The sequence below is a fragment of the Alosa alosa genome, chromosome 7, assembly GCF_017589495.1.
Source record: "Alosa alosa isolate M-15738 ecotype Scorff River chromosome 7, AALO_Geno_1.1, whole genome shotgun sequence".
Taxonomy (NCBI): domain Eukaryota; kingdom Metazoa; phylum Chordata; class Actinopteri; order Clupeiformes; family Clupeidae; genus Alosa; species Alosa alosa.
In genome coordinates this window covers 5,823,732-5,883,706 of record NC_063195.1, presented here as the reverse complement: position 1 = coordinate 5,883,706, position 59,975 = coordinate 5,823,732, and the positions used below count along the sequence as shown (strand labels likewise).

At 39.9% G+C, this 59,975-nt stretch overlaps 4 protein-coding genes across 8 annotated transcripts; all 4 read right to left on the bottom strand.

Moving 5' to 3' along the window:
- Window positions 1-3,898: 3,898 nt before the first annotated feature.
- Window positions 3,899-14,778, bottom strand: LOC125297266 (zinc finger protein 709-like). The gene is made up of 3 exons (XM_048247523.1): window positions 14,646-14,778; window positions 14,062-14,399; window positions 3,899-7,006 (listed from the first exon to the last, which is right to left on the bottom strand). Exons 2-3 carry the CDS (start codon window positions 14,354-14,356, stop codon window positions 4,845-4,847), a joined length of 2,457 nt encoding a protein of 818 aa, XP_048103480.1. The 5' UTR covers window positions 14,357-14,399; window positions 14,646-14,778; the 3' UTR covers window positions 3,899-4,844.
- Window positions 14,779-16,138: 1,360 nt separating this feature from the next.
- On the bottom strand, window positions 16,139-20,151 carry LOC125297299 (zinc finger protein 227-like). 2 transcript variants are annotated; one of them, XM_048247580.1, is made up of 3 exons: window positions 20,091-20,151; window positions 19,067-19,397; window positions 16,139-17,877 (listed from the first exon to the last, which is right to left on the bottom strand). In XM_048247580.1, the coding sequence occupies exons 2-3, from the start codon at window positions 19,341-19,343 to the stop codon at window positions 16,358-16,360; spliced, it is 1,797 nt and encodes a 598-aa protein (XP_048103537.1). In that variant the 5' UTR covers window positions 19,344-19,397; window positions 20,091-20,151; the 3' UTR covers window positions 16,139-16,357. The 2 variants fall into 2 exon arrangements, with proteins under 2 accessions (XP_048103537.1, XP_048103538.1); XM_048247581.1 differs by lacking the exon at window positions 20,091-20,151 and adding an exon at window positions 19,559-19,591.
- Window positions 20,152-20,400: 249 nt separating this feature from the next.
- On the bottom strand, window positions 20,401-21,536 carry LOC125297382 (zinc finger protein 724-like). The gene is given in 2 exon segments (XM_048247738.1): window positions 20,401-20,696; window positions 20,698-21,536. Coding segments are annotated over 2 exon segments (930 nt in total). The 3' UTR covers window positions 20,401-20,605.
- LOC125297286 (gastrula zinc finger protein XlCGF57.1-like) lies at window positions 21,446-54,129 on the bottom strand. 4 transcript variants are annotated; one of them, XM_048247567.1, is made up of 6 exons: window positions 52,365-52,469; window positions 43,545-43,676; window positions 34,277-34,595; window positions 33,764-33,895; window positions 23,448-23,576; window positions 21,446-21,719 (listed from the first exon to the last, which is right to left on the bottom strand). In XM_048247567.1, exons 2-6 carry the CDS (start codon window positions 43,563-43,565, stop codon window positions 21,565-21,567), a joined length of 756 nt encoding a protein of 251 aa, XP_048103524.1. In that variant the 5' UTR covers window positions 43,566-43,676; window positions 52,365-52,469; the 3' UTR covers window positions 21,446-21,564. The 4 variants fall into 4 exon arrangements, with proteins under 4 accessions (XP_048103524.1, XP_048103520.1, XP_048103523.1 ...); XM_048247563.1 differs by lacking the exons at window positions 21,446-21,719; window positions 23,448-23,576 and adding an exon at window positions 26,778-28,541; XM_048247566.1 differs by lacking the exons at window positions 21,446-21,719; window positions 23,448-23,576; window positions 33,764-33,895; window positions 34,277-34,595 and adding exons at window positions 39,219-39,718; window positions 40,139-40,953; window positions 53,798-54,126 and having other exon boundaries at window positions 52,365-52,695.
- Between the last annotated feature and the right edge of the window lie 5,846 nt (window positions 54,130-59,975).

Below are 59,975 nucleotides of genomic sequence, written 5' to 3'. Positions count from 1 at the left end.
CTGTGCGTGCAAATATCCCACTATGGACGTGCATACCATACAACAACTGATGACAATTGATTTATTTGATGTTATAGGTTAGACACAAAAAATGACCGCAGTGTAGATTATGTCCATTAACTTCTGTGAACAGACCACCGTGTTGTCCATTATCCCTTACATATTGCCAAAAAACAATAATGCATGTGGGATGACGTTAAACTGGCTACGGTCACAAATATGTGATTAGAATGTTTGCGAACCGAGTGTTCCGCATTATGATGCTACACTCACCCTCAGAGTTTTTCCCCATAAACTGTATAAAGAACACTGAAATTATAGATTGTTCGCATAGAATTCTAGAAGGAACCAGAATAATTCACTCCACAACAGTGGTGTCCCAACAGAGGACCTCGGAGCACCCTCATCAGACTACAGGAGGAAGGAAGCAGAGATCCCACCATTAATCATCAGTGGGGACCATAGACAGTAAAATAAGTGGACGAACAGACTCCGTTGTTTTCAATGGGAGGGCACTGACACAAATTAAACGTTTTTCCAGTTGGCTTCCCATCGTAGCCTACTGCGCAGACTCGCACTTCACTTTGTGACGTTAGCCATCGAACTGAATCTTGTAACCTGTCTGATTAGATGGTTCACACAGAATTTTTCTCTTAAAACATTTATTTATGTATTATTAATATCATCCTTACAAGTGATATCAAGTCATGTTCATGTTGAAATGACCAGACATGATCATCTTCAAACAGTCAATGCTAAAACAAAACAAAAAACGTATAGCCTGATGATCTTTCCACTTTTCCAACCTATGGCTACTGTCGATCCATCAAAAACCTCTGAAATGATTAACGATGGCGCCATTATTTCATTAGGTTTACTTGCCTCTATATAATGCTTTACCTGAAAAAGGCCCAGCAGAGACTGTACTTCCTCAAGAGGAATAACACCACACAAAGACTGCTGGTGTCCTTTTACAGTGCCTCCATTGAGAGTATATGCATACACACAGAAAAAGAAGGGTGCAAACCAGAACCAAAGATGGTTCTTTAGAGTGATTAAATAGGCGAACAATTTTTCGATTCAACAAAGAACTTTTAAAAGGTTCTTTAAAGAACCCACAAAGGTGCTTTAAAGAACCACAAAGAAAGGGTTCAAGGCACCATTAGAAAATAAGGTTCTTTAGAAACCCATATGGTTCATTACAGAACCATGAAAAAATGGTTCTTCAGATAAGAATGGTTCTTGCTTATATGAAAATGTTGACAATGGAGATAGAAGTAATTGATTAGTCAAGTACACTTTATTTATATAGCTCATTTCATACACAGAGGTCATTCAATGTGCTGTACATAATAATAAACAAAAGCAAACAGGAATATCTACTAAACAAATAGAAGGGCAATAGACAACGAATAGTTAAAGTTAGGTAATAGTATATGAAATTATAAAAGGCCAATAGCTTAAAAGTGTTTAAAAAGTAACAATTTTAAAACAAACAAACAAAAAAAACAACAACATAGAATACAAGTCAAGCACCCATTGAACAGCAGCGCACTATGTAGATTCTTGATGTAATCCCAAACTGTGATGTAGTCCCAAAACAGCACACCACACTTGCTGTGCTGTCTTCCCTCTGGTGTGTTAACATATGATATTGAAGATTAGAAATAAATGAAAAAACTTCAATATTACAATACTAACCCACAACATAAAACAGGTGTATGTTCATTGCCACACAGAGATAATCATGAGAACCATTTAGACTCAACCTCCCTGCTAGTCTCAGCTCCTTAGCTACTATGCTACCACCGCCCACTGCTTATTGAGATTAGCTAGTGTTCATTTTGAGATTATATCTTAGTTTTTCTTAGTCTCATTTTGTTTTTATTTCTGCAACTATTATGCATGTTAGTATCATCTAAGTCAGTGTTTTCAGGACAATGGTGCAGTCTCCTCATCGTCTCGTCTTATTTATGTAAAAAAGTTTGTTGACGAACATATTTCTTCTCGTCTCGTCTGCCAAAATGAACACTTATCTTGGCCTTATCCTATGGGAGCAAAATCAAAAGGGCATTATGAAAACTGTTTAGACTCCGGCATAGGACAGGTGTATGCTCATTTCCACGTAAAGAAATTCGAACGTGACCACTGCTTGAATCTCACGTCAAGTCTCAACTCGTGTATGTACATTTTTGAGGCGGCATAACACAGTGCAGCAGTAAATCGGTCGAGGATTGTAAAGTTGAAGAGTTGGAATATCATGGAATATCTTGGACATAAAGACTTTTCCTGCACATTTGTAGCCTACTTGCGGTAGTGTAGCCTGTTATTCGCCATATTCACCCGGCTGCCATAACGAGGATGAGGGGTACACTTGCCATTACACCTCAGTCCAGCAGATGGTGGTGGTAATGAACTCCGTTTGCAAACTGCCAAAAAAAGCTCACTGATTAAAGAAGAAGGGTTCAGTGGTCTGCTCTTCTTCTTCAGTGAATTGTTTTTTAGCAGTTTGCAAATGGAGTGCATTACCACCACCATCTACTGGACTGAGGTGTAATAACAAGTACCCTCAGGCTTCGTAATAACGCCAGGTGAATAAGGCGAATGTTGACACATTTGATGGCTTAAGATATCAATAGGCTACGTGGAGAGAATTACTTTCTCTTTGGAAAGCGCAACAGTTCTAAATAAATAGATCTAAATCTAAATAAGGGGCAAATGGCAGTGTTGTATTTTTTTTTTTTTTTTTTTTTTAAAGGGACACCAGACAAGCCTGATGCTGTTTTCTCTACGGAGCTCCCTCTAGCATCTGTATGTGTTGATACGTGTGCAAGCCCTCGCTCTTTTCTCACCTCTGAAGCTCTTTTCCTTTGTCGTATGTTTTTTTAATGAATGTATTAGTAGTATGATGTGTTGTCTCTGTGAAATAGTCATAACACACACATGTACACACACACACACACAGAGTTCATGTTGTCAGTTCATGTTGTCATATTGCCACATGTGCAGTAGGGCTGTCACTTTACGTTCGAAAATCGATTGCACAATCGATTGGACCAAACACCACAAGTTTCGAAAACTAAAATAAGGAATCGATTTTAACCAAATATGTACACTATTAATTTTAAACGAATTTAACAAATAAAAAGGATAGATGTAACAAAATTCACAAACAAGAATATAAGAATATAAAAGAATTCCGAAGTGCAGTAAGCATTGCGAAAGCTAAAAAGAAAATTGCCACCAATTTTACGCTTTTTACCGAAACAGCTGTTTCAATCAGCTGCTTTGCTGCTTTCGTGTTTTGCCAAAAATGGAGGACAACGCGATCAACCTGTGCGACATGAGAGAGACGAGTGATAGGAGCAGTTCGATGTGGAAGTACTTTGGATTTTTGGTATATCAAACTATGGAGAAGAACAAAAGCGGTAGGCTACGCAAACTGCAATCGAGTTCTACGTAAATTAGTTTGACATTTCTAAGCGTAAACACAGACACAGCTACGTTGCAGCCTGCAGCAGTACTGCAGACACGAAACTTCACGCCAATAAATAATCAGAAATATTGCTGCCCTGTGCGTCTACAAGCTCCCTCTGTACGTTCGTCCTAATGCCTGTTAGTTGTTTGTGAATTGGCCTATATTTGCCGTTGAAAATGGAAACGTAAACATAAAAAAATCGATTTTACAATCGATTCAATGAACACTTATGTCTCAAAAATCGAACAGGATTTTTTCACAAAAGTGACAGCCCTAATGTGCAGGAAAACCACCAATGTTTGCACACACATGCATGTACAAACACGGAAACACTCACACCCACACACACACATACACATACACATTTACACCCACTCTCTCTCTCTCACACACACACACAGTTCATGTTGTCATGTTGCCACTGTGCATGTGAACCACCAGTGTTCGCACACATTCATACACATACAGAAACACACACACAAACACACATAATGTAGATGTTAATGTTCTAATAAGGGTCTATTTACAATAATGTTCTATTAAATAATACTTTTTGTCATGGTATTGGTATTTAAGAGCAGTTAAAACTGTCCAGTCAAATTTGACCGCAAACAGTAAATTAAGGGGGGTAGCAATGAACAGTGTTTAAAGGTTAAATGGCTATACTTTCCTTGCTATTCTTTTCTGCCTGTCAAAAATAACAAGGTTCAGCTGGACTTGCAACGTCACTGTGGCTATCTGAAAGTCAAAAGTTTCTCTTTTGGACGTATAATGCACTAAATCCTAGGGGCTAAGCCTTTAAAAATTGAGCATATAGGGACTTGATATTTAAATATGCTTGTTTTCAGCTGCCATATTTATCAACACATATTTATTCTTACACTGGAATTGGAGTAATACAAACGTTTCACACGTTAGCCCCGTCGTAAGATGATTTGTGTGCTCAGATCTACGCTGGTTTCTACACTCAGTTGATAAATAAGGGCCATTGTGTAGTACCACAATGTGGATCTGAGATATGTTAGAAGATTTAAATGTTTTTACACGCTGGACACATTTCTAAGGCTACTCTCTGGTATGTTGGAAAATGAGCGTTCTAAAGAACATCTAGGTTCATTGAATTCAACCTAGAATTTTAGAACCGTCAATTGTTGTGGAATGGAATCTTACGTTAGAATGTAAAAACCCACACCTTTAAGGGTTAAATGTTTTTACACACCGGACACATTTATTAGGCTACTCTCTGGTATGCATAAGCATGTGGCGTCTAAGACTTAGGGATTTTGGAAAAGTCTTTTCACAAGGAGTACATTTATGAGGATTTTTACCAGTAAACATTTTTTTTTTTTTTTTTTTAAACTGTCGATTACTGAAAATCTTTTTCTACATTACACACATTATGAGACTTCTCGTCAGTGTGAGTTTGCATATGGGTTTTAAGACGTATGGATTGTGTAAATGCTTTTCCACAGTGGATACATCTATAAGGCTTCTCTCCAGTGTGAGTTCGCATATGATTTTTAAGAGTTGAACTTTGATTGAAAGTTCTTCCACACTGAATGCATTCATGAGGCTTCTCTCCTGTGTGAATTTTCATATGGTTCCGAAGACCTGTTGTTGAGACGTAAGCTTTTCCACACTGGATACATTTATGAAGTTTCTCTCTAGTGTGAGTTTGGATATGGGTTTTAAGAGTTGAATGTTGATTAAAAGCTCTTCCACAATGGATACATGTATGAGGCTTCTCTCCAGTGTGAGTTCGCATATGAGCTTTAAGACTTGAAATTTGTTTAAAAGCTCTTCCACACTGGATACATCTATGAGGCTTCTCTCCAGTGTGTGTTACCATATGGGTTTTAAGACCGGAACTTTGATTGAAAGATTTTCCACATTGAACACATTTATGAGGCTTCTCTCCAGTGTGACTTAGCTTATGGATTCTAAGACCTGAACTTGACATAAAAGCTTTTCCACAGTGGATACATTTATAAGGCTTCTCTCCAGTGTGAGTTCGCATATGGGTTTTAAGAGTTGAATTTCGTATGAAAGCTCTTCCACACTGAATACATTTATGAGGCTTCTCTCCACTGTGTGTTAGCATATGGGATCTAAGACCTGACCTTGAGATATAAGCTTTTCCACACTGGATACATTTATGACTTCTCTCTCTCGTGCGATTTAGCATTTGGGTTTCAAGAGTTGAACTTGAGATATAAGCTCTTTCAGACAGGGTACATATAGAAGACTTCTCTCTAGTGTGAATTCGCGTATGGATTTTAAGAGTTGATTTGCGAAAAAAAGCTTTTCCACACTGGGTACATGTATGAGGCTTCTCGCCAGTGTGAGTTAACATGTGGGTTCTAAGGCCTGCACTTGCGATATAAGCTTTTCCACACTGGATACATTTATGAGGCTTCTCTTCCGTATGTGTTAGCATATGGCCTTTCAGAGTTGAAAGCTGTCCAAATGCTTTTCCACATTTAGAGCACACATAATCCTTCTCTCCAGTGTGTACGACCAGATGTTTTTTAAGACTTGAAAATAGTGCGAAACCTTTTCCACAATGAGCACATTTATGCCGCTTCACTCCAGAGTGTACTAGCATGTGGGTTCTAAGATTTGAAATACTTGAAAAACCTTTTCCACACTGGGCACATCTATGAGGCTTCTCTCCGCTATGTGTTTGGATGTGGGATTTAAGTTGTGATGCAAGTGTAAAACCTTTTCCACATTGGTCACATTTATGAGGCTTCTCTCCGGTATGTACCAACATGTGGGTTTTCAGGCCTGAAAGTAAAAAGAAATCTTTTCCACACTGAACACATTGATGACGCTTCTCTCCAGTATGCGTTACCATATGCGCTTTCAGAGTTGAAAGATATCCAAATGCTTTTCCACATTGGGAACACGTATAATCCTTCTCTCCAGTGTGTATTACCATATGTTGTCTAAGATTTGAAGCTTGTGCAAAACCTTTTCCGCACTGGACACATTTATAAGCCTTCTCCCCAGTATGGGTAGGCATATGGGATTTAAGACCTGACTTTGACGGAAAACCTCTTCCACACTGGACACAAGTATGAGGGCTCTCTCCAGTGTGTATTAACATATGGGATTTAAGATTTCGAATTTGTATAAAACCTTTTCCACACTGGTCGCATTTATGAGGCTTCTCGCCAGAATGTGTAAACAAATGGACTCTGAGAAGTTGAATTTGTGAAAAACCTTTCCCGCACTGGTCACATTTATGAGGCTTTTCTCCAGTGTGTATGTACATGTGCAGTCGAAGAGATGAAGATGCTGTATAAGTTTTTTCACACAGGGGACATTGATGAGACTTTCTGTGAGTCTTTTGCTTTTTCTTTGATTTTTGCATTTTCTGCCTAACAGAGTGTGTTTGCTGGTGTTTCTCAAGTTCTCTTAGGGTCGTAAAACTCCTCTTGCAGACAGTGCAGTGGTGCGTCCTTCCTTTGAGTTGCATGTTGAGCTCATCATCCTGTCCATGGATGGTCTTCTGTTGTGTTGTATCTGGTTTAAATACAGTTTCAAAAACAAATGCTTAAATACAAAAGTGTTCCTGGTCCTTGTACTATTGCGATCATTCATTATTCTATTTTGAAAGTAAAACGGAAAATGCAAGTGGTATATGACTTTTTGAAGTTCTATAGTCACATGCAAATGATGTCATATTTTGACCTATTCCAGGGATTACAAAGAGGACTTAATGAATAATGTGAAGTGCAAAATGCAATAAAGAAAAATGTATGTCATTCTAACCGTGTTATCTGGACAGTAGGCTAGGCTACCTAGCTCTGAAATAGATAGTTTGTTTGTTTAATTTAAGGCCATTTCCGCAACTAAGGCTATTTAATGGCCAGAGCACTGTGTGTTACAGAAACTTAAATATGTTTTTTTAAAATCTATGCTAATAAGATATTCTAAAACCTTCAAAAGGTGGGACCTTACTAAAAACATCAGCTATAGAATTTTGATGATAAAATTGTTGTCTTTTGGTTCTCAAGGCAGGGCAACAGATCAAAATATGTCTCACTGACAGAGGCATTTTGCAAAATTGGCATAATGGAGAATCTTCACCACTCAATAGAAAGCTATGAGTGAGTCTTGAATGTCCTATACGGCATCTCTGAAATAGATAGACCTGGAAGTAGAAACGATAGGTGGGTGGTCATATCATGGCCATCTGAATGATATGGGTCTTGTGATGCATAAAGGCTATAACCTACAGGGGCCCATTGCACAAAACTAGGATAAGGGATTAAGCCAGGCTATTTTGGCTATCCTGGCTCAATTTATCCGTGATCCAGTTGCACAAAAGTGGGATAGGGGGCAGCAGGATATGTTATGGTATAAGTCACCATGGCGATTTAGTCTGTGGAGCTAGCCTGCTCCAGACCAGGCTAAGTTCCAGGATCTATTTAATCTCATTCCTTATCTCAGTCAGCAGTCACCACAAACGGACACCAATAGTTATTCCACTGCCCACTACACATTGTTATCACATATAACTAGACCCACTGTCATTATTTAAACGTTTGTGATCATTAATTAACTTTTACATATCGGCATTCCCGACCTGTCATGTGACAATGTGACGTCACGGGAGCGGCGTAACCATTTTGTGCGTGGTGGTCGCCGCACTAGTTGCAATATTCTCCTAAACAGAGGTGTTGCTGTTTGTTGCTGTTGTGAAAAGGCTATCACTACCTACTTAACACCGTAGAAGAAGGAATGAAGCCGCTCTAGTTGCCATGGTGAATCTGTGATCGGTGGCGGGGTCTATTTGAGGGAGCCGTGAGCGCGCACTTATCCAGGATAGGTTTCACCTGGCTTGATGAATCTGTGTCTGCTCATCCTGGCTTGGGCTTTGTGCAACCAATTAAGCCTGTACGCTCTTGTTTTGAATTCATTGAGCGCAGCTCAGTAACTTATCCCGGATGTCTTAATTCTGCTTTTGAGCAACGGGCCCCTACAGACATAATCTGTGACCTGTTGCCAAAACATGCGATGCATTGCAGCCATTTCATAGCGCCTCACAGACATTGTCGCAGGACGTGGATGCTTATTGTATATTTGCATGTTCACATCACAATCACAAACTCAAGCGAGGAGTAGTCTATAGGCTCTCATGATGCGCAGTCAGAACTTGACGTTTCATCAGCAAACAGAACGGCCGCATTCAATCTTCTGTAGACTGCTCCAACCCGATGAAAATATATGGCCGGCTGGCGACCAAATGAACCACTGTCTCAGGAAATGTAGTTCAGACCTGGTAGGTATATAATATAATATAATAGGCTATGCATCGCAAACGGAACGCTCGAATGACATTTATTTTCTTAGTGCATTTTGCATTTCACATTATCCATTAAGTCAACATCGTCTTTATAGCCTAAGGGCCCTTTCCATTACACTCCTAAATCTGCTGCCCGAGTTGGAAAGTTACCCAGCTTTCTTGCGGCATTTCACGCAGGCACGCCCCCTTTACATCGGAGTACTTGAGGGTACCCCGAGATGGCCGTACGACCTTACAACAAACATGGCTGCGCCTATAGCCGAGATGAGATGACATGTATTTTCTTTGCATTTGTACTATGTTGGTCATTTTAAGGTCGATGCAATGCTCTTACACACTTGCACAAGCAACTCATTCGTACATGTTGTACGGGTGGGCGTACGATTATTTATGAGTCTAATAAAAAAAAAGGGCCATAATCCCTAAAATAGGTAAAAAAAAAAAAAAACACTTGATAATTTTCAATTAGCAAGTGACTAGAACTTCAAAAAGTCATATACCACTTGTTTTTCCATTTATCTTCCAAAATAGACTAATGAATAAATGCAAAAGTACACGGACCGTTCCCCCTCCTTTCAGTTATTTCTTATCTGCGATTGTGATAATTAAACACTATAATTATGCAGCAGCCAATCAACAAAACAAAAAAAATCCAGGACCTCTTCATAACCATAACAATTAAGCATAAAATATATATAGCCTACCCGGACGATATTCTCTATGAAGATACCGGTATATATTGTCAGCCGAGGGAATTCGTTATCTTTGTCAGATGATCTAGGAAGATGTCTCATAGCAATGCCCGTACATGGACATTCATGTATTCCATCGGTGATGCAAGAATACTGTATGTCCGAAAATAAATTGGACGTAGGCCTACAGTATGCTGAACATCTGAGCAAGAATAGCCTAAAATAAATCGGGCATAGCCTACAGTAGGCCTAATAATCACAATCACAATTTTAACAAACTTGTTGAATTGAATGTCATATTACTGTACCCTGCACATAAAGGCTACACATTTCCACAGCACCAGAATCCGACCGAATGCCTCCCTCAACCCCCTCCATAATCGGCCTTCCACTATTATTTGCGATGGCCAACTCTTCTGCTATTGTAAAACACTCTGGTGCCTTTCCTCCTACAGTAGTGTTCAAAGACACCTTTTTCTTGTTAGCTGTCAAACATAGGCCAAGGGAAGGCTATAAGCTAGGCCTACATGTTTTCATAATAAAGAAATAATAATGCAAGCTATAACTATGTAAACCATACTATTCTGAATAATGTTTTTGTGTTTCATTTTCACCTGCTGCCATGTGCGTTTGGCAATGGTGTTGCATCTGAAATATTAACAGGATTAGGCATTAAATAAAAAAAAAATAGACATTAAATAAAAAAAAAAAAAAAAAAAGACACTAAATCAGTCAATGGGGGCTACTTAAACATTCATTTATCCTTATTACTGTAATCTATATGCCCACTTCTGAATTGGGTTGCATCTGTAGGCCTTTCTATGAACTCAAAATAGGCCATTTAATTATTTCAACTCATTTCAGACATTCCGCAAGCTACTAATCCTCCGTAACACATATTTGAAGAACATGTGGGAATAAAACTTTACTTTTAGGCATTTAGGCTACCCGATCTGCAATACGTTGCCAACAGCCTTGCTTTGTTCACTGCCGACGTATTTGATTTTTGCCGTAGAGTGGGTTTTAATTCCTCATAACTTGTCATAATAATTGTGCGTTCCTCATCCGTAAAATAAGGTGATCGCGTCATCATTGAAAGTGGTGACTTGCGCTGCAACCCGCCCCTTTTATGTGAACACGCACAAACTCAATTAGGTTAACCCTGGCTCAACAAATCAACTTCATAATCAGCGTCGTAGTACCGATTAACACCACTTAAGATAACCAGGTTTTGTCAACCCTGGTTTAACAAAGTAACCCTGGGTTACATCTGGGTAGGTTAAGCTCCCTTCGTAGTACAGGCCTTTCTTGAGGAGACACAGCACTCAAAAAATCCTCCATAGAAATGCATGGGGTTTGTAATGCCAATATTGCCGTTGTCTACACATACCCCACCCCTTCCTCGGCAAAACGTTGACACGTGAATACATTGAGCCAATCATGTGGTGTGATGTGAATACATTGAGCCAATCATGTGGTGTGATGTGAATACATTGAGCCAATCATGTGGTGTGATGTGAATACATTAAGCCAATCATGTGGTGTGATGTGAATACATTGAGCCAATCATGTGGTGTGAATCAATGTGTTGAATAAGATGCCCTATGAGTGCCCAAAAAGCGTTGCAATATGGCTGCCGAGTGGAGAGACTTGCCTAAAAGGACTTTGACTTAATCAAACATTTCTTCACATTCCAGCTAGCTAGCTGGAAAATAAACCAAGTTAAGAAGCAGTTGGAATGATTCTTCATGACCTGACTGAAGTTGTTTACTTTAAATTTAATTTAAGCACATTGATTTTACTCGTGCTGCTAAGCAGCCTGGATTCCATGGACCCGATTTTCACCTCAACGAAGGAACCAATCACAGAACGGAGGGGGGACAGCAAGATGATGACGTCTATGTGACACACCAAAGTGGCAATGAGCTACGTACAGACGCATTTGATAGACATTCGTAGCGCCAAATAAAGGGCTCTGGGCATTCGTAAACCACGTCTCAAATAGGAGAAAATTAATATGTAGCCAGGCTAGAAACAAACGTTATTTACAAAAGTGCATAGCTACAATAGAGTATTAAATGGTCCAAAACCAAAGAAAAACAGAAAACAAACCACAAAATTACTTAAAAAATAATGTTTTTGAAGGGGATATCAACGTGAGTTAGTGTTGCAGTGTGCACCGATACTACAAAAGTATTGCAATACCCTGAAATTAAAAATGTCACGATACCTAATTTTATTAGTATCGATACTTTTAAGAATGACTGTGTTTTTTTGAAGTAATATTATGCGTGTGCGCAAGGCATGCTTTTAGTGCCTCCTCCCCTACAGCCTGTGCGTCATTTATCCACACACACGTATGTGCACTGTGCAGCTGTCATGCCATAAACAGCCAGACATTGCTGCTAGTTTAAGTGCTGTTGTACCACATAATACTACTTGCATCTCTCAAGTTTGTGTTTCTAACCTACCTAGGCTATGGGATTTAGATAATTTAGGCCTACTATTGGGTTTAACATCATTTAGAAATAGGCTACGCAACCATAGCAAACCTTTACATCTGGAGAGAGCTCCTTGCTAACTATCCCGCTAGCTCAGGTCGTGTCTGTCATTTGTGGAGTGGTCACTAAAATTAAAATGAACATTGCAAGACACTTAGCTCTTCTATGATCCCAGAAAGATTTTCTTCGACTTGTTAGTTTTTTGAACATTTGTTTTATCTAATGACAAGGGTCATTCCATGAGAAAACAGCCAATATCAGGGTATCATGTATATGGTACATCTCAGATTTTGCTGAAAAGCTGTGAAAATATAACCTGGCAATAGCCAGATGAATTTCGCTCCGCCTAGCTCCACTCATCCATCTGGAACCGATCCATTGAAGTGTTGCTTCAGAAGGCTGGGCCTAATCAAAAAATGCTTGCATATTGAATAAGCCACTTGTCCGTCATCTATTGACGTGCTACTTCAACCACTCACATCGAAGCCAACCCGTGACGCTAATAACAGACTCACAGTCGCTTCTACGCTATGTCACATCTATGAAACTCGCGCCCTGCGTCCTGATTGGCTAAACCATAAAGTTGGTTGGAGAAATCACTCTCAATGGAAGAGGTCCCAGATGGATGTGAGTGAAGCTAGGTGGAGCTAAGCGGAACGACATTCATCTGGCTAGGGTCAGGTTAGTGAAAATATGCCTTATGTTACCAAACGAGAATTGTGTAGCACAGGCTACAATGAACTACCACACCAGTTTCCAGCCCTCTACCACTATTAGAACAGACGTTATGGGCTTCCAAAAATGCCATAAGATGAAATGTGACATTCCAATGTGTCAATTAGGGCCGTGGCACCCGAAATTCAAATGGACGCCACAGGCAAACCATTTGAGATAATGACCTGAAACTTCAGATTCCTTTGTTTGGTAACATAAGGCATATTTTCACCACTTTTCAGGAAAATCTGAGGTGTCATGTACATGGGTGGCTGAATTGGCATGGAATGACCCCATAGAAAACATAATGAATTGCATCCACATATCCTTACGCACTTTGCGCAACTATTATAATTAACTAGCCTAAAACCGTGAGGCTGAAGGCTACTCTCACATATTTGACAGGCACTCATTTACACCTATACCAATGTGCACTCAATTAGCCCTACACAACACATTAAAGATATGCCTAAGTGTAATACTTCAATCAATATGAAGTATTCAAAGTACAATTTTTTTAGCCACTAATGATAAATAATTAGTATAAAATACTAATAACTAAAACAACTTTATATGAATTCCAAAATATATCAAATAGAAACATATGACATAAGCCATCATTTTTCGTATGCTTTTGTGTGTGTGTGGAGAGTCAAGGAGAATCTAGGATGGCCACTGGTGTGGTAATCACACTATACTACTATATTATATATAATGTTAGTCTGGAATGGGGGTGAGGGTTAGAGGAGGGCCAGGCTGAAGCATCCAGCCAAACAGTGCAGGCCAAAAAGAAGAAATACAGGCATTTTTTATTGATATGGGTTTTTTTTGGTAAAAATGAGTTGTGTTGTAGATTGCTTCTTAGTAAATCTTTGGTTGTGGTCCATTTCATACTCTGTGGAAGCTATTCACTATTGGCAACAATGTCAATCGCGCTTGTTTTGCAATGAAACAGCCATTTCCCTCTGGGAAAAAAAATAGCATTGGCCTCTTAATTTTGAATATGACCATACACCCATTTGAATGTCACTCAGCGACTATAGGAGGAAATCGGAAAAACGTGCAGTGATCTCTTATTTTCATTTCTTCATAGCTGTATATTTAAGCGTATAGATGGTGTAATGTAGACGATGTAATGTTGGCATGTAAATACTAGCCTGCAGACTTGGGTGAAGTTAACCAGATTTAGCTATTTTCTAAGAAAAGTTTCTAGAGGCTGAAATGTGGTGAGCGAGAAGTAGCCTAGGCCTTTTTTTGTTCTTCAATGACCATATCAGTACAAAAACTAACATGAAAGTCTGTAATATGACCAGTTTAAGAATTATGTGTGTTTTCTAAGGAGTATCTGAAAGGACTTCTTACCTCCTAGGAGATAATAGAGCTCTTCTTCCTCCTCGTCTTTCTTCACTTTAACCTCCGCTCTTGCCTGTTGTGTTTCAGTGAAAGTAACGTTGGACTCAGCGACGTCTGTCTCAATAATGTCCGTTTCAGTTTTACAGTGAGGCTCTGCAAATGGCTTTTCTTCATCATGTGGAAATGCAATCATATGATCATATTCCTCCTCTTTTATATCTTCTTCTTTCACAATCAATCTCAGGTCAATCTGCCGCGTGTCAGTAACGTTACAGCCAGAATTTAACGCAAGTCCGTGATCCATGTTCGCAACGCACCAAAGATGATCCCATCCAAAGTTTTCTATCCTGTAATCAAAGTAACACAAAAACAAAATAATTCCTTTCAAGACCATTTCTCCTTTTTGAAGAAAATACAAAAAAACAACATGAATTATTAGGCTACATGACTCATTTGTAAATGCCTTGTCCATCACTTAGCCTACTTAACTAATATATGTCTATGCTCGAGTGTGCACAGTTAGGATCAAGAAATCGGCCACTAATTGTGACTAAACACGTAAAATACTACTTATGACTAAACAAGTAACCTACCTCAAGTAAGTAACTCAATTAAGACCTGTACACGGAGATCAATTAATCTGCTGTTTAGGTCGTACAAAACATGAAAACGTGTTAATCCACCCTAAACTTTTGAATTATTGAACCAGAGATTGTGTTTGACTGCTAAAACTACTAGCCTACTTCTTTTTCGTATGGTGGTTGGCGACCAGCTTTGTGGTGCATTACCGCCACCATCTGGACTGGAGGGTGGATGAAGACACACATTTACATTTCAATTATTTGTTTTAATAACCCAGTTATCTTCAAAAAAGAAAACAAAAAATGAAAACGATTTTCTCCAGATTCTCTTTGAAGTATATCATGTACATTTATTGTTATCTGGCTTTCACTAAGTTGTGAAATCAACCTTTGCCTGGCTGGGTGGTACATTGAAGATTATACAGAATTGTATGCTGGAGGTCACTCATGCTAGGTATCACTTAGATGAGTGTAAGTGTCAGTGATGTTAAGTTTTTGTTACATACATGACATGGAAAAGCGTAGTAAATAGTATACAAATATTTTTTAAATCCATACAAACCTACCAAAAATGATTGAACAAATAACATAAAAACCAAATGTTGAACATGAGCGTGAATCATTTTTTTGACAGTAATGTATGTGTGTGTGTGTGTATGTCTGAAAGTTTTCCCAGAGCAACAGAGCATGTGAGAACCTTGACAAGGATGAAGTTGCATATAAGAACACTACACCTTGATAACATATTACACCTTGATAATATAGTGTTGTCTTGCCTCACTTAAAGCTGCAGTAGACCTGTCCGGAATAAGTCCAGCCTCCGAAACATTCGTGTCCACCCAACTTCCGGTCGTCAAACGTCTATGGGAAATAACATGGCCTTTCGAAATATTGTACCTGTCAAACTCTGTAGGTGGCAAAGTAGAAAAAGCTGGTGGGCCGATTGGCCTACATGCTTCTGCCATCTAGTTTCCACTAGATTTTTTGATTGTCGGTGCCGTTAAAGTAGTAAATTATTAATGCTAACCGGGAGCTAGATCCGATGTACGCGGGCGGAGGATGGTGTTAGATCTCACTCACAACCAGTCACAATCTAACATGATGGTCATTTTCACGTGTGATTCACGAGTGATTTCAGTGGTCTATGAAAGTAAATCGTTTGTAAGGTTCAGCCTCTTTTCAACACGACTTAACTTTGGTTTGACTGTGCTGAGAGTTTGTTGGCTGTTAATTGTTCACAGATTTTGTTCATAAAAGAAGTCACCAATTTGTTTGTTTGGAATTTTTTTTCAAAAATTCATAATAATATTCATAATATTCATTTTCTCGTTTCAAATACGAGAAAATGAATATCTAGTTCCCAGACCCCATCTCAAACAAACATTTGCTGGATTCAAACGGAAAAAAAATGTGCTAGTGTAGATGTAGCCTGGGTTGAGGCCTCTCTAGTGTGAACAAAGTACCTTGTGTGATGGACATTTAATACACAGTGGACATTGCACAGTGTCACAGTGGACAGAACAGTACACAGTGCTTCTAATGATCAAGAGGGATTTATTTAACATACACAGTTACAATAAGTTATATACACAACAACAGTAACATAGTGTCTTTTGAAGTAAGTTAATCCATATTCATATTGACTGACCAGCGGTGGAGAGGATGTTTTATTACTTGTGGAAACGGAGCACATGGCTATCGTCATGTGATACAAGCACAACCAATCAGGGGAGGGAACCTGGACTTGATGTTTGAAAATGCGCTAGTGTAGATTTAGGCTCAGTTGCAGGTTGAATTGAGGCCTTTCTAGTGTGAATTAGCTTGTGAGTCTGAAGACTTGAGATTTGTGAAAATCCTTTCCCACACTGAGTGCATACGTGAGGCTTCTTTCCCGTATGTATGAAGATGTGCGCTTTAAGAGTTGAAAGGTGAGCAAAGGCTTTTCCACATGCGGAGCACACATAATGCTCCTCTCTAGTGTGTTTAAGCATGTGGTGTTTGACATCTGCGTGGTTTAGAAAAACTTTTTCACACTGGGTGCATTGATGGGCCTTCTCTCCAGTGTGAGTTTGCGTATGGGTTTTAAAAGTTGAACTTTCTTTAAAACCTCTTCCACAGTGGATACGTTTACGACGCTTCTCTCTAGTGTGAGTCAGAATATGGGCTTGAAGAGTTGACTTTTGTGTAAAAGCTCTTTCACAGTGGATACATATATAAGGCTTCTCGCCAGTGTGAGTTCGCATATGGGTTTTAAGATTATTGGATTGTGAAAATGCTTTTTCACAGTGGATACATTTATGAGGCTTCTCTCCAGTGTGAGTTTGCATATGGATTTTGAGATTTGAGCTTTTGTCAAAAGCTTTTTGACAGTGGATACATTTATGAGGTTTCTCTCCAATGTGAGTTTGCATATGGGTTTTAAAAATTTTGTATTGTTCAAATACTTTTTCACAACAAGAACATTTATATTGGATTTTGCCTTTGTGTAAACGCATGTGGCGTGAAAGACTTGACGTGTGTAAAAAACTTTTTCCACACAGGGAGCATTTATGAGGCTTCTCTACCGTGTGTCTTTCAAGAGGCTTCTCTACCGTGTGTCTTTCAAGAGGCTTCTCTCCTTTGTGTAAACGCATGTGGCGTGAAAGACTTGACGTGTGTGAAAAACCTTTTCCACACTGGGAACATTGATGAAGCTTCTCTCCCGTATGTGTTAGCATGTGGCGTTTAAATGTTAGGAGGTGTGAAAAACCTTTTCCACACAGGGAACATTGATGAAGCTTCTCTCCAGTATGTGTTAACATGTGGCGTTTAAATGTTTGGAGGAGTGCAAAACCTTTTCCACACAGGGAACATTTATGACGCCTCTCTCTCACGAGTCTTTTATGCGGCTTCTCCCCTTTGTGTACAAGCTTATGGCGTGAAAGACTTGATGTGTGTGAAAAACCTTTTCCACACTGGGAACATTCATATAGATTCTGTAACGCATGTTTTAGCAGGTGGTATTTAAGCATTAAGGGGTGTGAAAAACCTTTTCCACACTGGGGACAATTATGGAGCTTCTCTCCAGTGTGTATTTGCTTGTTGACTTCATCATGTGTTTTCTGATGTTTCTTAAGGTTTCTCAAGACTATGAAACTCTTCCTGCAGACGGTGCAGTGGTGCAGCTTTCTTTTGAGTTGCAGGTTGAGTTCATCATTCTGTCCATGGATCTTCTGTTGTGTTCCGTGTGGATATTCTGATGCACCTGTAAGAGTCACCATAGAGACAGAGAGTTAGAATGAGGGAGTTGCAGGTTGATTTCATCATTCTGTCCGTGGATCTTCTGTTGTGTTGTATCTGGATTAAATACAATAAGAAATAAATGCTTTTAAAAAAAAAAGTGCAAAAGTGTTCACCTTCCCTGGTGTCTTTTCTTTCTTTTTTGTAATGCATTATGTATGTATTTTGTACATGTCCTTAAAGGTTTTGTCTTCATTTTGTCTTATTAAGGCATTAAGACCAATTTCCAAAAGAGAAGATAGTCACTTTAGCAGGGATTCACATACTTTTTCAAGACACTGCATCGTGGCATAGGGCAGGGGTTCTTAATTTTTGTGGTTCCAAAATGTTCCGTGGATCCCATCCATCATCATTAGCCTATGTCATGACACTATATTATATAGTGTGATATTAAGAAATTATGATAATAAAAGGGCATTTGGGGTCCAAATCACAAACATCTTTATGGAACAGATGGTAAAGAGTCAGCAAAAGTTAAAGGCATTTTGTTTCTTGTATCAATGTCTGTCGAAATTAATATTAATTTGAAGAAAGATTGAGGACAGAGGTCTTGGGGCCTACTTTGAATGTTGATGAAGGAAAATTATAGTTAGTCTACTTTACCAGTGTTTTTCAACCACTGTGCCAGGGCACACTAGTGTGCCGTGAGAGATCATCAGGTGTGCCTCAGAAAATAACCCAAATGTCACTCACTGGTCTAGAAAAGCAACTGTTGCATCAAAGAATTTATAACCTCATACTCTCATTGATTGTATGATTGCACTATTTGTCGTATGCAGGTATTGTACAACGGGGGCCTCATATCCAGTATTCTCAGAATCATCACATATCCAGTTCATAACAACAATTAAATTAGATATAGTCACCTACAAATGAAACAGAGGGCGCTTGTTTTATTGAGTAGGTCTTGCATAGAAGCCATAATAAGGCCATATCTGTGTATTATTTGCAATTTTAGGCTATGGTATGTTTATTTTTTCTTCACACAGAATGTTAGTGTGCCGTGGAACATTTTCGGTGTCAAAAGTGTGCCGTGGCACAAAAAAGGTCGAAAAACACTGTACTTTACACACAATAACTTTCATGTCACTATATGACAATTAACTAAGATGCACATGTGTGTGTTTTGGCTAGTGGTATTAGAAAGGACTTACTCTCCACCAGAAAATCGGGCTCTTGATCATCGTCCTCTTCAATCTTCACTTCAATCTCCGCTGTAGTCTGTAAAGCGTTGGACTCTGCAAAGTCGGTTTCAGTTCTACGTTGAAACTCTGCAAAGGGATTTTCTTCATCGCGTTGAAATGCAATCGTATGACCACATTCCTCCTCTTTGATATCTTCTTCTTTCACCATCACGTTCAGCAGGTCAACCTGCTGCGTTTCTCTAGCGTTAACGTTACAGCCAGAACTTAACTTAAGTCGGAGATCCATGTTTCCAACGCATCAAGGGAGATCCCATTCAAAGTTTTCTAGGCTAGGCCAGGCCTATGTAGTCAGACAAACATAAAAACAATAGAATGCCTTTCAAGATAATTTCTTCTTATATAAGTAAACAAAACAAAACAACATTAACTGGCAACTGTCGTGCATGCTGTTTGATGGCACAAAACGTAAAGAAATATTAATCCTCGCGGAGTTTTATTTACTTTTCTACAGTCAACGCTGCTGGTACTCCTTCTTTATTGCCATGGCGAATGGCAGCCAGCTATGGTGCATTATCGCCACCCTCTGGACTGGAGTGTAGCTTCGTATAGGCTATATCGGAGCCCGTTTACAGAGCCCTTATTAGACATTCTCTGGCTATGTTATCCAATATCCAGCTCGTCTTCATAAACGTAACATAAGCGTCACATAGTAAGGGGGTCCCTTTATTTGTTGTGAGTAATTAAGGTCAACTTGAGTAGTATTTGGCTTCATTTTGGTATGTCTGTTCTAACGCTTTTTTGGTTTTGTTCTTAGACATATCATCAGTAAGTATGTCTTTGGTATGTGTATGCATAATAATATTTAAGTGCAGTAAATAGCTTTGTGCAAACACCACTATCTGGATTCAGTCATCTGCGTTTCCCTTGCGGTCCCGTGGACAGCTCAGTATGTGTTTGGCTGTGATGAGATAATACGTCTTTTCACTTACCTAGTTGTTGTTGTTAATGTTTGGGGGTGGGACTTAGGTCTTACCTCTCTACCTGGTAAATGTCCTCATCTGTGCTGTGTGTGTCTGGCAGGCCCTGATGAAAACTGTATAGACCCTTTCAAGAGAGTTCCATCATCAGCATCATAGGTGGCCCCACAAGGCTTCCGTTTTAACATTCCATTATGTTATCTTAATGCAGAGGAAGTAGATTGGGAACCAAATAGAACGTTCAAGCATTGTTTTTGTTTTTATTGTTGAAAGGGTCTATAGTTGAAATGCGTTGGCATGTGGCCAATTTTGATCTTTGGCTTTTTTTTAATAGTTATCAGGAATGTTTTCTGTTTTCTCAAAGTTAGCCCTTTTTGAAGAGCAATTGTACCTACACAAGATAACCCATCGCTGTGTTTTATTCAGCAAAAGATAACCCATCACTGTGTTTTATTCAGCAAAAACAATGCACTGATTATAATAAACCAGACAACATAAAATAATAAACACTCTGGACAAACAGCACCTAATGTTTATCCCTCTTGTACATTTGTAAATGTATATTACAGCCCTAGTGTATAAGCATGTGGCTTTCAAGAGTTGACATTTTTGAAAAAGCTTTTCCACACTGGACACATTCATGAGGCTTCTCTCTGGCGTGTTAACATATGGGATTTAAGATGTGGAATTTGTGCAAAAGATTTCCCACACTGGACACATTTATGAGGCTTCCCACCAGTGTGTACAAGCATGTGCCTTTTCAGAGTTGAAATGTGTGAAAAAGCTCTTCCACACTGGACACGTTTGCGAGGCCTCTCTCCGTTGTGTATGAACATGTGGGATTTAAGATGTGCCATCGAATGAAAACCTTTCCCACACTGGGCACATTTATGAGGCGTCTCACCAGTGTGTATTAGCATATGGGATTTAAGTTTTGAAATGTTTAAAAAAGCTTTTCCACACTGTACACATTTGTGAGGCTTCTCTCCTTTGTGTTTTAACATATGAGCTTTAAATTCTGGAATTCGTGAAAAAGCTTTCCCACACTCAGCACATTTATGAGGCTTCTCTCCAGTGTGTGTTAGCATATGGAATTTCAGATTTGAAATTTGTGAAAAAGCTTTTCCACACTGGGCACATGTATGTGGCTTCTCTCCAGTGTGTCTTAGCAGATGTCTATCCAGCGTTGACATATGTGTAAAAGCTTTTCCACAATGGGTACATGTATGCGGCTTCTCTCCAGTGTGTGTTAGCATATGGATTTTCAGAGTTGAAATTTGTGAAAAAGCTTTTCCACACTGGACACATGTATGCGGCTTCTCTCCAGTGTGTGTTAGCATATGGATTTTCAGAGTATAAATTCGTAAAAAAGCTCTCCCACACTCGGCACATTTATGAGGCTTCGCTCCCGTGTGTGTTAGCAGATGTAATTTCAGAGTTGAACTTTGTGGAAAAGCTTTTCCACACTGGGTACATGTGTGCAGCTTTTTGCCAGTTCTCATTCTTATTCTTATCTCATTTTCATTCGCATCAACAGAGTGTGTTTGCAGATGTTTCTAAAGTTCTCTCAGGGCCGTGAAACTCCTCCTGCAGACAGTGGTGCAGCCTTCCTTCGAGTTGCAGGTCGAGTTCATCATGCTGTCCATGGATCTTCTGTTGTGTTGTATCTGGATCATCTGATACCCCTGAAAGAGTTACCATATGCAATGACCGACGTACCACATCAAAAATTCATTATGAAGACACAGTATATTCCACTTAATCATTATTATCATTTGGGGGCAGCGGTGGCCTACTGGTTAGCGTTTCGGACTTGTGACCGAAGGGTTTGCCGGTTCGAACCCTGACCAGTAGGAAGCGGCTGAAGTGCCCTTGAGCAAGGTACGTAACCCCTCATTGCTGATGAAGTAGGCAGCTCACTGCACCGGGATTAGTGTGTGCTTCACCTCACTGTGTGTTCACTGTGTGCTGAGTGTGTTTCACTAATTCACAGATTGGGATAAATGCAGAGACCAAATTTCCCTCACGGGATCAAAAGAGTATATACTGTATACTTATACTTATATTTCTGAATACATTGTGTTGCCTCAGGTCCGCTGCACATCATTTGAAATTTAAGTAGAAATAGGGATCAAAAGAGTATACTTATATTTATCATTATTACCACTGACCAGATTAAGACACAGTATATTCCACTTCAAATAGTTTGAAAACAATCCTTAAAGGAATCTCCGGCCATTTTTCACATAGATTTCCGCATTGTTTCTCGAGGTCCCCAAGAATTGTCGGTATGAAAAAAAAAAGAGACCTAGCTTGAGTTGCTAGTGTCAACAGCTAAAGCAGCCAGGCAGCTACAGCGCTGCAGTCTAGGGGCATGAACGTGGCTTTCTTTTGGAGACGAAGGACTAACAACAGGCAAAATCTCCAAAGAGCTGCATTTACTGACAAAGTAAATGATTTATGGCTCTTCCGAGATTCCCCTATTACACTAGCCTGGGTTTTCCCATGCTGCCTTACGCGCACAATTTTATTCACGCTGCTAGGCAGCCTGGATTCCATGGAGCAAATTTTCGCCTCAGTTAGGGGACCAATCACAGAACGGAGGGAGGTCAGTAAGACGATGACGACACACCGTAGCCGTTATGAGCCACGTACAGACGCATTTGATAGACATTTGTCGCGCCCAATAAACGGCTCTGGGCATTCGTAAACCACGTTTCAAATACGAGAAAATGAATGCCTAGTTCCCAGACCCCATCTCATTTGAGATGAGGGTATGACATTAGCCAGGCGACTCAGTTAGGGGACCAATCACAGAACGGAGGGAGGGCAGCAAGACGATGACAACACACCGAAGCCGTTATGAGCTACGTACAGACGCATTTGATAGACATTCGTAGCGCCCAATAAACGGCTCTGGGCATTCGTAAACCACGTTTCAAATACGAGAAAATTAATGTCTAGTTCCCAGACCCCGTCTCAATGAGATGAGGTCTGACGTTAGCCAGGCTACCATTACACGTTTGTTTACCATCATATTGGCTTTGTAGAGGTTTGTTTACCATCATATTGGCTTCATAGAGGTTTGTTTACCATCATATTGACTTTGTAGAGGTTTGTTTACCATCATATTGGCTTTGTAGAGGTTTGTTTACCATCATATTGACTTCGTAGAGGTTTGTTTACCATCATATTGGCTCCATAGAGGTTTGTTTACCCTCATATTGGCTTTGTAGAGGTTTGTTTACCATCATATTGGCTTCATAGAGGTTTGAAAATAGACCCTAGGTTGTTTTAATTCTGGAATTCCCCTTTAATATAACACCTTTTAAGCCAGTTTGATGGTAAATCAACTTGTAATAGGGGAATATGTGTGTGCGTGTGTATGTGTGTGTGTTTGTGTGGAATCTTACTGGTCTCGATCTGATGTGCATCTCTGTTGGTCAGCATCTGCATCTCCTCCTTCCCTCGTCGTCCTTGTGGTCTACAGCAGTCCACCAGCACCACTGATACCCTCTTCATCTGGGCCAGAGACACGGGGTCTGTGGGGTATGAATGTATGGCAGTGATTGACGTCTCTTAAAAGTAGGGTTGGGTATCGTTTGGGTTTTATTCGATACCAGTGCTAAATCGATACTTTTAAAACAGTGACAGTGCCTGAACTGGTACTTTGTTCTTACAATAAAATGCCTAAACCAATGGTCGAATGCATGAATTGCCTTTTCGAGTGATAAAACAAATTTGACCATGAAATTTAACTATATATTTAGTTTATTATCAATATCTGTAGTTTTATTTCTTCTAGGCATAATTCCAATTGCAGATGACTTTCCATAACATTAAATGACCTGGAACTGACCTGGAATGGGGTAGCCATGGCCCTAGGTTAGCATTTCGGACTTGAAACCGGAGGGTTGCCGGTTCGAACCCTGACCAGTAGGAAGCGGCTGAAGTGCCCTTGAGCAAGGCACCTAACCCCCTCACTGCTCCCCGAGCACCGCTGTTGTTGCAGGCAGCTCACTGCACCGGGATTAGTGTGTGCTTCACCTCACTGTGTGTTCATTGTGTGCTGAGTGTGTTTCACTAATTCACAGATTGGGATAAATGCAGACCAAATTTCCCTCACGGGATCAAAAGAGTATATACTGTATACTTATACTTATATTTCTGAATACATTGTGTTGCCTCAGGTCCGCTGCACATCGTTTGAAATTTAAGTAGAAATAATCAAATGCGTCTTAAAATCAAGTTCTTAAAGTAACTTTCTTTGCTTTCATTCGATTCCCAATGAAGATACACTGGTGAGAATTGCTTTACATTGTTAAAGGAAAATTCCGGTATTTAGCACTTTGAGTCCCTTTTCTGGTTTGTTTTGGATGAACTAGAGTGGTGGACACCGACATTTTGAATTATTAGCGATTCATTTAAAAACAGTTTGACAGCCCTAATTATATTATAATAAATGTGCAGTAAGAAGAATTTAAGCATGGCTGCATGTGCATAGTCCTAACAGCTGTTTTGAGTTAAGGTTATGTTTAGCCTAATTGAATAACTTGATGATGGAGAAAACAAACCATTTTGTGGAATGATGCATCATCATAGGAAATTTGAAACAATGTGACTACAAAAACAGTCTCTGGTAGTTTCTACGTTTATAAGTTATACGTTGATAATGACCTGCAGCCTGCTCAACACAGTTTTTAACCATTTTTTTGTTGATATTTGATTTAGTTTTTATAGTATATTTAGTATTTAGTATAGTATCATGTTTATCTTCTACTGTCTCTAGTGCACAGTGGAGTTTTCTTATATGTGTATTACTTTTTCTGCTGTAAGTGCATGTTGTGTGTGATGTCTGTATGCTACCGAGACCTTGAAATTCCCCTTGGGGATCAATAAACTATCTATCTGTCTATCTCTATCTCTTTAACCACCTGGAAGAGGCAAAGAATATTGTATGACTACTATTTATTGATTTTTCATCAGCTTTTAATTGCATTCAACCCCATATTTTAGCAGACAGACTTTTAAAGACACACAACATCAACCCTGGGCTAATAGCTTGGTTAGTTAACTTTTTAACCTCCAGATCCCAAAGGGTTAAAGTTAACAGTGTTTTATCTGGCAATCTTTTATCTTCTACTAGCTCCACCCAAAAATGTGTCCTCTCCCTTCTCCTCTTTGTTTTATACACAAATGATGGAAAACAGGTTTTTAAGCTTGCAGAATAACACTGTGATTGACCATGGACCAATAGTGAAGGATTTTAATGATTGGTGTAAGCGCTCCTTTTTAAACATAAATGGGGCAAAGACTAAGGAACTAATTATTGATTTTAGGAAGCAATGTCCTCCTCTTCCCCCCCCACTATCATTGATGGTCAACCAGTTGAGATAGTACAAGAGTATAACTACCTTGGCATAACTATTGATAGCAAGCTATTTTTTGATTCATATACTGATGCGGTTTGTGCCAAAGCCCATCAGAGCATGTACTTTTATCGCAAACTGAGGAATTTTAACATTGACCCCACTTATATGAGAATGTTCTATTCCTGTTTTATTGAATGTTTTAACCTTCTGTTTTATCTGGTTTGGTTCCCTGTCCATGAAAAAAAAAAAAAAAACAATCGACTTATAATTATATGTATTGTTGTGTGCCTTGTCCTTATATCTGTCTGCTGGCTGTGCAATTAATTGCCCCTCGGGGACAATAAAGTTACCTTGATATTGACTTCAATCATGAGTTGTATAGGCTACACCTCCCATAAAAGTTGAAGTAAAGTTTTGAAGTAAAAAACAAACAAACAAAAATCAAAACAAAACAAAAAAAAAAATCACAAATCATATTTTGGTGATTTAACATACTCACAATGAAACAAGATCAAGAAAATTAACCTTGATTAGCAGCAAATTTATTCAGAGAAACAATCAGACAATAATGTGGAACGTGTGGTAAACCTCACTCCCCGACCCCTCAAGAGTGGCCTGAGAGTTAGTAGCCTGGGTCTCCCAATCCGAGGTTCTGCTGTTCGCAGGTTCTGCCTGGGTCTCCCAATCCAAGGTTCTGCTGTTCGCGGGTTCGAGTCTAGGCGTGTCCAGGGTCAAAAAGCTTTTTCACACTGGTCACATTTACGAGGCTTCTCATGTGTGTACTAGCATGTGGCGTTTAAGACCTGAGATGTTATCAAAGGCTTTGCAACACTGATCACAAACATGAGGCTTCTCTCCAGTGTGAGTTAGCATATGGGTCCTAAGATTTGACATTTGTTTAAAGGATTTTCTACACTGGGCACATTGATGATGCTTCTCTCCATTGAAAGTTCGCAAGTGGATATTAGATATGCCATTGGTCACATTTATGAGGTTTTCAAGTGTACATAATTACAAAATGAGGCACCAATATCCATTGTTATTCAATGTTTTTAACATCATTTGCATTGGCACCGATGCCATATTAGAACCTAGCCTGGAGATTCCAGACCCTGGTAATCTAGAAAGATTAAGGGTCTGGCCACGAACAATGTAATGGCCCAACTCGACGGGCGGCAACAACCATGCATTTAAAAATCTCACTGCACGCAATTGGATAACACTAGACCATGTTTACTCTGAATGATTTAGGACTTCGACACAATCGGATAACACTACGACCAATGTGTACTGTCCTCCAACGTTGCAGCGCTGTCTTCATCAGTTTAGCTGGTTCCCCAGAATGTTGGGGTAAAAGTAACGTGCATCATTGCCAGAGTGTCTCGCAGAGACAATTCCATTGTGCTCTCGTGAGAACTCTGAATTTCCAGGGTAATTAGAACCAGGATTAGAAACGCAATTCATGAGGTTTCTCTCCCGTATGTGTAAGCATATGGGATCTAAGAGTTGAAGCAAATAGAAAACAATTTCCACACGGGGCACATTTATGACCTGTCTCTTCAGTGTGTCTTAGCATGTGGTGTTTAAGAGTTGTGGTCAATTCAAATGCTTTTCCACACTAGGCACATTTATGAGGCTTTTCTCCAGTGTGTGTTCGCATATGGCGTTTAAGAGTTGATGTTTGATAAAAACCTTTTCCACACTGGGCACATTGATGAGGCTTCTCTCCAGAGTGAGAAAGCATATGGGTCTTGAGACTTGACATGTGTGTAAATGCTTTTTCACACTGGGCACATTGATGAGGCTTCTCTCCAGTGTGAGTTACCATATGGCTTTTAAGAGTTGATATTTGATAAAAACCTTTTCCACACTGGGCACATATATGAGGCTTCTCTCCAGTGTGAGTAAGCATATGGATTTTAAGAGTTGATGTTTGACAAAAACCTTTTCCACACTGGGCACATTGATGAGCCTTCTCTCCAGTGTGAGTAAGCATATGGCGTTTAAGAGTTGACGTTTGATAAAAACCTTTTCCACACTGGGCACATTGATGAGGCTTCTCTCCAGTGTGTGTTCGCATATGGCGTTTAAGAGTTGATATTTGATAAAAACATTTTCCACATTGGGCACATTGATGAGCCTTCTCTCCAGTGTGAGTAAGCATATGGCTTTTAAGAGCTGATGGTCGATAAAAACCTTTTCCACACTGGGCACATTGATGAGCCTTCTCTCCAGTGTGTGTAAACATATGGGTCCTAAGACTTGACATTTCTGTAAATGCTTTTCCACATTGGGCACATTGATGAGGCTTTTCTCCAGTGTGAGTAAGCATATGGCTTTTAAGAGCTGATGTTTGATAAAAAGCTTTTCCACACTGGGCACATATATGAGCCCTCTCTCCAGTGTGAGTAATCATATGGATTTTAAGAGTTGACATTTGTGTAAATGCTTTTCCACACTGGGCACATTGATGAGGCTTCTCTCCAGTGTGAGTAAGCATATGGATTTTAAGAGTTGATGTTTGATAAAAACCTTTTCCACACTGGGCACATTGATGAGCCTTCTCTCCAGTGTGTGTTCGCATGTGGTTTTTAAGAGATGATGTTTCATAAAAACCTTTTCCACACTGGGCACATTGATGAGCCTTCTCTCCAGTGTGAATATGCATGTGACGGTTAAGCTTTGACATTTGTTTAAATGCTTTTCCACACTGGGCACATTGATGAGGCTTCTCTCCAGTGTGAGTAAGCATATGGATTTTAAGAGTTGTGGCCCTTTTAAATGCTTTTCCACACTGGGCACATTTATGAGGCTTTTCTCCAGTGTGAATAAGTATATGGTTTTTAAGAGATGACATTTGTGAAAAAGCTTTTCCACACTGGGCACATACATGAGTCTTCTTTCCATTGTGAGTCAGCATATGAGTTTTAAGACCTGAAATGTACGTAAACATCTTTCCACAGTGTTCTTTGCCAGTGTTCTGACTAACGACACAAAAGTGCCTTTTCTGGTGTTTCTTGAGTTCTTTCAGGGCTGTGAAACTCTTCCTGCAGACTGCACAGTGGTACAGTCCTTCTAGGAGATGCAGGTTGAGTTCATCATTCTGTTGTGTTCCGTGTGGATATTTTGATGCACCTGTAAGAGTTACCATAGAGACTTAGAATTAGAATGAGGCATAAGCACTTAAGGCAAAGATCTTAGATTACTAACAAGATAGAGCAACGTAATTTGTTTCTATGGGAGCAAAACGGCACAATTGTTTTCACAGTCGGCGACTAAATTTCCAAAGTCAGACAGAAATCATGTGAGTTGTACTGGAATCGTGGCGCGCTCCCGTCAACTAGATCGTTAAGTGTAAGGTGCAAATCTTAGCAGTTCTAAGTCAGTCAGAGTTAGGGCTGGGACAACGCGTCGACGTAATCGATGAAATCGACGCAAAAAATACGTCGACGCAAAATATGAGCGTCGATTCGTCAAGCATAACGTGTGCTGCTAAATATTTTTAATCTTACACCTTCATTGTTTTCCATACGTTGACTAATCTGTGGCTGGGCACCACGAAATCAAAACCGGCCACCACACGTGGATGTTCTATGTTGTAGGCCTACTATTTAAATTAAAGATAAGATAAAATAATTTCATTGAGCTGCACTTTTTACTCACACAGCCTTTCCTCGCCCCGCCCGCTCTCTCTTGTAACGAGCCCGCTGCTGCTCCTCCTCTGCATGTGCATTTAACAAAATATTCACGATTGTTGAAGGATTGTTGTTGCCACATAGAAGCACTGCATAGAACACAGTGGGCTAAATTGCTATTAAATCCGCTTAGCATCGTGACCATGCTGCGCAAATTTGTTCAAAACTGCTGCATTAAAGTTAAACTCTGCTAAGGTCTTATCACAACATAGTACATTGAGGAGACTAAACTAAGTTAAGTTACAGTATACAATCAAGCAGTATCTCAAAGCTAACGTTATAATACTGTTTGGATGTCAAGTTTAGCATGCTTACTTGCAGCTGCTTGTATTCGTTATTCATGCAGGGCTCATTTTATTGACTCTGAATGTTTGCAAAATCCCGATGTAAATGGAAAAGTGTTTTCCAAGACTCAAAAGTGCTTGTCCAAAGGAGAAGTACGAACCGTTATTTGAACTAACTACTTATGAATTGCATCCACACATCAGCAGCCTTTTAACTGTGTTAATGTTAATTGCAAGGATTCCCACACGTCTTAAAATGACAGGCACTCAATTACACATACACTACTGAACTTTATTGAATGCTACCTCTGACTAAGAATGCATTACTTTGCACTTGTATAGTCTTTATTTTGTAATCTTAAAAGCAATAAACGTATATTGCAATGTTAAAGAATTCATGTTTTTTCATTCAGATATGTAAATAAACATGTATAAGTTGCTATTAGTGAATTAATGGGGAGATAATCGATAATCGAATCGAAATCGAATCGGACTGAAAAAATGAATCGTTAGATTAATCGATGCATCGAAAAAATAATTGCTAGATTAATCGTTTAAAAAATAATAGTTTATCCCAGCCCTAGTCAGAGTCAGTCCTTTTCTAGTTTTGCCGTTACGACAATATCAAACATGTTTGATATTATCACAAGTCTCTCTAGTCGTGGCTCATGCAAATAGTGACGTGAACTATAAAAACCAATAGTGACCTCTCTCCAACACCAAACAGGAATTGGGCAAAGTAGGCGACAGCTGTAGCCTATATGATTATTTGTTATTTTTATAATATTTGTCATTTCTTATACATATTTAGTCGGCTCTTCCACGTGACAGAACAACTATCTGTTAGGGATGAAACAATGCTGCAGAAACACGAAAATACGACTTGAAATTGCACTGTGCCTATTTACAAGGGCATTGTTCCCACCTATTCTGGGGCCTACCATCAAATGTTGGACCTCTATAGAAAGCTGAGAACCTCTAGTTTCTGTAGGAAACAGTCACAGTAAATGTGTGATGTACTCACAAAGAGTTGGGCTAGAATATAGTTTTTTCTTTCTGCCGGATTACAAGCATCTCTGAACTGACCACATTTCAGCCCTCTAGGTCTCTTGATATCCCTTAGAAACACAACTGAGCCCCCAGCACCAGGTCTTGTGAAGTTGTGTGCAAAAGTAGATCAATATAGAATGAAAATATGAGTGCTTTAGACTATTATTTGCCAAGGTATGCCCATGCGTTTTGTAAAATGCCTATGGATACTCCCCATAGGACTTTTTGTTATCCAAAATGCATACTGACAATCAAATGCTTACTGCACATGAACCCCTTTGTGTAGAAGCATAATCCTGGTCTCAAATGAAAGGCAACACTTTGAGGTTATATGCTTGTATTTGGATTATACTTCAGGGGTTCTGATATGGAATGACTACAGTCATTGATATGGAAATATGGAATGATAAATGAAAATGTCTCTATTTTTGCATTTACTTTGTTGGTTCAATGAGTGTGTATAAGATAGACTATACATCTGTACAACTAATATTGGATAACACAACATGAAGATTCAATTTCTATGGATTCTTGTGAATATTTCAGTACCCAATATGTTGCATCTACTTATTGTGCTGCAGCTACACTGCAGCCAGAAATCAGGGTAGCACCAAAAGCGGAAGGGGGGGAGGGGGGCATTTTGGATCAAATTTAATTGAGACATAATAAGATTCATCTGAGAATGTAAAGCACTATACAGATTGTACATGAAAAAAGTTGTCATTTTTGGATTCCCAAGAGTCAAAGCTTTGAAATGGTGTATAACATTACTATGCTACATAGCAATATGGTGCATACAATTGATTTAGAATGTTGGGGAGGTGGGGAGGGGGGTAACCGTCCGGCCGGCGGGACACGGAAAGTTATGTGGTTTTAAGTCTCACAAAGCAAAATCCATAAGGAAAAATCCCAAATTCTTTTACTGCCTATGGAAAAATAACGGTTTAGTAACGCAGTAACGCAGGCTGCTTGCAGGAAAGTAAAAGTAATGTAATTACTGTTTTTTACAATTGTAATCCCTTACTTACTAGTTATTTGAAAAAAGTAATTGGATTACAGTAAAGCATTACTTCTAACGTGTTACTGCCCATTACTGATTATAAGTAATGAAATTCCTCGTGCTCAGCTCAACTGTAAAGAATAAATTAAAAGTTGTAATTAAAAAACTATATAGTGTGTGTGTGTGGTGATGAAATGGTATGTGTGTGTCCGTGCGTGTCTGTTGGAGTAACAGGTTGGGTGGATATCAGAGGACACGGCTCCAGACTGCGACCAAATGGTTGCATTTTGCGACCCAAAAATTTGAGAGTATGCGACTGAATTTTACATCCAGTCGCACATGTGTGACCAGTACATTTGTCCCTTTTTTTTACATGTTACACGTGGAAGGGGCGCGCCAATGAATCTGGAATCTGTGGCAGGCCAAGATGATGTAACGTGCGTTGTTCACGTTTTTACTGAGAGGGAGGGGGAGAGGTTAGGAGAGATAGCGACACAAAACTGCAAAGTAAGCGTTGCCGCTTAAAAAAATGATGACGGTGAAATACTTGATATTTGCGATATACCACTTTAATGTATCTCACGTACAGCAAACTGCAATGTATCAAGTATATTCGGTATATCGCCCAGCCCTATATGCCTCCCAACACCAATCAAGCGCACCTTCCCTCTGTTATTTTCATAACCACCAGCTGCCACTGGTACAATGTATGTATTTATATTTACATTTACATGTTAATGAGTTGGAAGAATTGTAATTTTTTGTTTGCTTGTTTTGTTTTTTTTTTTGATTTGTTGCCACCCCCATCTATGGTAGCTGTCCTGTGTAAATGTAATTAATTGGTTATGGTTATGTTAATACATTACTTAATGCTAGGGGTGGGCGATATGGACAAAAAATAATATCTCAATATTTTTTGTGATTTTGACGATAACGATAATTAGTCGATATCCTTTAAAAAAAAATGTTTTGTTAAAGTCTGAGTTACTTTACCGCTAATTATTTATGAATAGCATCATTACAATAATAATCAATAACCTAACCTGTGACTTTTTAACCAAATCAACCAATGCATTCACTCTATGACACATTTCCAATTCTGCCCCCACTTGGGTGTGTGGCAATGACATGGTCTAGCCAGCTACATTAGAGAAGATGAATAGGCCTAACAGTTTCCCAAGAGAAAGTCTGAGGCTGAAGTTCCTTTCAAACCTTTACATAGGATTCACTGTAAAACTAAGCAGACCAACAGAGTACATATCAGACAATATATACGATATATATCGCCCACCCCTACTTAATGCATGTTAATGTCTCATTGTTTCTCAGAATATCACCAAATGATGACTTCTATTCTGTTCAATCAATCAAGCACACCTTCCTTCTTCCGTTATTTTTATAACCACCAACCTCCATTGGTGCATGTTAGCCAACAGTAAATGCAAATTTGTTTTTCTAAGTTTATTAGCATAGGCTACCAGTTTTGACTGATGTTGTTCAGACACCGGTCTACCTCAAAACAGAGGTAAAAAGTAGCCTATTTTTCAGCCTCTCCTATGTCAAAAACTCGAAATCCAAATTTGCCAACAGGTTTGTTTTTGAATTGAGGCTGTCACCATTTAAGGGCAACTCCACGCAAAACTGTCATATCCACAACGTCAAATAAATACCATGGCACTGTGTTGGCTTTATGGATGTGACCGTTTTGCACGGAATTGCACTTAAAAGTGAGCGCAGGTTTGTCTTTATATTTTTTCATATGTGAGAAAGATTTCTCACATGCAAGTGGAACCGAACAGGGTTAACACAGCAATAGCCTACTAACTCGTTGCAGAATACAGATATCAGAATCAGTCTTCGGATGGAAACTTTCCCATTTCAGCCTTGTGTTCGCGCTCGCAAGCTGTGTTCGCTGACGTTTCCTTTTTGACATGTTCCTTATCTAGCCTACAGCAGGCGCACACATCAACAATAACAATTAAAGTGTTCTCGTTGACTGAAATGTAGGGAGTTTGATATTGACATGGCAACGAACCGCGAATGTAACAATATTGAGCAGCTACGGTTACGGAGTCAAGTGAGGTGGAAAGTTATATAGGCTAAATTACTCAGATTTATTACATTTGGAAAATGAACAAACTAAAATAGAATACATTTGAATTAAATACTCATTAATTAATTTCAAAAGTTGAGCCACATCAGAGGGATCAAAGAGCCATGGGTTGCCGACCCCTGATGTAGACGTAGCCTTAGGGAGAATGTGTGTGTGTGTGTGTGTGTGTGTGTGTGTGTGTGTGTGTGTGTGTGTGTGTTTGTGTGGAATCTTACTGGTCTCGATCTGATGTGCATCTCTGTTGGTCAGCATCTGCATCTCCTCCTCCTTCCCTCGTCGTCCTTGTGGTCTACAGCAGTCCACCAGCACCACTGATACCCTCTTCATCTGGGCCAGAGACACGGGGTCTGTAGGGAACAGGTCAGTTTAGGAGCTGTGGACTCCAGTGCAAATGTTGGAGCACAGACCGTGTTCAATTGTGACGGCATCGACACATTTCAGCCTATAGCCTTAGGGGGAGAGAGAGAGAGAGTGTGTGTGTGTGTGTGTGTGTGTGTGTGGGCCAAAGACACAGGGTCTGTAGGAAACAGGTCGGTTTAAGACTCCAGTGGGTTTTCTAACTTTTTCTATCATTCTAACATTCAAGTCCCACCTGACCCCATCAACCTGGCTAAATGGTAGTAAATCCATTCTAATGGATCCAATGGTAGACTACTACATATCTGCAAACTGACAACATTTTATTTAATGAACTCTTAGTGTATCAGTGTGTAGTTCCTAAGTCCTACCTCCCTGAAGAGAATCGTCTTGGTATTCTTCATCATCCTCTTGGTCGTCTACTTCATCCTCATTGTCTTCTAATTTCACTTCAAACTTCACTGTTGTCTGTGATGCTTCATTAGAGCCAAGAGACTCAGTTTTACATAACAGCTCAGTGAGCGGCTTCTCCTCCTCGTCGTCTTGACATGTGATCATGTGATCATATTGCTCTACTTTAATATCCTCTACTTTTGGTGTTGGCAGCTGGAATGCTTCATGACCGTCAGAGCTTACCGACAGCCCAAGATCCATAGCAATGGTCCGAGGATCCTGTCCGGAGATTCTTGTCTGTATTCATAGAGGAAAGGAGGAAAACAGGGCCAACAGGCTGGTGTTATTTTAACGCCTTTCAAACTCACATTACCTCCTCGGGTACCTGAAAAACAGAGCATGAACATAGCAAGAAGAGGGTACAATATTTATCATCCGTTTAACAACATCATCACACGCACACACGGCTTGTTATTAATGCATTATCATACCGGATATGTAACCATCTCACCTCTTGTAACATTCGCCTCGGGTGGCTTTAAACACCATGTCCTATTCTCTACACCTGACTCTAAACGTATGCATTTGTCATGTATACAGACCTTACTGTCCTATATCTGACCCTAGGCAGATGGGTCAGGCCCTTTCTCCATTCAGTGTAATCTCAATAGATGCTAACCAAACTTTGTTTGCAAAACAAACTTTAGTTTTTTTTTTGTGTGGAATCTTTAGATCTTCTTCGGTACCATTTAAGGTGGCTGGTAAATTAAGATTAAGGAGAACTACTGCCACCACCTAGACTGAAGTGGGACTACAGGAGCCTTGAATTCGCTTTCAGACTGTAACGAATGGGATTATTTTGCAACATTTCCACTCCAGTCTGTTATCAATTGCAACTGCGTGTTCCACTGTAGCCTACTATTTGAAGAGTTTGGTTCCATCTCCGCTTTTAAAAACGATGACATGTTTCCCAAAAGCATAGTTGCTAACTAAGTTTGTTGGTTGCAATGCAATTTCCCATTGCCAACCAACTAAGTTGCTAACAGGTTAGCAACTATGGTTTTGGGAAACGCACCCCTGAGCGATGGAAGGCAACGCTCACTACACAAACTAGCTTGACGTGGAGAGTGAGGAAATTAATTAATCACTGCCATATCACACTTGGGAAATGGGGATCATTAGGGGAGTACATTGAATGATCCGATCGTTGGAAATGTGTCCAGGACACCGAGGAACTCTGTGCGTTAGCAGTCTGTCTTTTCCCTGATGCTGAAGTGCTGCTGTTGAAAGATTTTTGAGTAGGCTACTGCCGGTAGTTAATACTATCGTAAGATTTATGAGTAGGCTAATACTAAGATATAAAAAGCAAAGCTTACCTCAAACCAATTCCATTACTCTATATTCCTTCATTCAGGGTAATCTCCCTCAACGACGAACAAAACTTTGTTTTTGTTGTGAAATTCCCCTATTTCAGAGCAGCCTAGGCTACTGGATATTCAGATCTTCTTTTCTACCATTTAATGGCGACTGGTAAACCAAGATTAAGGTGTACTACTTCCACCACCTGGGCTGGAGTGGGACTACAGAAGCCTTGAGTTCGCTATTCTTGCTTTTAGACTGTAACAGAGAATGTCTAAAAAGGGGAGAACAGTTCCTTCTCTGGTTCCACGTGAGGGCGCACGCGGGCGATTGCAGAATGAATGGAGGTCTATGGAGCTGTCCCTACCTTTTACTGTCTATGAGCTGCCCCCCTCAAAATCCACTTCGAGATATAATTTTTTGTCTAGAAATTTGAATGTTGCATTCAAAAGGGAAGCCAAAGAAAATGCACACTGCTTAGTAGCCTATAATCCATGTTGAATTTGCAAAAATTACAAACAAATCTGAGATTTCTCAACGACAATGAGGTGAAAGAGACACATTTAGCCGTCTCGCTCCATAGACTCCCATTGTTTTTGAATTAATTTCTTAGTTAAAAGTAAAGTTGTCGTTTCAAGAAAATATTTGCACAACAGTATACAGATCTGACAAACTGTTATGTACCAGTATTCCTACCATCATCTTGTTTAACAAGATGATGGTAGGAATACTGGTACATAACAGTTTCAATCGCTAACAAGCACTTACCCATACTTCAGATACCTTTTCTAAACTCTTAACACAGACTCACACCTACAGAACACAACTAGCCAAATGGATAATTTTCTTCTCAAAAACACATTCTGTTAAATATACATTAACTCTTCATTTCAACACAGAACACATATTTCTCTGCACACAAAAACTTTACCAAAACACTGGAAATCTGACTTAAAATGAAATTATTCTGTCAAAGAATAAGACTTGTTTTCACTTCACTTCACTTCACAAGGAACATGCATTCAATCAAAGTACACCAGGTTTCAAAATACTGGCTATTGTTGACATTACAACAACTGCATAGACTTTTATGTTTCAGTTTTACAGGTATTTGCATGCAAAAGATGCTCTATCCACAGTTTTTACACTAAATTTCTTGGTTGGAAACTGTATGTCCACATGTAATGTTCACATTCAAAAGCATTCCAGTAAAAAGCAAATCAGTTTTTTCCCCTTTATTGTTTACTATAGGAGATAGGCTACAGTAGAAATACTGTTTACAGTATGATAGAACAGAAAAGGTTTTACAGTATTGCTTACAGTAAATAAAATATCCATGAAACACACAAGTGCATTCTGAACAACAACTGAAAAACAACAGCAAAAAGCCCAGATAAAAAGGGGGGAAACTAAAAAAAGCACAAAATTACTGTATCTAATCTCTGCGATCTTCAGAGTTAGGCCACATGTTTTCAGCAACATTGCATCTGATATTATCCAAGGCGATGCACCGGAGATAAAACCATTTGGTAGCAGATGCAGAGCAGAAGCAGAGGTTTTGATAGTGTATCTAAGGTTTGGAATATTGTGTTTGCTATTGTGGGATGTTGTGTGTTGACATACGTAAATACTACAAAAACAATCCATACTGTAGTTTTTTTGGGAGGTATAGGTTGTCTGTTAAAAAAATGTAAGTATTGCAAAAATGTGTTCACTGACTGCATATTGTGTGAAAACGACATGCCACAAAAGACCGATGCTGTGCTAATTGTGTTTAGTTTTGAAAATGTGACAACTGGTTAGACAAACGCTTGTTAGCGACTGAAAAAAAACTGTAACTGTTAAAAATTAACAGTATAGGTGATAGTCAGGTCAAATAATGAAAATCTATGAAGTGGGCCCATATCCTTAAGATTTTAAAATGTGTGTTTTGCTTTTCCACTGCTGGGCACAGTTATGAAGCTTCTGTCCAGTGTGAGTAAGCACCTGACTAAAGATGACATATGAGGCTTCTGTCCAGTGTGAGTAAGCACCTGGCTAAAAATGACATATGAGGCTTCTGTCCAGTGTGAGTAAGCACCTGGCTAAAGATGACATATGAGGCTTCTGTCCAGTGTGAGTAAGCACCTGGCTAAAGATGACATATGAGGCTTCTGTCCAGTGTGAGTAAGCACCTGGCTAAAGATGACATATGAGGCTTCTGTCCAGTGTGAGTAAGCACCTGGCTAAAGATGACATATGAGGCTTCTGTCCAGTGTGAGTAAGCACCTGGCTAAAGATGACATTAAGCGCTTATTCCTCATTATCACCCGGAGAGAAGAAATACTCTTTTCTGATTGTCTGGTGGGAGAGAGAGTGGCAGGTTCCAGCTGGCTTCTCGTTGTTGATAATTGATTTTTAATATAAGAAACTATTAAAAGGAAATCATGAGGACAACAAAAATAATGCTAGAGATTGCGGAGTTATCCAGTTCCCACTACTGACCATTTATAAAAGGTGAGAGGGCACTTTGACAGGCTGCCCACACTGATTTGGACTGTGATAGAATATGAAGAGTGGTCTTTCTAATCCGTTTCCCTTAAACTGAGCACATGATGCCAATTGAATCACATTCCACTCAGATAGCTACTGTAAGTGGCTACCAGGTTCATAATTCACTTTTAATTGCAAACAGAAAATGTCTAGCTAGCATGTCATTAAATACTTATATTTCCAAAGGAATGAAGGTTGTTTATACCAACTTAATAGTATACCTATCATTGCTAATATTGTGCTATAAATGTGGCACAAACAATGTTAGAGTTTGTGGACCAGCCATAGGCTATAATTAATTGGAGCTGGCAAAATATTATGAATATCGTGAAGCCTAGACAATACTCTTAAAGTGACAGTGCACCATTTGTAAATGAGCTAAACAGCATCAAATCGTATAATTTCTAAATGTATATTTATTCAAAATGACTTTTACTTTTTTTTTTTTCGGGGGCTCACACACCTTAGTTATCATAATATAGAATGACCGACGCAACGTCTACTATTTTTTGCTGTTGTAAATTATCAAAGGCTTTGCAACACTGATCACAAACCACAAACATGAGCCTTCTTTCCAGTGTGAGTTAGCATATGGGTCTTAAGATTTGACATTTGTTTAAAGGCTTTTCCACACTGGGCACATTGATGAGGCTTCTCTCCAGTGAAAGTTCGCAGGTGGATATTAGATATGCCATTGGTCACATTTATGGGGTTTTCAAGTGTACATAATTTCAAAACGAGGCACCAATATCTATTGTTATTCAATGTTGTTAATATCATTTGCATTTGCACCGATGCCATATTAGAACCTAGCCTGGAAAATCCAGACCCTGGTAATCTAGAAAGATTAAGGGTCTGGCCACAGACAATGTAATGGCCCAACTCAAGGGACGGCAACAACCATGCATTTAAAAATCTCACTGCACGCAATTGGATAACACTAGACCATGTTTACTCTGAATGATTTTGGACTTCGACGCAATCGGATAACAGTACGACCAATGTGTACTGTCCTCCAACGTTGCAGCGCTGTCTTCATCAGTTTAGCTGGTTCCCCGAAATGTTGGGGTAAAAGTAACGTGCATCATTGCTCATTGCCAGAGTGTCTCGCAGAGATAATTCCATTGTGCTCTCGTGAGAACTCTGAATTTCCAGGGTAATTAGAACCGGGATTAGAAACGCAATTCATGAGGTTTCTCTCCCGTATGTGTAAGCATATGGGATCTAAGAGTTGAAGCAAATAGAAAACAATTTCCACAAGGGGCACATTTATGACCTGTCTCTTCAGTGTGTCTTAGTATGTGGTGTTTAAGAGTTGTGGTCCATTCAAATGCTTTTCCACACTGGGCTCATTGATGAGGCTTCTCTCCAGTGTGAGAAAGCATATGGGTCCTAAGACTTGACATTTGTGTAAATGCTTTTCCACACTGGGCACATTGATGAGGCTTCTCTCCAGTGTGAGTAAGCATATGGGTCCTAAGATTTGACATTTGTGTAAATGCTTTTCCACACTGGGCACATTGATGAGGCTTCTCTCCAGTGTGAGTAAGCATATGGCTTTTAAGAGCTGATGGTCGATAAAAACCTTTTCCACACTGGACACATTGATGAGCCTTCTCTCCAGTGTGTGTAAGCATATGGGTCCTAAGATTTGACATATGTGTAAATGCTTTTCCACACTGGGCACATATATGAGGCTTCTCTCCAGTGTGAGTAAGCATATGGCTTTTAAGAGTTGATGTTTGATAAAAACCTTTTCCACACTGGGCACATATATGAGGCTTCTCTCCAGTGTGAGTAAGCATATGGATTTTAAGAGTTGATGTTTGATAAAAACCTTTTCCACACTGGGCACATTGATGAGGCTTCTCGCCAGTGTGTGTTCGCATATGGCTTTTAAGAGTTGATGTTTGATAAAAACATTTTCCACACTGGGCACATTGATGAGCCTTCTCTCCAGTGTGAGTAAGCATATGGCTTTTAAGAGCTGATGGTCGATAAAAACCTTTTCCACACTGGGCACATTGATGAGCCTTCTCTCCAGTATGTGTAAACATATGGGTCCTAAGACTTGACATGTCTGTAAATGCTTTTCCACACTGGACACATCGATGAGGCTTCTCTCCAGTGTGAGTTAGCATATGGATTTTAAGAGTTGATGTTTGATAAAAACCTTTTCCACATTGGGCACATTGATGAGCCTTCTCTCCAGTGTGAGTAAGCATATGGTTTTTAAGAGCTGATGTTTCATAAAAACCTTTTCCACACTGGGCACATTGATGAGCCTTCTCTCCAGTGTGAGTAAGCATATGGCGTTTAAGAGTTGACGTTTGATAAAAACCTTTTCCACACTGGGCACATTGATGAGCCTTCTCTCCAGTGTGAGTAAGCATATGGTTTTTAAGAGATGATGTTTCATAAAAACCTTTTCCACACTGGGCACATTGATGAGCCTTCTCTCCAGTGTGAGTAAGCATATGGCGTTTAAGAGTTGATGTTTGATAAAAACCTTTTCCACACTGGGCACATTGATGAGCTTTCTCGCCAGTGTGAGTATGCATGTGACGGTTAAGCTTTGACATTTGAGTAAATGCTTTTCCACACTGGACACATTGATGAGGCTTCTCTCCAGTGTGAGTAAGCATATGGATATTAAGAGCTGTGGCCCTTTTAAATGCTTTTCCACACTGGGTACATTGATGTCCTTCTAGGAGATGCAGGAGTTCATCATTCTGTTGTGTTCCGTGTGGATATTTTGATGCACCTGTAAGAGTTACCATATTGACTTAGAATTAGAATGAGGCATAAGCACTTAAGGCAAAGATCTTAGATTACTAACAAGATAGAGCAACGTAATTTGTTTCTATGGGAGCAAAACAATTTTGTTTGCTTGTTTTGTTTTTCTTTGATTTGGTGATCTATGGTAGCTGTCCTGTGTAAATGTAATTAATTGGTTATGGTTATGTTAATACATTACTTAATGGATGTTAATGTCTAATTGTTTCTCAGGGCGGGAGGTGATGGTGATGGTTAGTGAGTCAGATGTCAGACCCCCCACTCTAACCACTTGTGAACGGTTGGTGAGAAAGTCAAATATCCAGTGACACAGGGTGGTGTTCAGTCCTAAGGCCTTCATCTTTGTGACCAAGGTGAGAGGTACAATCGTGTTGAATGCTGAACTAAAGTCAATGAACAGCATCCTCACATAATTCCCATTCCCCTCCTCCAGGTGAGTTAAGGTGGTGTGCATGAGGTTTGAGATGGCATCCTCTGTGGACCTGTTGGCTCTGTAAGCAAATTGGAGGGGGTCGAAGGAGGCAGGGAGGGATGAGCAGATAAAGTTTTTCACAAGCTTCTCAAAACACTTCATCACTGTTGACGTCAGGGCTACTGGGCGGTAGTCATTCAGACATGATGGACTTTTGTTTTTCGGAACTGGAACTGGTTGAGGCAAGTAGGAACTGTCTCTTGAGCCAGTGATGTGTTAAATATATAAGTGAACACAGGAGCTAACTGAGCAGCGCAGGATTTCAAAACCCTGTTAGAAATTCCATCCGGTCGAGCAGCTTTTCTACAATTAACCCTCCTAAAGGCATTGCTCACATCGACCTCAGAGACACAGAAAGGTGCATCCTCATTTGCTTCACATGCTGCAGCTAGTGCAAGATAGTGTTTTTCATGTCAAAGCGAGCATAAAAAGCATTAAGTTCATCAGGGAGGGCTTTACTCACATTCATCATAGGAGGGACTTTCTTTCAAAGCCAGTGATTGTTCGAGTCCTTTCCACACTCGTGCTGGATCACCCTCCAAGAAATCAGCTTCAACTTTGTCTCTATAGCCCGCTTAGCATCTTTAATAGCTCTACGTAAACTATAAGATGCTGCTTTGTAATCCGTCATATCCCCTGAAATAAGCCCAGCATTATAAGTCATGGTGCGTGTCTTTAATGCCGTTCTCACTTCTCTATCCACCCATGGCTTTTGGTTAGGGAAGCTTCGGATCTTTACAGTTGGGATGATGGAATCAGTTAGAATATTGATGTAACTCAATGATACTTCCGTAAACTCATTGATGTCAGCAGAGTTCGTCTTGAACATCTCCCAGTCAACGTTGCTAAGGGCGTCCTGTAGCCTGTCTTTCGATTGGTCAGTCCAGCGCTTGACCTCCTTCGTCACTGGGGGTCCGTCTGACTTCTCTGTTTGTACATAGGCAGTAGGAAAACAGGGGCATGATCTGATTTTCCGAAAGCTGGTAGAGACTTAGCTTTGTAACTGTTCTTGAACTGTGTGTAGCAGTGATCCAGTGTGTTGTCACCACATGTAGGGAAGTGAATGTGTTGAATAAATTCAGGCATGGACCGGTTCAGATGTACTTAATTGAAATCACCGGCCACAATAAGCGCAGCTTCAGGGTGCGTGTGTTGTTAGGCCTACCAGAGATTAGATTTGGTGATGGCCTTGGAGTCTGGCTGGCTCATATTCAGTGAGGTGAAGTTTCATGCAAGAATTGAGGCAGTCACCATTTAACCCTTAAAGGAGTACCGTCACACCGGTGTGACGGGAATGTTGGGAAATGAACGTTCTAAAGAATATCTGGGTTCATTGAATTCAACATAGAATTTTAGAACCTTCAATTGTTGCGGAACTTAGAATGTTCAAAAACCTACACCTTTAAGGGTTAAGGGCAACTCCACGCAAAACTGTCATATCCACAGCGTCAAATAAATACCATGGCACTGTGTTGGCTTTATGGATGTGACCGTTTTGCACGGAATTGCCCTTAAAAGTGAGCGCCGTCTTTATATTTTTTCATATGTGAGAAAGATTTCTCACATGCAAGTGGAACCGAACAGGGTTAACACAGCAATAGCCTACTAACTCGTTGCAGTGTGCGATATAGAATCAGAATATAGAGCGATATAGAATACAGATATCAGAATCAGTCTTCGGATGGAAACTTTCCCATTTCAGCCTTGTGTTCGCGCTCGCAAGCTGTGTTCGCTGACGTTTCCTTTTTGACATGTTCCTTATCTAGCCTACAGCAGGCGCACACATCAACAATAACAATTAAAGTGTTCTCGTTGACTGAAATGTAGGGAGTTTGATATTGACATGGCAACGAACCGCGAATGTAACAATATTGAGCAGCTACGGTTACGGAGTCAAGTGAGGTGGAAAGTTATATAGGCTAAATTACTCAGATTTATTACATTTTGAAAATGAACAAACTAAAATAGAATACATTTGAATTAAATACTCATTAATTCATTTGCCGACCCCTGATGTAGACGTAGCCTTAGGGAGAATGTGTGTGTGTGTGTGTGTGTGTGTGTGTGTATGTGTGTGTGTATCTTACTGGTCTCGATCTGATGTGCATCTCTGTTGGTCAGCATCTGCGTCTCCTCCTCCTTCCCTCGTCGTCCTTGTGGTCTACAGCAGTCCACCAGCACCACTGATACCCTCTTCATCTGGGCCAGAGACACGGGGTCTGTAGGGAACAGGTCAGTTTAGGAGCTGTGGACTCAAGTGCAAATATTGGCGCACAGACCGTGTTCAATTGTGACGGCATCGACACATTTCAGCCTATAGCCTTAGGGGAGAGAGAGAGAGAGAGAGAGAGAGAGAGAGAGAGAGAGAGAGTGTGTGTGTGTGTGTGTGTGTGTGTGTGAGTGTGTGGGCCAGAGACACAGGGTCTGTAGGAAACAGGTCGGTTTAAGACTTCTTCTTTCTAACTTTTTCTATCATTCTAACATTCAAGTCCCACCTGACCCCATCAACCTGCCTAAATGGTAGTAAATCCATTCCAAAGACTGTATATATGGAACTGGACGGTGTGGCTGCATTCTACAGTGTTCTATGGAATTGAAGCCGGTATGCCACGCCATCTTGGAAAATTTGGAGCCAATTTGAAGTCGCGGCTCGAGCAAAAAAAGTTGAAGCATGCGCCCAGTGAAGAGAGTCAGCGGTCAGGCACGCCCACTCAGTTGCCACTCAGCGAGTTAAACCGCCCCTTGTCAAGTGAAACCCGCCCCCTTCTCCTTTCCACAACGCAGGTCGACTCCGGCCCGAAGGCTAGCTGGCTGGATGCATTTTATGGCTGTGAGTTAGCTAAACAGTACAAACAACAATCGGTTTGTTCTTGTCTGGTAAGTGTTATTATCCCACTGAAAAGTTTTTTTTGTCTATTGGTGTTCTTAACACGTCTAAGAGAGCTTATTATGTTGATTATAAACTGTGACAATTTAGTATGGTGAATACTAATGAGCTAACAACAGAAATATGGACAGCGAATTAGATGCTAACGTTAGCAGCTACAGTAAAGGGGACATATTATGCAAATTTCACTTTTTGCATCCTTTTGTACCTCCATTTGGGTCTCTACTGCTCCTAATAACACTCCAAGCGCGAAAAAAAGCCATCCATCCGTTTTCTGTGAGTCCGTTGAACGATTTTGGTGTCAGGAATCATAGGCTTCTATGAGCCATTTGAATGGCTCCCTTATACTGACGTCAAAATAAGGAAATTTGCATAGAAACACCCTGGCGCCACCCACCTCTCAACCCCCACATAGCCCCACCTACTCGATTAGTTAAGGATCTGCCATTAGTTTGCTGGTTTAACAAGCACGGATACCGAGCGCAATGGCTACAAGCAAGAGTAAGTCACCCATGAAGTGTTGTGTTGTTGGCTGCACAGAACAACACAAATCCTTGCACTTTCTCCCAGCCAAAGAGAACAGAAGAACCGAGTGGCTCCATTTCATTTTCGATGGCCATGTTCCAGCAACAGTCGGCAAAAATTTTGTGTGTGCGAACCACTTCAAGGCAGTACACTGAGGGATTAGTCATCAAACTTAGTAATGATTGTTAAAATGTTGTCTAGAAGCTAGACCTCCATTGTCATGTTATCCAAAATGGAGGCAACCAACAGCTAAAATCCCTTAGTATAAGCTGTTAGCTGTAGCCTCACTTTATAACGTTATTCAGTGTTTGCACATTTCTCCTATAGCTCTATATCATTTAAGCTGCAAGGGTTTGTCACAATTTGTAGTCGTTTTGTCCTTACTGATGATGAGTTAGATATGGTCATGTTATCTACAATGAAGGTGGCCAGTAAAAGCTGTTAGTCTAGGCTAATGTTTGCTGTTGTAAAGAGATATAGTACCGACATAGTGCAAGAAGTTGTAGCCTCAGTTTTTAGCTCAAAGTAAACGTGCATATTATGTGCATGCCATTATTTTCATGTTTGGTTTTCTCTTTACTGCGCAAGACTCTACCTGGCTGCTCTGCATTACAATGAGGATGCTGCACGAGACCAGGCCACCTTATCCTCTGGGGACCCTCTCTACAGGATGCATTTCCCAAAGTACAGGAAGGGAGAGTGCAGGGTGAAACCCATCAAAACCGAGACAACATTCCGTAAGTTACATAATTTTTATTTATCAACAATAAAAGATCTGGTCATTATGCATGCTATTGGACTATGGTGTCTTTTACAATGAACAAAACAATAAATAAATGTACAATGAAATACTTTACAAACTATGTACATAGTTACAAAGTGTGAAATATTGCACAGGGTATGTGGAAGACTTGATGGGCTTCATCATGGGCGAGGTCTTTGTGGACCCAAAAGCATACAGGGAGGAACTCCTGAAAATAAGCCTTCCTCCGGACCTGTCCTCAGAGTTTGAGCACCCAGGAGGTGATCGCCAACTACATGTCTAGCTTCAATCCAGGGGAGGCAGTTTGAAGCCCACGTATAGTCCTTGGCTGTCAGGAAACTCCCGACGAACACGCAGGACCACACATGACGGGATGACGACCCTTATTCTGCATCCAAGGAATCCCCAACACCAACTGACAAAGCTCCTGTAGGCAAGATACCTGTAATGACTAAAAAAAAAAAAATTGCAGTAGATAGCAGGTTACATAATCTGTCAGTTCTGTCAAAAGTGCACAAAGTGCAATTGTCATATTTCAAAGAAATATGATGTTTTATTTCTGTTTTGTGTAATAAATATATTTTGTAATGTCTTAAATGTGTCACGAGTGTATGTTTGATACCTGCTGAATTTGCAGACAATAGCCATACATAAAAAGAAAGAAAACTACAATTAATGTGTTGGTGTGTAAGGCCATTAGTGACCTATGCACATTAGTAAGACTAACATCTGCTTTTGCTGATAAAAACGGTAGCCTGTCACTTCTCATAAACACTGGGAAAAACTAATAAGTAGCCTAATAAATAACACATACTGCTCTATTCCCCGGAGCCATAAGGCCCCATGGTCAGCTCTGTATATGTTCAGTGCATTCTGAAGAGAATAAACATTCAGGCACACCAGGTATAAACCCGTCTGCTGTAAACGTCGTGTGATCTATAATGGTATGGTAAGGTGAGTGCTATGCTAGCACAGTCCCTAGCGTTATTCGTAAATGACTGAGTAATATGACAGCATACTCGCTAGCTCATTTGTAAATAAGTTAGTAACACGGTAACATATTTGCAGGCCTTTCTGTAGCTTAGAAAAGTTACCTGTGGAATCTCCTGGCAGCATACCTCAATTGTGGCATTGCCTTCAAATGCAAGCAAATGTTAAATATTGTAAAAAGACTGGCTTTATGTCACGAAAAATTACATTACCATTACTTCGTAACAGGCTGAACAGGCTAATAGCCAAGCCTAATTTGGCATGTAGGAGAGATAGCGAATAAATACATTAATTTAAAAAGTTAACAAACCATTCAGAAACGGCTTGCAGCATTCGTGAAGGTGTTTCTGCAGGTGGCTCCTCTTCATCTTGATCTGGGTCTGACTCTGGGTCGAAAATGTTTTTTTCTCTCTCTCTGACAAACACGTTTGTTTTACCGGGGGTTCTGGAGCGCTATGTGCATTCTTAGAAACATAAGCTTCTAGTCTAGACCAGGCAAAGCGTGAGCTTGTAGCCATCTGCATTCGGTAGGCTATATTCACCAGACCCATGGCTACACTGTACATGCAACTGTGTGCTGTTCCTTTCTCTGTCTGTTATCTGCAGCGTTAGGGCCTCCTCTCCGATGAGATTGCTATCCGCGGATCAGCAAAGTTACAGGCTGCCCATGCTTCTGTCACACGTCTGATCATTTGCGGCACAAATGAATGGTAGACTATTAATGAACCGGTGGCCGGAAAAAACGTAACATTTTCCAGATTAGGAAATATTCCTTAATTGTGTGTGATTAAATAAAGATGCATAGCCTACAATTGGGGGGTAGTAACGTGAGCGCTCATTCAATGTCCATGTGCGTCTGCGCAAGTGAAACTGAACCTAATCATAAAGACACCTTTCTCAGCAACTTTTCTGTTCAATCAGCATAATTGGCATTACGATCCACCCGACGTTTCCCTTGTCTAGCCCGTTAAACTTCAGGCTCTCTTGTTTTGCTGAATGATATTACTCAGCGGATCACCCTAGTAGATAACCAGAATTACAGTCTCTAGAATTGTAGGTCAGAATGTAAACTGGGCCACAGATGGTAAGCACAATTGCATTAACTTAAAACTATCTAGTCGAGTATAACCTAAAACTAGCTTAATTAAAATGCCACAGCCCATACTGATTTTTCCTTTTAGAATAGGCTATAGATATTAAGAGAATAAATCATTATGCAAATACTTTTACTTTTAATACTTAAAGTACATTTAAAAGCAGGTACTTTTTACTTTTACTTAAGTAGGGTTGTCATTGTGGTACTTTTACTAAAGTAAATATTTCTCTGTGTATTTGTACTTTTACTTAAGTACTGAGTTTCAGTACTTCCTCCACCACTGCAGTCAGTACAGTATATGATGTGATAAAGCAACGGTATGATGTGATAAAGCAACGCAAGTTAACGTTAACGTAATGTGAAGCATGGACCTCATCAACCAGTCATGTAACTACTAGCCAGTTTGCCAGCGTTGCATTTTTTCTAACGTTAACGACAGACACCTCTGTTAAAGCTACTTCTGTGATGGTAGGTCGGTAGCATAGACTGTAAAAAATAGATCGGTAGGTCGGTAGTTGTAGACCGCATAAGTGAATGATCGATAAATGAAACGTCTGCATTAAACACTACGCCAAGAACCAGTCACTTCCCAGGGATATCGGTGAACATTTGAGAAAGACCTTAGTTTGTCATCTAATGTCCATGATCAGTCATACTGATAACGTTATTTTTCAAGCTGACGTAAGTTAATAACATTCACACCGCATATTTAAATGTGTAGTTAACATTAGGTAGGCTGTGAAGTTTATTGCACACATATATTTAATTAATTGGTATTACTAGTGGTGTTGAGTGCCTGATTAGATGCTTTGTAATGTTGTAAAATTGTCTGACTAACTTTATTGTAACTTTCCTTTTTGCAAGTAAGATATGGGTGATGGCTGAATGTACTGGAGGTGGCGGCAAGGTGGTCTCCATGGTCTACATTAGTCTGCAAGCAAGGGAATGCCTACGTGAAGTGGTTTGGCTGGAGTGGTCTGAGGTGGCATGTCCTCCCCCTTTCTCCAAGTCCCCTGACATCCATCAACCTGACATCATCACCCACCGTCACTGGATCAACCTGAAGCCCCTTATACGTGGGACATGGCACAGCACCACTACGTTCTGAAAACACATGACTTTCAATAACTTGCGTGGCACCAAGAAAAGTCTGCCGCTGCTCTGAACCTTCTGTTAATGTGACATCATTCATACTTGAGGCTGTACACATCCCTTTGTTTCTATTTTCTTTATTGATGTCACCCAAACTTCAACTTTCTGTATGCCCCTGAACTCACAAAAATTGTAAATTGCAATGTGCCATTTAACCAGTGGTGTAGTCTAGTTAGTTAGTTGTAGTGGTGGGTATACTGTGAGCAACCCCAAATGTTATTAAATACGTATCCTTGCCTATTTTAAATGGGTATACTGAGATGATGCTTTTTAAATGGGTTTACTGTGTAGTCCTGTGTATCACGTAAACTATACCATACCACGGTCATTTAAAGGAGAATTCCGGTGTGATATTGACCTAAAGTGTATTGAAACATGATACCGAGTGTGAACGTATGTCTCATAGCCCATCTCGGCTTGTCCCCTGCACTCCAAAATCTGGCGCTAGTTAGCCGATGCTACCAACAGCTTTTTCAATAGTGGTGCTTGACGCATCGGGGCTAACCATGCAAATAAATCACTGTTTTACACCCATTTCACGAGGCTCAATGTATCTCCACACTTCATTGGTAGACTTCCGAGGGCCCTGACATTTAAAACGAGACATTGAGAACTTTGAAAAAGCACTGGTAGTTTACTTACAAGACGATTTATACAGACAGTATCTTCACAAAGTTTAGCGTTTGCAGCCATCTTGAATTTAGTCCGCGATAAGTCGAAGGACGAGTAAGAATGAACAGGTATGATAAGGGATCAGATTCCAAAATAATTCAGTGGAAATGCATGGATTCCAGTTGCTGCTACTGGAAGAAACTGGAATCCATGCATTTCCACTGAATTATTTTTGGAATCTGATCCCTTATCATACCTGTTCATTCTGTTCTGTTCTGATCCCTTATCATACCTGTTCATTTACCTGTTTTAAATGTCAGGGCCCTCGGAAGTCTACCAATGAAGTGTGGAGATACATTGAGCCTCGTAAATGGGTGTAAAACAGTGATTTATTTGCATGGCTAGCCCGATGCCCAAGCACCACTATTGAAAAAAGCTGTTGGTAGCATCTGCTAACTGCCAGATTTTGGAGTGCAGGGGACAAGCAGATGGGCTATGAGACATACGTTCACACTCGGTATCATGTTTCAATACACTTTAGGTCAATATCACACCGGAATTCTCCTTTAACTGCCTTGGTATTTAAGTCAGAGGCCATTGCTTAGTATTTAACTGTAGCTTACACAAAGATGTAGACGTTACAAGAATATTAATATCAGAATAATTATTGGTTGTTCCTAAATCAATATTGAATGTTTTTGTTTTATTTCTTTTGTGTGATATATCATTCAGAATGCTGGAGCACGCCTGGTCTTCAACCAGCCAAAGAATTAAATTTAAATCTCTCACTTTGGCCTATAGGACACTGACTGGATCTGCTCCTTGTTATTTTAATTCAATGATCAAGATATACATCCCCAACCGCCCACTGCGATCTTCTGATGAGCGTCTGTTGTGTCGACCAGTCTTAAACTCAAATTCAAGACTCTTTTCCTCAGTGGTTCCATGTTGGTGGAATGAGTTGCCCAGTGCTCTTCGTTCTTGTGATAGTTTTTGGTCTTTTAAGCACTTCCTATACATTATGGTTTGTATGCAGTAGTACTGTTTTATTTTCATTATAGGCTGTTGATTAATTTGACATTGTTTATTATTGATATTCTCCTTAATGTAGTCTTACCATGTTATTGTTATTATATTATTGATTGAATGGGCATTATTATTTATTATTGCTTTCCCCCCTCATTTTCATTGTTTATTTCATTAGGCTATTGATTGATCCCTGTTTTAAGTATTATATTGTTTGGTATTTGTTAAGGGTAACCATAACCATCATCATAGTGTGGTATTTTCTTATGCACTTGAAACAAAGAATAAAAATGTTTCTTTAAACTTAGTACCACTTTAAACACATCACACACTGAACAGCAAAGTAGCTTCCTGATTATGTGTGAAATGTTTACAGAGTATCCTGATGTAGTAGGTCCATGTTCTCATATTTTTACAGCTGACATGAAGGCTGCAATATTACATTTCTTATTTATAATGGAGCACTCTCTCTGGTGAAAGAATAGCAAGCCTGTGGTAGAGGCATACGATTACAGACATTGAGAGAGCCTATCAATGAGTTGTCACAGTTTTCAATTTAGACGTATTATTTTGAAATGATGTACGTCTACGGGAGGATTTACACATCACTGGCAAGACCTGATCAAATCATACCAATGCAAAATGCTTCTCCAGCAGTGCAATCGCAGGTAACAACGATGCCGTAACACATTTTCAGATACCGCTGTTCTAAGCATATTAAGCAAATTGGCCATTTGTAACTTTGAATCCCTCCTCACGTTAAGCTATGGTCCAATAATGTGCTCACTAAAACACAAGTAACGTTATTTGTCGGGCTGATTCATAAATGGGCATACCGAGGTTGTCGACCTATCAGGCTAGGTGGCGTTTATTGCCATTCGCAAAACTAAGCAAGAGTTAACGTTAATGAAACTTAACATCGCCTTCTCCAATGACTTAAGTGTATTCAAATGAAGTTGCAACGATGATGGCGGCAATCACTGGTTACGTTAAACCATTTGAAACAAGTAGGACTGTAAATGATGGTGACTATGGCTAACGTCACTTCGGATCAATATAGCAGAGCCCTTTTACTTTACCTATCAACTGGCTAATGCTAGCATGATGTAGCATGCTATGAGCTAATATACTTAGCATCTACGAAAGAACAGCACATATCTTTTTTCACAAAGAATCTGTCACAACTAACAACGATGTCTCTTACAAACAACTACACAATGTATGACTATCAATTTTGTATTTAGTCAGACTGTGATAAGATATAGCCTAATGATAATAACAGCAACACTTATTTAGGTTAGATTATGTGTCGGAATCAGGTGTCATTAAAATAAGTGAGCGATGACGTGGTAGTGTCTGCAGCTATTTTTTACAGTCTATGGTCTGCAGCCTAGACGGTAAAACATAATGGACAAAGGGTCGTGTCTGCAGCCAGCCAGCTGTCAATCATAGGTGTAAACACGCCCTTTTTAGATTTGTTAATATAACATTAAAAAAAGATAATTTCAGCGAGAAAAGAAAAATTGTGTGCATTGAAGCATCTTGAAAACTATTTTTTCGAATAAAAAGTTGTTGATACAAAAATAGTTTTAGGTGAGAAAAGTGACACGGAAAATTGGCTACTTGGCCATTGAAATACATGGGGATGGGCGGAGTTACACATTGTACTGCAGCCAGCCACCAGGGGCTCTGGATTAAGCTCGCATCACTCTTAACAGACGGCACACTGTCCAGTTCTATATACAGTCTATGATCCATTCTAATAGATCCAATGGTAGACTACGACATATCTGCAAACTGACAACATTTTATTTAATGAACTCTTAGTGTATCAGTGTGTAGTTCCTAAGTCCTACCTCCCTGAAGAGAATCGTCTTGGTATTCTTCATCATCCTCTTGGTCGTCTACTTCATCCTCATTGTCTTCTAATTTCACTTCAAACTTCACTGTTGTCTGTGATGCTTCATTAGAACCAAGAGACTCAGTTTTACAGAACAGCTCAGTGAGCGGCTTCTCCTCCTCGTCGTCTTGACATGTGATCATGTGATCATATTGCTCTTCTTTAATATACTCTACTTTTGGTGTTGGCAGCTGGAATGCTTCATTACCGTCAGAGTTTACCGACGGCCCAAGATCCATAGCAACGGTCTGAGGATCCTGTCCGGAGATTCTTAAGAGGAGATTCTTCTGTATTCATAGAGGAAAGGAGGAAAACAGGGCCAACAGGCTGGTGTTATTTTAACGCCTTTCAAACTCACATTACCTCCTCGGGTACCTGAAAAACAGAGCATGAACATAGCAGGAAGAGGGTACAATATTTATCATCCGTTCAACAACATCAACACGTTGCACACACAGCTCGTTATTAATGCATTATCATACCGTATATGTAACCATCTCACCTCTTGTAACATTCGCCTCGGGTGGCTTTAAACACCATGTCCTATTCTCTACACCTGACTCTAAACGTATGCATTTGTCATGTATACAGATCTTACCGTCCTATATCTGACCCTAGGCAGATGGTTCAGGCCCTTTCTCAATTCAGTGTAATCTCAATAGATGCTAACCAAACTTTGTTTGCAAAGCAAACTTTAGTTTTTTTGTATGGAATCTTTAGATCTTTTTCGGTACCATTTAAGGTGGCTGGTAAATCAAGATTAAGGTGAACTACTGCCACCACCTAGACTGGAGTGGGACTAAAGGAGCCTTGAATTCGCTTTCAGACTGTAACGAATGGGATTATTTTGCAACATTTCCACTCCAGTCTGTTATCAACTGCAACTGCGTGTTCCACTGTAGCCTACTATTTGAAGAGTTTGGTTCCAAAACGCTATCTCCGCTTTTAAAAACGATTTAATTGTTTCATCACCACCATCTAGCACTTGACATGTTTCCCAAAAGCATAGTTGCTAACTAAGTTTGTTGGTTGCAATGCAATTTCCCATTGCCAACCAACTAAGTTGCTAACAGGTTAGCAACTATGGTTTTGGGAAACGCACCCCTGAGCGATGTAAGGCTCACTACACAAACTAGCTTGACGTGGAGAGTGAGGGAATTAATGAATCACTGCCATATCACACTTGGGAAATGGGGATCATTAAGGGAGTACATTGAATGATCCGATCGTTGGAAATGTGTCCAGGACACCGAGGAACTCTGTGCGTTAGCAGTCTGTCTTTTCCCTGATGCTGCTGTTGTAAGATTTTTGAGTAGGTTACCGCCGGTAGTTAATACTATCGTAAGATTAAGAGTAGGCTAATACTAAGATATAAAAAGCAAAGCTTACCTCAAACCGATTCCATTACTCTATATTCCTCCATCCAGGGTAATCTCACTCAACGACGAAAAAAACTTTGTTTTTGTTGTGAAATTCCCCTATTTCAGAGCAGCCTACTGGAGGAATATTCAGATCTTCTTTTCTACCATTTAATGGCGACTGGTAAACCAAGATTAAGGTGTACTACTTCCACCACCTGGGCTGGAGTGGGACTACAGAAGCCTTGAGTTCGCTATTCTTGCTTTTAGACTGTAACAGGGAATGTCTAAAAAGGGGAGAACAGTTCCTTCTCTGGTTCCACGTGAGGGCGCACGCGGGCGATTGCAGAATGAATGGAGGTCTATGGAGCTGTCCCTATCTTTTACTGTCTATGAACTGTCCCCCTCAAAATCCACTTGTCGAGATATAATTTTTTGTCTGAAATTTGAATGTTGCATTCGAAAGGGAAGCCAAAGAAAATGCACACTGATTAGTAGCCGATTATATTTTTGAGTCATTTCTTTTTTTTCTAAAAAGCCTTTCAAACGTGCCAATGACGTCCTTAATTAATATCAATTTCAATTTTCAATTTAATTTCACACTTCAGAATGCTAGTGTGCTATGGGCAACAATGACCCAAAGGACAGAAGTACTAATTCATTCAACTTTCGACCTATAATCCATGTTGAATTTGCAAAAATTACAAACAAATCTGAGATTTTTCAACGACAATGAGGTGAAAGAGACAAATTTAGCCGTCTCGCTCCATAGACTCCCATTTGTTTTTGAATTAATTTCTTAGTTAACTCATTGAGTGCCAAAAACGTGCGTTGAGTGCCAACAACGTAATATTACGTTTTTAGCTCTTTTTTTAAATTACGAAACTAGACACTCGAACACACCTTATATGTGATTTTGGGAACTCTGTGAGGAATGGAAATGAAATATATGACGATCGTGAAACTCACAATCTGGACATTTTATCATAACTCTGTTGCTGCTTCGAATCAGTGACGCATGCACGTCAGGTCAAAACCAGGCCATTTTCGTGGTTCTATCACTAGGTGGCAGTCTCGCCAGGTCTTGCTGATCACTTCCCGGAAAGTTCACACAAGTAAGTAACAGCAGAGAATGTTTAATAAGGGGAGAACTGCCACTCTCGGAAAACTTCCGGTTTCTGAACTGGTTGCAGTTCCTGCTGTGGTTCCACATGAGGGCACTCGTCCACGAGTGCAGAATGCATGGAGGTCTATGGAGCTGTACCCCTCAAAATCCACTTTCCTCGGGATATAATTTTTCAAGTAATTTGAATATTGTATTCGAAAGGGGAGGCAAAGAAAATACACTTGGTGGAGTATTATATTTTTTAAAGTCACTTAATTGTTCTAAAAAGCCTTTCAAACGTGTCAATGACGTCACTCATTAGCACAATGCTAGCGTGTTATGGGCAACAACGACCCAAACTGTAAGAAATCAAAAGGACATAAGTACTCGTTCATTCCTATAACCCATGTTGAAGTTATATAAACTACAATCAAATCTGAGATTTGTCAACGACAACGACAGGTGAAAGAGACAAATTTAGCCGTCTAGCTCCATTGAGTCCCATTCATTCTGCACTCATGGTGATCGCCCCCAGTGGAAATCTGGTGGAACTGCAACCAAAATTCGGTACAATGGGACTTAATACGGAGTGGCCAGGCTCTCCGTAGACGGGATCTGGTAACAGGCAACACTTCATATTTCATGAGAGTGTTATATCTACATTTCTAGAAAAAAACAGCGATTTGGATGAAAACTAGCCACTGTTTAGCTTGGGATTTCTCAGGAACAGAGGCGTGTAGAAATACACGGTTTGCACCCACCGAGAGCTTAAAGTCTCACCTTTTAATCGAGCTATTGTATGTATCCATAGCTATAACACAGAATATGCTGTGGCTGTACAAAAATCATCAACAATGGTCTAGATTGCTGGCAGTCTAGGACAAAGCTCCCGAAAACAGCTTGGCATTCAATGAGTTAAAAGTAAAGTTGTTGTTTCAAGAAAATATTTGCACAACAGTATACAGATCTGACAGTAGGTGTCAGTTTTTAACAAGATGATGGTAGGAATACTGGTACATAGTTTTTTTTAAATCGCTAACAAGCACTTACCCATACTTCAGATACCTTTTCTAAACTCTTAACACAGACTCACACCTATAGAACACAACTTGCCAAATGGATAATTTTCTTCTCAAAAACACATTCTGTTAAATATATAACTCTTCATTTCAAAACATTATTTTTCTGCACACACTAACTTTACCAAAACACTGGAAATCTGACTCAAAATGAAATTATTCTGTCAAAGAATAAGACTTGTTTTCATTTCACTTCACAAGGCACATGCAGTCAATCAAAGTACACCAGGTTTCAAAATACTGGCTATGGTTGACATTACAAAAACTGCATAGACTTTTATGTTTCAGTTTTACAGGTATTTGCATGCAAAAGATGCTCTATCCACAGTTTTTACACTAAATTTCATGGTTGGAAACTGTATGTCAACATGTAATGTTCACATTCAAAAGCATTCCAGTAAAAAGCACAGGAGATAGGCTACAGTAGAAATACTTTTTACAGTATGATAGAACAGAAAAAGTTTTACAGTATTGCTTACAGTAAATAAAATATCCATGAAACACACAAGTGCATTCTGAACAACAACTGAAAAACAACAGCAAAAAGCCCAGATAAAAAGGGGGGAACTAAAAAAAAAGCACAAAATTACTGTATCTAATCTCTGCGATCTTCAGAGTTAGGCCACATGTTTTCAGCAACATTGCATCTGATATTATCCAAGGCGATGCACCGGAGATAAAACCATTTGGTAGCAGATGCAGAGCAGAAGCAGAGGTTTTGATATAGTGTATCTAAGGTTTGGAATATTGTGTTTGCTATTGTGGGATGTTGTGTGTTAACATTCGTAAATACTACAAAAACAATCCATACTGTAGTTTTGTTGGGAGGTATAGGTTGTCTGTTAAAAAAATGTTAAGCATTGCAAAAATGTGTTCACTGACTGCATATTGTGTGAAAACGACATGAAATGTGTGAATGCTATAGCCACAAAAGACCGATGCTGTGCTAATTATGACCGCTGCTAGCAAAGCGGTCATATAGAGGAGTCCCCCACCCCCCCGTCATCTACTTCCTGAATTTTTGGTCAACGATACCCGGGACACCGAACCACCGGGGCACATGAAATTTGGTGGGTATGTAGCCCCACTAGACTTTTGCAGAAAATTTTCGTTTCGTCCCCGGGGGGCCACTCCCCCCCCCGTGCTGGGCCCCCCGAACCGCAAAAAAAGCAGTTTTTCCTAAATAACTACCTGAACCGTGGCACTGAGGATGAAGAATCTTTTTTGGTATGTTGGTCTCAAGGGCCCACATCAACCTGGCCCATAATCACTCATTTGTGATTTGCACCCCCGTAAAAATCAAAATGCAATATTATTCTGCTTTAATCGCCCCTATCTTCAGTTAAGATGTTCAGAACTGCACCAAATTTTATGTGTATGATTGACCTGGCATTCTCTGGGGGTGTGCCAAGTTTCGTAGAATTTCATCCATGGGGGGGTCTAAAATAAATTAGGTTATGTGTACATTTAGTGACTGTACACTCATTGGCCTGTAGATGGCGGTGCACACATATACACATGCACACACACACAGGCACCCACATACTATCGGTATTAGAATGGCCGATACATAATTACAAATTCAGTAGGATTAAAAGAAAGCCAAAATAAATATTCATCATCATCATCATCATCATCATGGCTGCATTTCCAGTATTGGCGATAAGTAGTCGTTTGTCCACTAGATGGCGCATCGTTGCAGTGAGACGTAATTTTGTTGGAAGTTAAAAGTAGGTTGGAAAAACAATGGACGCTTCCTACAAGGACTGTAATTTACCGCAGAGAACGTCTAATAAGGATAGGACGATGTTCACATGAAATGTAATTCCCATTTCTTCTTGAAGCGAAATAAATCTGAGGATGTTTATCGGACATGCTTGGTTTTACTGCAGGCATGCGTTAATCTTATAATATCAATAAGGACCTAGGTAATGTTACCGTTAGCGTTGGTTGAGTGATGGAGGCCAATTTGATTGATTGCATTTGTAGAAAACTATAAATGCGGTTATACCAAGCAAATTGATAGCAGCACTGTAACTGTATCTTTCGACTGTCATTTGTTGCACGTGCTACAAAAATCAATCTGTGCAATGGAAGATTTACCAACGTTACACCGGTCTGATACAGTTTTGCCTATACATGCGTGAGACTGAGACGCCTGTTAATTTTGTTTGAAGTGCGTGCAGGGTGTGAGAGGGGAATCGATGTGCTTTGATTCCAGCTTGGTAGTTGTAGTCTGTGAAATTAAAAAGCACGTGTGTGTGAAGTATCCAAACAATGACACCTTCATTTCATTATGGCTGCTTTGGCAACACACCTTAAGCTACTGTGTAGTGGGTCCCATTTAGAAGTGGCTACTTCATTCACGCTTTCCTTGACTCATGGAGCTGCGTGAATTTTATTACAACTTTTCGCCACGATATGGCAGTTTAAGTCCACTTGATACTGTAAGGCGTGAGCCATTGGTTTCCAACGGAGATTTTATTTGTCGCCAGCATAGCCTATTGACAATTTATGTTGTAAATAGGCCTACCTTATAAGCCTACCTGTAGCTTAGGGAAGCTAACAGCTTTCTATTAGGATCTAGTTTGTTAGTTACAGTTTTGTCATAACTCCCTGATGCATTTTTGCATTTAGAATAGCCAGAGCGTGGATATCTCAATCAGAAAATTAAACAATATCGGGTGCTTATGGACTAGGCTGGGTGAACCCAGCCAGATTTGCTCGCTATTTATTTTTTGATTTCTTAAAAGATTGAGCTTGGTCTGGTGAAAGCCAGACTAGCCATGGACCTCAGTTACACAATGGAACATGAATCAGCCTATATTTGCACGAACAATAACGGACAACAGCTCTTCAACTTTGGCCCGTTAAAATGTGTATGAACAGTCTAGCGACGCATTTCATCAAGGCCCATTTGGACATGTCAGTTATTTGCCCCACTGGTTAGATGTAAAACAGCATTTCGTTTCAGACTACTGTTACTTAATTTGTGCATTAACAATAACGTTTCACATGAACTAAAGATGACTAAAATCTTATGTAGAAGAAGAAACATTCACAAAAAACCCATCCATCCAAAAATGACCTTTGTTTTTGATAGCTGTTGAAAACGGCATGGAACTGACAGAGATGTTTTTGTTTATAAATAAATAAATAAAAAAAATGAACTGCTTGTGATTGTTTAGAGATTTTAAAGGTTTTATAACAATGCTACATCTTTTTTTGGCTATTCTACAATCTGTTCACCTTTTCAGCACCAGTTGGCTACTTTCTGTGCAGCCGCACACACACTCAGGCATGCCAAACAAGCATACACAAAAGTTTCAAGAGTGGGGGATGGAGTAAAATAAGGAGACAAATTGAAGTGTGATTTATTTTCGTGGAACGGATGTACAGGACTGAGCGGCGGTCATATTTTTGTACCGCTATGCGGTACATCTAGTTGTGTTTAGTTTTGAAATTGGGACAACTGGTTAGAGAAACGCTTGTTAGCGACTGAAAAAAACTGTAACTGTTAACAATTAACAGTATAGGTGATAGTCAGGTCAAATAATGAAAATCTATGAAGTGGGCCCATATCCTTAAGATTTTAAAATGTGTGTTTTGCTTTTCCACACTGGGCACATTTATGAGGCTTCTGTCCAGTGTGAGTAAGCATCTGGCTAAAGATGACATATGAGGCTTCTGTCCAGTGTGAGTAAGCACCTGGTTAAAGATGACATATGAGGCTTCTGTCCAGTGTGAGTAAGCACCTGGTTAAAGATGAGATTAAGCGCTTATTCCTCATTATCACCCGGAGAGAACAAATACTCTTTTCTGATTGGCTGGTGGGAGAGAGAGTGGCAGGTTCCAGCTGGCTTCTCGTTGTTGATAATTGATTTCACATTTTTAATATAAGAAACTATTAAAAGGAAATCATGAGGACAACAAAAACAACGGTAGAGATAGCGGAATTATCCGGTTCCCATCACTGTTCATTTATAAAAGGTGAGAGGGCACTTTGACAGGCTGTACACACTGAT

What these genes read in the sequence shown, in the direction of transcription:
- LOC125297266 (XM_048247523.1), bottom strand. Translation starts at nt 14,356, where the DNA reads ATGGATCACGGACTTGCGTTAAATTCTGGCTGTAACGTTACTGACACG. An exon ending in GCTCTATTATCTCCTAGGAG is followed by an intron (nt 7,007 to 14,061) that starts GTAAGAAGTCCT and finishes TATTTAAACCAG; the next exon opens with ATACAACACAACAGAAGACC.
- LOC125297299 (XM_048247580.1), bottom strand. Translation starts at nt 19,343, where the DNA reads ATGGATCTCCGACTTAAGTTAAGTTCTGGCTGTAACGTTAACGCTAGA. An exon ending in GCCCGATTTTCTGGTGGAGA is followed by an intron (nt 17,878 to 19,066) that starts GTAAGTCCTTTC and finishes TGACTCTTACAG; the next exon opens with GTGCATCAGAATATCCACAC.
- LOC125297286 (XM_048247563.1), bottom strand. Translation starts at nt 43,565, where the DNA reads ATGCACATCAGATCGAGACCA. An exon ending in TGCACATCAGATCGAGACCA is followed by an intron (nt 34,596 to 43,544) that starts GTAAGATACACA and finishes CTATGAATACAG; the next exon opens with ACAAGAATCTCCGGACAGGA. An exon ending in AGACGATTCTCTTCAGGGAG is followed by an intron (nt 33,896 to 34,276) that starts GTAGGACTTAGG and finishes TGTTCCCTACAG; the next exon opens with ACCCCGTGTCTCTGGCCCAG.